Source organism: Staurois parvus, unplaced genomic scaffold, assembly GCF_062004578.1.
Source record: "Staurois parvus isolate SC_StPar_1 unplaced genomic scaffold, SC_StPar_1.0 ptg000147l, whole genome shotgun sequence".
Taxonomy (NCBI): domain Eukaryota; kingdom Metazoa; phylum Chordata; class Amphibia; order Anura; family Ranidae; genus Staurois; species Staurois parvus.
In genome coordinates, this window is record NW_028317943.1 from 16,018,432 (window position 1) to 16,090,520 (window position 72,089).

The window sequence follows — 72,089 nt, forward strand, 5'->3', positions numbered from 1 at the left end:
ACATGTGTGCATGTGTGGACAAATGCAGAGCTTATGGGAACCTAAAACAAATCCAAAGGTCCACAGGAGGGTAGTGCTACAGTATAGTTAAAAATTCAAACATAAATATGCAGGTGATCTAAGAGGGGGAGACATTTGTCTGGATGTAAAAGCTATTAATAAAAAGGAATTTTCTCATAAAGCCGGGATGATTTTCACTGAGGTCAGCGCTCTCATGCTCAGGGTTTCCTACCCTGTAATAAAGATACTAGTGAGAAGCCTCCTTTCAGCCAGCAGCAAATCTGAACACAGTGTACACATGCTATACGACTTGTACAGTTTGCTCTCAGCGTGGAAGTCTAATAAAGCCATGTGTAGAAATGATGAATGGTGTATGGCTTAGGATAGGACTGCTACCACTCTACCCCCTCCTTCTCTTCCTTCCTCTCCACATCCAGTCTTGTGGCTTAAAGCATCTTGCAACATCCCAGGGTTTGCTTTCTCTGCGCTCTTTGCTGGCAGTGGGCGGGAGTTACTTCAAAAGCCATAGTGCAGGATTGCAGCTGTTGCAGTCACACACAAGGAGAAGGCTGTACTGCTTTTAACTTTCATCGTTGCCTATAATATTTGGCTTCCATTGTTATTAATGGTACATATATCTATACCTCCGCCTGTTGGGAATTCACAAACTGAGCAGCTTGCCAAGTAAGTATCCCATAAATTCTATTGTTCATACCTAGTCATGTTTTATTAGCATTACTTACCCAATGAAACATACAGGGCAGGAGACGTAATAGCTTTGGTTTGAATGCATTAGTAACACAGCTATAAAGTAGCAAATGTGGGGTTTTATGGAACTGATCTCATAATGCATACAAGGTGATGTTAATGTAACCTCGGAGATGCCTACATACAGTAGATCCTAGTTAGATGGCTGTTGTGTTATAAAAAAAAGATGCAATGAGGTCGATTTACTAAATCTGGAGAGTGCAAAATCTGGTGCTGCTCTGCATAGAAACCAATCAGCTTCCAGGTTTTATTGTCAAAGCTTAATTGAACAAGCTGAAGTTAGGAGATGATTGGCTACCATGTACAACTGTAGCAGGTTCTGAGTGATCCAGTTTTAGTAAATCAACCCCAATTTGTTAGAAAAGCATATGCTACTTGTTTGATAGCAAAGATTTTTATATAACATATATATTGTTTGAGGGCATTATATGTGTTTCCTTCTAACACCCACTTAGGTTAAAGGAATTTTGTTACCCCTAAGTCCTCATGCACGCTGGACGTTTTTACAGCTGCTGTTTTTGGCTATTGCCGTTTTTTTCTACAGCCAGTAAACCCCCCAGCAGTTGCGGACTGACAACTCATGGGGCCCCCGGGCAATAGGGGATCATGGGGCCCCTGTGTCCTTGCCCAAGCTCAAAAAAGCCTATGAAAAAGGTACCAGGGGCATCTCATGGGGCCCCCTACTGACCCTGGGTCCCCAGGCAGTGCCCGAGTTTCCAAATGGTCAGTCCACCCCTGCCCCTCCAGCATGTTATCCTATGTGTCCATACACACATAGAGTTTTTTTGCTGTAAAAATGCTCTAATGCTGAAAAACGTGGCAAAATGCAGCAAAACATGGTAAAACACCGCAAACTGGCGTTTTTGGACCTTTTTTTGACCAAAAAAAACATTAAAATGCAGAAAAACGCCACTAATCATGGCAAAACACCACTAAACACTAATGCAAAAACGCTAAAAAAAAGCTGAAAAACCCACGTTTTTAACGTGACTTTACACAGCTAATGTTACCAGCGTTATCAAAATGTCCAGTGTGCGTGGAGCCTTAATCTCACATTTACACCAGAGCATTGTGTCGCATGTTTCCTTACACAAGACAATGCTCAACAAGATTCCCATCTGTTTAAACTATACCTGTTCACATATGAACGCTCAGTCACTTGTAGCTCAAAGCTGGGCACTCAAAAAAACTCATCAGCTCCTATTTTTGAGGCAGAAGTGAGTTTGGCTCCATAGATGTTAAATAAAGTGCCTGTTATCTGTGCAAAAAAGTGCAAAAACGTGTGTTACACACCCTTTTCAGGAGGTCCTATAAGTCTACGGGGCCAATAACATGAAATCCTGCGCTAAAGATGCTCCTGTGCAACACGTTGCTGCTAATAACAAGCAAAAACACGCATAAGGTCTCAAATTTGCTACATATTGTGTATGGGGACTAAAGAATTTCAAAGAAAATAAGAGTTTAAAGAGGACTCCACATCTTTGTAGTCAGGGGATTAGATACAGACTTCACACATACCTATTTTTCTTCTCATTGGGAAAAGCAGGAGGTTAACCAGATATCATGGCAACCACTATGTTGGAAGAGATTCGTAGGCTACCCATAGACATGTGATTGGGGTTGGAAGATCCAACCACCACATAATTTCTCTGTAAAGAGAAGTCATACAAACAGTTAATAAATATATATATATATATATACAGGAGTGTATGTTTGTTGGAGAATGGTGGTGGCAGGGCTCGGGGGGTGTCTTTGGTGGAGAGTGGCGGTGGCAGGGCCCTGGGGGTGTGTGTTTGTTGGAGAGTGGAGCTGGCAGGACCCGGGGGGTGTTTGGTGGAGAGTGGTGGTGGCAGGCAGGGCTTGGGGGGGTGGGGGTTTGTTGGAGCGTGGTAGTGGTGGGGACTGGGTGGGGTGTGTTTGGCGGAGAGTGGTGGTGGCGGGGCCCAGGGGGTGTGTTTGGTGGAGAGTGGAAGGGCCCGGGGGTGTGTGCTTGGTGGAGTGTGGTGGTGGTGAGGCCTGGGGAGGTGTGTTTGGAGGAGATTGGCGATGACGGGGCTGGGGGGGGGGGGCAAGGGGGGTTTGGCGAAGAGTGATGGTAGCGGGGCCCGGGGGGGGTGTTTGGTGGAGAGTGGCAGTGGTGGGGCCTGGGGGGGGGGTGTTTGGCAGAGAGTTGTGGTGGAGGGGCACAGGGTGGTGTTTGGCAGAGAGTTGTGGTGGAGGGGCCTGGGGGGCACCCAATTTTTGCATTTTGCAGAAATGCACTACAGTCCATTTAACATTGTTTCTCATGGGACAGGTTCACATATATGCTTTTTTAAACTCAAAATGCTGGGTTTTTTGTTCAATATACTTCAACGGAGATGCTCCAAAAATGTATATAGTGTGTTTTTGATGCGTTTTGCACTTTAATCTGCCCAGCAACAAGTTGGAAAAATAAAACACATCAAAAACGCATGTGCAAAAATGCAAAACGCACCGCACTGCAGAAACGGATCAAACGCAAACTGCATAGGTGTGAACCTAGCCTCAGTGTTGCCTAGGGCAGCACAACAACTAAATACACCACTGCTGTGGGCAGGACCCTACCACCCTGTGGAAAGAAGTCGCAGACCCTTTTTGAAAAATCTCACTGCACAGAATCGCATGGTGTTAAAATGTAGGCATTTTGCTGGCAATAAGAAATAAGGGAAACCCTGTGCATTTGGAATGTGTGAGATTGCACGCGCATTCCCAGCATGCAACGGTGTGACCAAGGGCTGACTGACAACTCATGGGGCCCCCGGGCAATAGGGGATCATGGGGCCCCTGTGTCCTTGCCCAAACTCAAAAAAGCCTATGAAAAAGGTACCAGGGGCATCTCATGGGGCCCCCTACTGACCCAGAGTTTCCCAATGGTCAGTCCTCCCCTGGGTGTGACCTTAGTGTAAGACTGATTTCCCTTTAGGCACTGAGGGGTTAATACAGGCAGGTCTCCACCATGCTATGTGAATGGGAACATGTAACAAAGTGGAAATCCTCTTGCTTTGGCTGGGAGTGTACTAGGATGTAATAGGCGAGCGCATGCAGTAGGTGGCGCCAGCGTCCCAGGCGTGGGAAAGGAGCGGGCAGGCAGAGCAGCACGACTGAACGAAGGGGATTGCAGCTGCTGCCCGATGCCGTCACAGTGAGCCCAGCGCTTCGTCGGCACAGCCTGGCGGGCATTGTCACTGCTGACTGTTCATGCTTCCCTTGCAGGTGGTGGTCTCCCATTGCGTCCTCCTGCTGAAGAGTTGCAGAGCGCCTGGGTCTGGCTGTGTGAGGAGGATGCTGGAGAGCAGCTGTAAGGTGATGAAGGAAGGACTCCTGGAGAAGAGGAGCGATGGCTTGCTGCAGCTGTGGAAGAAGAAGCGCTGCCTGCTGACCGAGGAAGGACTGCTCCTCATCCCCCCCAAACAGCTGGAGCAGCACAGTCCTCCGCCCGAGCCGGCCCGCATCAAGGAGCTGCACTTCTCCAACATGAAGACGGTGGACTGTGTGGAGCGGAAAGGCAAGTACGTGTACTTCACGGTGGTCATGGCCGAGGGCCGGGAGATTGATTTTCGGTGCCCGCAGGACGAGGGCTGGAACGCCGAGATCACCCTGCAGATGGTGCACTACAAGAACAGACAAGCCATCCTGGCCGTCAAATCTACCCGACAGAAACAGCAGCATCTGGTCCAGCAGCATGGACACCGGATCAGGAGCAGCTCCAACTCCGCATAGTCCCTCCATTCCAGGTACTGGGCCGCAGAGCTTGCAATCGCTGCCAGGGAGCGCACCTTCTGTAGTCCAAGTGGAAGGCTGAGCTTTGGCTTTTCATTTGGGATGGAGTAAGGCTGATGGAAGAAGAGAGGAAGGAAAACCCAGCTGGGGTATAGCCGGCTCTTAAAGGTGAACTGCGGGCATATTTTGGGGGGCACGGGTTAACTGCTCATTTTTGTCTAGGGAAGAGGGGCCGGATGCAGCCCTTTGCTTGCCCTTGGCACACTATTTCTCCCCCTGATACAAGGCACTATTCCTTTCACTGACACCAACAATGGGGCATCATTCCTGTCACTGACACCAACAATGGGGCTTCATTCCTGTCACTGACACCAACAATGGGGCATCATTCCTTTCACTGACACCAACAATGGGGCATCATTCCTGTCACTGACACCAACAATGGGGCATCATTCCTGTCACTGACACCAACAATGGGGCATCATTCCTGTCACTGACACCAACAATGGGGCATCATTCCTGTCACTGACACCAACAATGGGGCATCATTCCTGTCACTGACACCAACAATAGGGCACTATTCCTCCAACTGACACCAACAACAGAACACTATTCCTTCCACCGACACCAATGATGGGACACTATGCCTTCCACCGACACAAATGATGGGGCACTATTCCTTCCACTGACACCAACAATGGAACACTATTCCTTCCACTGACACCAACAATGGAACACTATTCCTTCCACTGACACAATGATGGGACACTAAGCCTTCCACTGACACAAATGATGGGGCACTATTCCTCCCACTGACACCAACAATGGAACACTATTCCTTCCACTGACACCAACGATGGGGCACTATTCCTCCCACTGACACCAACGATGGAACACTATTCCTTCCACCGACACCAATGATGGGGCACTATTCCTCCCACCGACACCAACAATGGAACACTATTCCTTCCACTGACACCAATGATGGGGCACTATTCCTCCCACTGACACCAACGATGGAACACTATTCCTCCCACCGACACCAACGATGGGGCACTATTCCTCCCACCGACACCAATGATGGGGCACTATTCCTCCCACCGACACCAATGATGGGGCACTATTCCTCCCACCGACACCAATGATGGGGCACTATTCCTCCCACCGACACCAATGATGGGGCACTATTCCTCCCACTGACACTAATGATGGGGCACTATTCCACCCACTGACACCAATGATGGGGCACTTTTCCTCCCACTGACACCAATGATGGGGCACTATTCCTCCCACTGACACCAATGATGGGGCACTATTCCTCCCACCGACACCAATGATGGGGCACTATTCCTCCCACCGACACCAATGATGGGGCACTATTCCTCCCACCGACACCAATGATGGGGCACTATTCCTCCCACCGACACCAATGATGGGGCACTATTCCTCCCACCGACACCAATGATGGGGCACTATTCCTCCCACCGACACCAATGATGGGGCACTATTCCTCCCACCGACACCAATGATGGGGCACTATTCCTCCCACTGACACCAATGATGGGGCACTATTCCTCCCACTGACACTAATGATGGGGCACTATTCCACCCACTGACACCACTGATGGGGCACTATTCCTCCCACTGACACCAATGATGGGGCACTATTCCTCCCACTGACACCAATGATGGGGCACTATTACTTCCACTGACACCAATGATGGGGCACTATTACTTCCACTGACACCAATGATGGGGCACTATTCCTCCCACTGACACCAATGATGGGGCACTATTACTTCCACTGACATCAATGATGGGGCACTATTCCTTTTTCTGATACCAACAATGGGGCAATATTCCCTCCCCCCCCAATACAAAACAATGGGGGACTATTTTTCCCACTGACACAAATAATGAGGCACTATTCCTTCCACTGACAACAATGATGGGGCACTCTTCTTCCCACTGACACCAGTGATGGGGCACTATTCCTCCCCACTGACACCAATGATGCTGCACTATTCCTTCCCATGATACCAACAATGGGGCAATACTCCCTTCCCCCCCAATACCAATGATGGGACACTATACCTTTCACTGATCTCACAAATGAGGGGATACTGCTTCTTCCACTGACACCAATGATGGGGCACTGTTCCTCCCATTGACACCAATGATGGGGCAGTATTCCTTCCCATGATAACAACAATGGGGCAGTATTACCCCCTTCACCCCCCCCCCACTAATACCAATGACAGGGCACTCTTTACTCCCATTGACTCCAGGGCATTTTGCACTCACACTGGACATAGTCCGGTCTGAAGGGCAGTAAAGTGGCCATTTGTTTTGACAGTTTGGAGACCCCTGGACTAGGAGATTGGAGGGCCAAGATATACTTACCTAATCTGATACTCCTAGCACAGGACTGGTCCCTACCCCCCACGGTCTAGCACTCTTATGTGGTGGACTGTTACTGATGTCATTACACTCAAAGACTGGCTCTGGACATGTGGACTGTTCCTATTGTCCTCCACTGGACATGGGGAGCTCCATTTTCCAAAGGATCGGATGAGTATAGACTCTCTTTTCACTCCTAGACAAAATGAGCAGTTAACCCATGCGGTGCAGGCACAGCCCCACTGCAAGGGAGATAACAACATATGCCCGGTGTTCTGCTTTAAGTTGGCCATAGGTGGATCAAAATTCGACCAGCAGGTGCCAGCCAAATTTCAATCCATGTATGGGCACCCTGGTTGTACAGAAATTGATTAACTGATTGACTTCTGTACAACCAGTCTGTCAGGTTTTTGAAGGGGCTGCTGTACCTACGGAAAATGCAGGTTCCAAAAATCCAGCTGCTGGGAAATGCTGAGGTTTCCAGTGTGTGTGGGGTGCCTTTAAGAATGAATGGCACCCCTGTGCATCTGCTTATAGCATTGCATTGTTGATGCAGATGGGGGGGGGGGGGGGTGTACAATTGCACGTGGTCCTGCACCCACATATAGTGTGAACCTAGCTTTAAGTAGAGTATACACTTTGAGTTTTTATCATTCAACCAACAGGTTGAACAAAATAAAAAAAAAAGGTAGATCACTTCATCCACACAAGTGATATGGATGCAGGGATCTCCCCCGCCTTGCTATTGTATTCTGACAGAGGGGAATCCCCAATCCCCCCCCTTCCCATCAGAATACACAGATCAGCATTGCAGCCGATCAAATGCTGGTTTTCCAACAGGACTGTTTGACAGATGCCGATCATTAAAGCAGCTTCTGTTGAACAGACAAGGGTAGACACTGAGTGAAATTTGAAATGTATACCCTGTTGTAATCTAAATCACTAGCCATAGGAGCATCACCCCTCAGGTACAGAGGGAGCTATTCCTTAAGTACAAAACAGGCATCTTCTTAGTGATCTTGCCGATGCTGACAAATTATCCACCGCAGGTTCGCTAGAGTCAGAGGTGCTCATGTATCAGCAGCCATATGGAGAGTTAGAACCCCTGTCAGGTTTTTGCCATCTGTGTCTCATTAGGGAGATTTCCCTTCACTTCCTGTCGCATAGCCAAAACAGGAAGTGAGAGGAAATCTCTCCAATGTGTTGGAAATTCCTGGTTGTCACCAGAACTCATTGGAAGATTTCCCCTATATTCCTGTTCTGGTGACAACCCAAACATTGGGATTTTCTTTCACGTTCACTCTTTGTGATAAAGGTAAACAGGTCAAAAAAAGAAGGTGAATCTCCCTAACAGAGTCAAAAAACTAACAGGTGTTCTGATCTCTCACCATTCTATCCAAAATGGAAAAAAAAAAGTTTTGCCTTTACTTATGCTTTAAGGTCTTTGATACACTAACCATATTTAGAGCACATGTGTGTAAAAAAAAATGCATTTCTAAGCGTTTTTTGTTTCTGGATCTGAATGCAGGTGTGTTGTTTTTGACTGGGACATAAGCATGCACTGCCTTCAGATCCGTAACCAAAAATCAAACAACTTTCTTCTGAGGACCTGCATTGTACACGCTTATGTGTGGGGAAAAAAGCAGGATATAGACCTACAATACAAAAAAAGCAGGATATAGACCTACAATACAAAAAAAGCAGGATAAAGACCTACAATACAAAAAAAGCAGGATATAGACCTACAATACAAAAAAAGCAGGATATAGACCTACAATACAAAAAAAGCAGGATATAGACCTACAATACAAAAAAAGCAGGATATAGACCTACAATACAAAAAAAGCAGGATATAGACCTACAATACAAAAAAAGCAGGATATAGACCTACAATACAAAAAAAGCAGGATATAGACCTACAATACAAAAAAAAGCAGGATATAGACCTACAATACAAAAAAAAGCAGGATATAGACCTACAATACAAAAAAAGCAGGATAAAGACTTACAATACAAAAAAAGCAGGAGAAAGACCTACAATACAAAAAAAGCAGGATAAAGACCTACAATACAAAAAAAAGCAGGATAAAGACCTACAATACAAAAAAAAGCAGGATAAAGACGTACAATACAAAAAAAAGCAGGATAAAGACCTACAATACAAAAAAAGCAGGATATAGACCTACAATACAAAAAAAAGCAGGATAAAGACCTACAATACAAAAAAAAAGCAGGATATAGACCTACAATACAAAAAAAAGCAGGATATAGACCTACAATACAAAAAAAAGCAGGATAAAGACCTACAATACAAAAAAAAGCAGGATAAAGACCTACAATACAAAAAAAGCAGGATAAAGACCTACAATACAAAAAAAAGCAGGATAAAGACCTACAATACAAAAAAAGCAGGATATAGACGTACAATACAATACACATTTAAAAAGCCAAGCATTTTACTGGTCATTTACACATGAACTTTTGTTTGAGAAAAGCCTAGTCTATATGACCAGTAAAATACTTATGGCCGTGTGCATGTAGCCTTGTAGTTGTAAAGCTTGTATCTAAATTGTGTCATTAGTTCATCCATCTCTATTTCCTAGGCTGGTTACTGGGATTTGCGATGACATTTGTGAAGCCCCAGGGAGAACAAGAACAAATATTGATATGGCAGCTTACCTGTCCTAAGATGTGCTGGTTGCCTTAGTTTTGTTTCCACACATTTACCCTTTATTTTATCTGGCAATTCTGCCATTAACTCACTTCCTGTTCTTTGGTGACAACTGTACTGAGCCACGTTGTCACCCTAGGGCAGGGAGTATGTTAGGACTGTATAACACCTCCCTTTCTCCTCCATAACAGAAGGAGGTGTTTTGTAGTCCATTGTGATAGCAGGGAACAAAGCTAACTGACAACAGTCCAGAGACAGTTAGTACAGGAATGTGTCAACTCACAAGATTTCTGGATGGGACAACTTTTTCTTTTCACTTGTGAAACAGATATATTAAAACTCTTTCAATGGTATATTTAACAGACCAAAGGGAACAAAGCAGGGACATTTATTTTTAGAGTTTACATACTCTGTAAATCAATTTTATTTTGGAAAAAAAGTAAATATGCTGGTTTGAGAATCTGCAGACAATTCAGTATGCAAATGAAGCCAAATATGCAATCTGGTTCTTGTATACTTTTATAGTTCCATGATAAAACTCGGATCAGGCAGTCCCAGTGACGTACAGAAGATTAGAACACTAATCTATTATGCTTTGGCTGTAAGCTTCAGTTATGAGATAATGATCAGACAGATAATGGTGACACTGAGAGATATGGGAATGTGAATGCCAGTGTCACTTTTGTGTGCATATCATTGGCAAGTGGACCCAAATTCATGTAGCAATAAATCTGATCCGGTTTATTAGGATGCTTCTGGGATGGATTATCATCTGCTTGGAGGGGAGCCTCAGATATAAGGACAATAGAATGTGACCTAGACTGTGGGTTGATTTGCTAAAGGATTAGGGGCTGTGCACTTTGCAGAATGTATGTCATTAAATAAAGTGAACTTGCATTCACATTACATACCCAAATCTTGAGTGAAAGAAATTGAAAAAAAAAGGAAAAGGAAAAATGCTCCTTTGCAGTGGGGTTTCCCTCAAATGGTTAAATGGTCAATTAAAGTGATTGAAAATGCAATTTTTTGTAAATGGAAAACAGGTACATTATATACTTACCTGCTCTGTGCAGTGGAATTACACAGATCTGTCCCGGACCTCCTCTTCTCGGGTCCTCTGTTGGCGCTCTTGGCTCCTCCTCTCCAGTGAGTGCCCCCATAGGATGCTACTTCCTAAGGGTGCACTCATGTGGGCTCACTCCGGAGCCCCACTGCTTGTGGGACTCAGCCCCGCCTCTCACTCCCTCGTCACCGACTTTGATTGACAGCAGCAGCATCCAATGGCTCCCACTGCCTCAGCAAAGTCTTTGAGACAGGACATGAGGGGAGAGAAGAGCTGCAGGTGGGCACAGCGCTTGATGATCAACAGAGGGCTCATGTAAGTAAGGGGGTGGGGAGAGGCGAGGGGGTGATGCTGATGCCTAAACATTTTTTGCCTTAATCAAGGAATGCATACGTAAAAAATGTTTAGATTTTCTAACCACTTTAAGTCTAGGGGAACCACAAAAAGTAGCTGTACCTCTTCAATCTTCCCCTCCTGCAGGCTCCTTTCAGGCTGTAAGACCAGTCCCCACAGCCTCCTCTCCACTGTGCTCCACCAGTCACAGGTCTTCTGACCTCATCAAGCCCAGCACATAGCCCTGAAATGGATATGAGGATGCTGAGGGACCACCTACTGCTGGAGCATAGGGAAGTAGAGGAGAGCGCTGTCTGCCAGGGAAGTTGAGGGTCAGATAAGTAAAGCTGCTTTTTGTGGCCCCCTAGAGCTAAACAAACATTGCAGAGCATGGGGCAGATCTCTGAGAGTATTTTTCCTTTCCCTGGAGATGAGCTTTAACCTTTGAAAGTGAGCAGACATTTAGTCTCTAGCAGATACACCCCAGAGTGTTTTGGTACGTTGCAAACATTTTGTGGTGCATTGCTGTATACATATATCTTACGGTATGTTGAACATCTTTTTAGAGAGATAATCTAGAAATAGTTATGAAATGTTAAGCTGACCATAAGCGGAACACAAGTTTTACTTTAAACTGAAAGAAAATCTGCTGCACTCTAGATTTCACAACCATCCTTGTTCATTGTAGAAACCATCCACAGACATGTCAGTGACAGTCCCTGCCCTAGGACTGTTCACTGTAATGTATTTCACCCAATCGGGGCTTAATTGTATCTCTACCATTAAGTCCTGATTGGGTGAAATACATTCAAGGGGGTGGTCCTAGGGTGGAGGATGTCACTGCCATGTCTGTGGATGGTTTTTGACAAAAAACAAGGATGTTTGTGAAATCTAGAGTGCATTGGCCAGTGAGCATGGACCCCTCCCCTGACTTCTCCATCAAGATCAATAACACAACCATCAGTCCCTCCCCTCATGTCAGGGTACTAGGTGTAATCCTGGACTCCCATCTGTCCTTTCACCCCCAAATCCAATCGCTGTCCAAATCATGCAGACTTCACCTCCACAACATCTCCAAGATATGACCATTTTTAACCTCTGAAACTACTAAGCAACTTATTCACTCCCTGGTTATCTCTCGCCTTGACTAACTCCCTCCTCATTGGCCTACCTCATCGCAGGCTATCCCTTCTTCAGTCTATCATGAATGCTGCTGCCAGACTCATCCACCTTACTAACCGTTTTGTATCAGCCACCCCTCTCTGCCAATCCCTCCACTGGCCTTCCATTGCCCAACGGATAAAATTCAAAACATTAACAATAACATATAAAGCCATATATAATTCTGCCCCAAATTACATCACCAATCTTGTCTCCAAATATCACCCAAACTGTACTCTGCTCCTTGCATGACCTCCTGCTCTCTGGCTCCCTCATCTCCTCCTCCTCCCATGCTCAGGACTTCTCCAGAGCTTCCCCCATCCTCTGGAACTCTCTACCCCAATTTATCAGGCTATCGCCTACTCTGCTCACTTTTAGGCGATCTCTGAAAACCTATCTCTTCAGGGAAGCCTATCCTGTCCTCAGCTAATACTGGAATCTTCTACTCTTCCTACCAGTCCATCCCCCACAGTTACTAACTTTTGTACCACTAGCCCCTCCCTCTTAGATTGCAAGCTCCAAGGAGCAGGGCCCTCCTAACCTTTTTGTATTGTACTGTATTGTTGCTGTATTGTCTCCCGTTATATTGTGAAGCGCTGAGCAAACTGTTAGCGCTATATAAATCCTGTATAATAATAATAATATTAATATATTAGAGGAACCCTCAAAATAATTTTTAGGTCTTGAGGAACCCCTGCTGAAAATAATTCATTGGAGGTCAGCAGGGAGAATTTCTCTATATTAATGGTCCGTATGAAGAATGTTTCCTTTACAGTGGTGGTGAGAATGCTACTTTTACAGACAGTTAAAATGATCCCTGTGACTCCACTAAATAGTGTTGGATCCTGAACTATCCAGGCACCGTCAGATGGAAGGTCATTTAGCCACAGCTCAAGGAACCCCTAGGATTTTCAGAGAAACTCTTGAGTTCCACAGAACCCTGGCTGAGAATGTCTGCTGTAGATTAAAGAGAAAGAAACTGCTGTCGTGCTTGCAATAAAGAAAATGGTTTGATGGGGAGTAGGCATTACTGTGAAAAGAAAGCAACCTACCATAAAGCGATAGTAAACTGCACAAAAAAACAAAGAATTGGGTCCCTGCAGGATTATGTCATAACGTGCTAGCATGCATTGCATACTACTTTATGACAGACTTACCTTAAAGCAGAATTCCAGGGAATTTTTTTTTTTTGTCCATGCAGTGGGGCTGTGCTCGCACTGCACAACTTTATTATTTGTTTTGCTGAAGGGGAGAGGACAGTGTAGATATACTTATCTGAACTGCCGATCCTCTGCACACAAGACCAGTCCCTTCAGCTCCTGTGCCCCCCGCTTCCCCCATGGTCCAACAGTTTGTAAATAGACCGTTCCTGACGTCAGTACACTCCATAGACAGGAACAGTCCACTGCTGGGGGGAGCGCAGTTTTCCAGAGGATCAGGTGAGTATGAGCTTAGTCCTCACTCCTTGAAAAAATGAGCAGCTGATTACTGCAGTAGGGACATAGCCCCACTGCATGGTAGAAAAAAAATTGACCAGAGTTCTACTTTAAAACAAAGCCCTCCAGCAGTGGGCTGTTACCACTGACAGGGCTTCCATCTTCACTCAGTCTTCCTTCCAGGTTTCTGGGGTCCAGCTGTTTGAATGTCCAAGCTGCAATGATGTCACTCCCACACATGCTGTCCATTGAGAACACGTTGCACATGCACCGGTGACATCACTGGCTGCTACTAAAGTAGAAATCACCTAAATGGTGCAAATTTAGGAGATATTTACTGTACCTACAGGTAAGCTTTATTATAGGCTTAACTGTAGGTATAAATAAATAAAAAGGCTGAGGTTACTACTGCTTTAAAGGATAAGTTCTACTTTTGATCAAAAATAATAAATGCACATTTTTTTGCAGGTAAAAAATATGCATTTATCATTTTTTGCTGCAGCAAAGCATTGCACCAGCGATCAGTAGATCGCTGGTGCCATGCAGGTCTCCTGCAGATTTGTCAGTATATCTGCTTGCCCGTATGGGATATATGAGCAAGCAGATATACTGACAAGAAGATTTAATGAACTACCATAGCTTTCACAATGCTGTGGCAGTTCATTGAGGACTACAAGCTGACAGCCACCTGTAGTTTCTCATTCACAGAGGAGTTACGAAGTCGGGAGGGGGAAGAAGAACCCCCGCTAGCTGTCGAAGCGGGGGATTGGCAGGGAGCGGGGGCCGGTGCTTTCATAACATGTTATGAAAGGTGAACTTATCCTTTAATTCAACAGAGTATTTGGCCAAAGATACAAGAATATTTTCTGCAATGCTTTGAGGTTAGAGTTTTTCCTTCAGTTTTCTTTTTTCAGAACATGTACCTGTGGTGGAGATGACAACTGGCTGTGCCAACAAATATTGTTCTAGTGTGGTCCACTGTTGTCATTATCAGGAAGTATGTTCAATAATGTACAGCTGATGCTACAGCGGAGCAAGTGCATGCTGACATAGGGTGGCCTTAAAAAGACTGCAAAAAATCAGCCGTAATGAAATTTAAAAATTTATGAAAAAAAGGCAAAAAAAACAACTTCCAAAAATGCACCTTCTGTATAATAGAAAAAAAAAGGTAGAATTTCTTTTTACCACAAATTTTGCATTAAAGGCTCAATGATTCACAGATGGTGAAACTGGAATTTTGCAGTGAAATCAATTTTTCCAGAATCACACCTTTCTTCCCTAATTAGTAGGGATCGGAATTAGTAAGCACACAGTCTGGAAACACTGCACTAATGATACTCCTGTGCTTCAGGTCACAGTTCTCAGGGTTGTAATTAACTCCTCACATTTACCTCCCACCCTCCTTTCCATAGCTAACTCATGGGATTCTTCTTTAGCTATTGAATGGTACATCAACTATTTGACATACATGGACTGCACTAAGTTTGGGCTGTGCAGGGTTGGGGGGGGGGGGGGGGGTGTTCAGAGCAGGATTGATGAGATTTTAAAACCCAGCTCAGGTGTACAACTTTGTTTTTCCTGGCATGGGATGACATAAAAAAGCAGCTTCCATTGCAAAGCTTACCTTATTAGCAACACTATCTACCACAGACCCACTGCTCTGCCATCCACTTTATTAGGTACACCTGTTTAATTGCTTGGTAACACAAATTGCTAATCAGCCAATCACGTGACAGCTACTCAATACATTTAGGCATGTAGATGTGGTGAAGATGACTTGCTGAAGTTCAAACCCAGCATCAGAATGGGAAAGAAAGGGGATTTAAGTGACTTTGAATGTGGCATGGTTTTTGGTGCCAGACAGGCTGGTCTGAGTATTTAAAAAACTGCTGATCTACTGAGATTTTCACGCACAATCATCTCTAGAGTTTACAGAGAATGGTCCGAAAAAGAGAAAGTATCCAGTGAGCGGCAGTTGTGTGGATGAAAATGCCTTTTTGATGTCAGAGGGGAATGGGCAGCCTGCTTGTAATGACACTCACATGGTAGGGTCAGAATTTGGTATAAACAACATGAAAGCATGGATCCATCCTGCCTTGTATCAATGGTTCAGGCAGGTGGTGATGCTATTATGGTGTGGGGGATATTTTCTTGGCACTAGCAAGGTGTACCTAATAAAGTGGCCGGTGAGTGTATATGCTCTCATGTCCTACTACACATACTGAACATCATTATTAGATTTTCTGCTTAATGATTTCTAAAACCTGCTCACTAAAGTTGTACTCATTCTGTGAAAGTCAAAGCTAAAGATAAATGGCTCATCTGGTGTTTTCTTTATATATCTTCTTTGAAGATAGAGGAAGTTGTAAACAGATACTGGATAGCATGCTATATTTGTGTCGGTTATATGGTGTTTGTTTTGACATGTCTTCATTCTATACTATAAATGCTGCAGGGCAAACTACCAAGTAATGACATCACAGGCAGTTTTATCACAGATAAGAGTTCATATTCTATGGAGCAATAATTACATTTGTTGTGTGTGTGTGTGTGTGTATATGTGTGTGTATATATATATATATATATATATATATATATATATATATATGTGTGTGTGTGTGTGTGTGTATATATATATATATATATATATACACACACACTGTATCTTTATATACGTACTGTATACAGGCAGTCCCCGAGTTACAGATAACCAATTTACATACGACTCAGTGTGATGTCACGCTTGTCCTGGAAACCAGTATCTTGCTGCTGTCGCATGCTGCCACCTACTGTCTGGCTGACCTGTCAGCAATTGCACATCACTGCATAGCCAAATAATCCTACCCTATACTATCCAAAACGTAACTTTTTGGCTGAAGTTACACTTAAACAATGTACTTGTTCCAATGTACATACAAATTCAACTTAAGAACAAACCTACAGAGCCTATTGTATATATTGTGTATATACTATATATGGTATGAATCTATATACTGTGCACATTTCTATTTGATACGCATATACTCATTCAAAATAAAATGAAAATTGTTTCCCCTCCCAGCACAAATCCCCTACCAAATCCCCCTTTTTCTAGCATAACCCCCTTTCCCCCCAGCCCTCCCCCCCTTCAGACACTTTCCCCTTCCAAACTGCCCCCCTGCATATCCTATATCTCCTCCCCACAAAATATTTACTGCTCCTAGTGTAATACCACCAGTTTTCTTTCCAGTGTAATATTCCCACGGTGATACCCCCAGTTTACTCCCTCCAGGGCAATCCCTCAGTGTAATCACCCCAATGTAGTCCCCTCAGTGTACTCTCCCCAGTGTAAAAACATTATACAAATTTCTTGTATGGTTTTTCTTTAGATTTACCAAAAGCTATATAATATGAGGTCAAACCTAAACAACACTTTCAATGTGTATTCACTCAGGTAGGCCTTTGCACTACATAGTTGAAGTTGAATCAAAAGGCAATTGTATAATAAAGATGTATAATGTATGGCCAGCCTAATCCCTCCACTATACTCCCCCAAGTGTAATCCCACTAGAGTAATCCCCACATCTCCATTACAGACCTCAGATCAGCACAGCTGTATCCAAAGCAATGTCGCTCTTCCTAGGCTCCTCCTCCTCCTGTTGTGGATGAAAATGTCAGAGCGAAGGAAGAGCCTGAAAAAGAGTATAGAGAAAGCTTTGCTCAGCTGTATTATTGTGACAGGCAGCCGGCATCTCTCCTTGCTGGCTGCCTTTCACAGTCATAGAGAAGGGTGTGGAAATCTAAAAAAAAAAAACCTACTTGTCCAGAGGACCAAATCGGGGTCCCAATCTACTTGTCCCTCATGACAATCTACTTGTCCTGAAATAAAAAAAAAAAGTAGCCAAAACCGTATTTAAATCAGGTATTTATTGATGGCAAGAAAGGTTGATGTTTTCTGTGAGGTTCTTTTAGGAATGTCTGGGGCTTTTTAAAATGAAAGGGACTTTTTGGCGACTTAAACTTTTCATGTTTTAAAAATTGCGCTGTTTACCTCCTCCTCACTAGCGGGAAGGAGAGAGACCTTTCAGTGTGATGAGCACCGATTGATTGCTCTTCAGGAACTGGGAGTGTCAGGTTCTCTTTATGATTAGTAGAAGTGCATCTGCTGAGCAGGTAAATGAGGTGCCAGCCCCAATGAGAAATTAAAAAAAAAACTGCACACGGAAGTACTTGGGTGCTCAGTACAAGCGAATGCTGAGCAGCCAAATCAAGCTCCAGTGTCCGCGCCATTACTACCATATTTGTTATGTCTCACGGTATTTGTACAGTGCTTTTTTAAACACAGTTTTTTTGGACTTTAATTAATTTTATTGCATACATACACAATATACTAACCATTTTTTTAATGTAAAAGATGATGTTACGCCAAGTAAATAGATGATTATTATTATTGTACAGGATTTATATAGCGCCAACAGTTTGCTCACCATTTTACAATATAAAGGGAGACAATACAGCAGCAATACAGTTCAATACAAGAGGATTAGGAGGTTTATAATCTAAAGAGGGAGGGGCTGGTACCTAACATGTCACGCACGCCCCTGGAATGGCACCAAACTAAGGTACCTAAAATTCTCAGTAGGTGACGCTTTAAACTCCTTTTTACAGGTTACCAGTTTAGGGTTACACAGGAGGTCTTGCACTAGAATTATTGTTTTTTTTTCTCTTGACTTTCATGACAATACCTTACTAGTGTGGTGTAATCACTGTTTACATTTGCATCTGACATCCTGCGACTTGCATATGCGTTCGCATTTCTGCATAAGGGAATGGGGGCGCTTTAACTTTTTTTAAAATTTATTTTATCTAATACTTTTTTTTTTTCAACACGGTCTCTTTAATTTCTTTTGTTATGTATTAAGCTGTCACAAGGGATGAGCAGCATCCGTTGTGATACAATGGGCCATGACAGGTCCTCTTATGGAGAGATGAGGGATCTATTAGACCCCAGATCTCTCCTCTGGGCTTCAATACAGCCAATCAGACACAGATTTGATCTGATTGGCTGCTTTCCTGGCTTCTAACAGCCATGTAAACAAAGAACCTTCCGTTTTCCAGGGTAACAGAGAGGGAGGAACAGTGTTGGTTCATCTGTCTCTGTGTTGTGCCGCTGTCGCCACAAGTCGCAGCGCTTACCAGCTCCGTGATTGGACGGTAGAGCCTGGGAAAGGTGGGAGGTGGTGGGCTCCTTCTGCCACCCGCAGAAGTGATCGAGCGGCTGTTCAGCCACCTGAATCACTTCTGCTTAGAAGGAAATACCTGTTGCAAAAAAAAAGTAAAGGCTAAATGTTAAAAAAAAAACATTTTGAAGGTTATATAAGGGTTATCAGGCAGGTAGGTGTCATTGTCTTCTGCAGCATAAGTGATATATTGGGTCAGAGTCCCCCCATATAGGTTTGGAGGGTCAATTATCAGTGTGCCCAGTAGAAATTATATTAGGGGTCATTAGAGGTGAGGGGGGTGTCTCAGGCCCCAGGTAGGGGTCACTAACTGCTGGTGGACGTGAGGGCGTTGGTCCCGCAGGTGGAGGTGAGGCCATGTGGAGGTGTGTCTGGCAGGTGGAGCTGCCTCTCCCCTCCTCCTCCCAGTTCTCTTCCTCTGTCTCTAGTTCAGTAGGCAGACATGGCCCCAAAGCCAGCCTCCCGCGGCCCTGATCTCCTCCGTCCAGCCCACACTATGGAACTCTCACTGGGCCTGCGCAGCGCGGACATCATACAAGGACCCATAGCAGGACTCCTGGGGGAGGGGCCTTTCGCCGCCTCCAGAAATGACTCAATCACTTCTGCTTAGAATGGGAATCGCCTGGGCAAAAAAAAAAAAGTAAACCCTGCTGCTTTCCCGTAGCAGGGCTAACAGTAAAAGAAAACCACCTGCCCGGAACTACATGTCAGGCGATCGAATTTGTGCATCCCTGCACAGTCACAGTAATATTACACAAATTCAGTGGCTACAGAATGCATTATATGGAGAATTAAACATAGCCAAGTGGCATGGCTCATTGGCATTTAAAGAAGGTCTTCAAGCCCAGTTCTAAAACCTAGTAGTCTGTTTTACATGCAATTGCTGTTTGACCAGTATAGCTCTCGTCCATGTACAGGTGAAACTCAAAAAATTGGAATATCGTGCAAAAGTTCATTTATTTCAGTAATGCAACTTAAAAGGTGAAACTAATATATGAGACTCCTTACATGCAAAGCAAGATAGTTCAAGCCGTGATTTGTCATAATTGTGATGATTATGGCTTACAGCTCATGAAAACCCCAAATCCACACTCTCAGAAAATGAGAATATTGTGAAAAGGTGCAATATTCTAGGCTCAAAGTGTCCCACTCTAATCAGCTAATTAAGCCATAACACCTGCAAAGGGTTCCTGAGCCTTTAAATGGTCTCTCAGTCTGGTTCAGTAGGAATCACAATCATGGGAAAGACTGCTGATCTGACAGTTGTGCAGAAAACCATCATTGACTCCCTCCATAAGGAGGGAAAGCCTCAAAAGGTAATTGCAAAAGAAGTTGGATGTTCCCAAAGTGCTGTATCAAAGCACATTAATAGAAAGTTATGTGGAAGGGAAAAGTGTGGAAGAAAAAGGTGCACAAGGGGCCCAAACCAAGTACTGAGTACATATGCATGCTTATACTTTTCAGAGGTCCAATATTGTTCTACAATCCTTGTTTTATTGATTGCGTGTCATATTCTAATTTTCTGAGATTGTGGATTTGGGGTTTTCATGAGCTGTAAGCCATAATCATCACAATTATGACAAATCAGGGCTTGAACTATCTTGCTTTGCATGTAATGAGTCTATCTCATATATTAGTTTCACCTTTTAAGTTGCATTACTGAAATAAATGAACTTTTGCACGATATTCTAATTTTTCAAGTTTCACCTGTATACCAGAGCAATTTTTACATTTCCACCCTGGGCTTGTTTTTTTGTGGATAACTTTGATTTTCTAACTAGGGATGATTAGGGATTAGGGTGATTAGGGTTTACTAAAGGTTAGTAAGAGGTTAAATAGAAATTTTATTTAAAAAAAAAAACTTGTAGATTTTCTTTAACCTCCCTGGAGGTATTCCTGAGTGTAGCTCGGGGTAAAGTTTCAGCACCACAAGCGGTAACCCCGAGCTACACTCGGGAATACCTTGCAGCGCTGCTCCGGGATCTCTTATTCACTTACCTTGTCCTGCGCTTCCGCGATGTCCCTCCTGCAGTGTCCCCTGCAATGTCCTCCGGCAGATGCCGGCATCTGTCATCTGGGTTCCGTTCCCTGCGACGTCAGGACGTACGGGGATGGAACTGGCAGGAAATTTAAAAATGTGAAAAAGTGACATTCACTAAATACACTAAAATCACATAGTAAAACATTACTGTATCAAACCATTTCACATACATTTTGTCCCGAGTGCTTTGTCCTGTGCCCTGCCTACATTTTTACTGTTCTTTCTGCCTGGAAACTGAGAAATGTCCATGGCGTCCAAAAAGCATCCCTTTAGGTCAAAAGCGGTTTTAGACCAGCTAGAGAACAGCGATTAGTAAATTAGAACCACTTGCAAAATTGAGTGATAATGATTCGTGGGAAAATTCGTCATCAGACACTGAAAACGATTTTGCGACTTTGCTCAGTGATGTGCGAACTTGGCGTTATATTTCAAATTTCAATGTTTTTGGTTTGATTATATTATTGAATTAAATTTATTATTATTATATTATTTTTTATGATTATTTATTAAATTATAATTTATGATTTCGTGTTTCAAATTGTATCATATCCGGAATGTTTACTAGACTCTTGTTCAGACAGATTTCAGTGAGTTATTCCTAAAAATTACAGGCCTACAATAAAAAAACTACATATTTCCATGCAAAAAAAATGTACCGCTTTGAGCACAGAAATACTGACATAATCAGACCGCTAGGGAGGTTACATTATGTTTTTTGGAGTCCAAAGGCCACACATTTAATCTGTATACAAAAGTAATAGTAAATGCAATGAAACGATATATTGATTCATTGCATTTACTCACTGACACTTGCAGACTTTCTGCAAGTGTCATTTTACACAGGAGCGACTGCATTTTAATAGCTGTTCTTGCTTGGTAATACAAAGCAATTACTATAATACCATGTGAAATACAAGCGATTGTCATTTTGACTGCCATTAATTGCTAGCATTATTGGTGGGGTGAGAGGAGCTGGACATATGTAATGCATCCTGAAATCTTTATTGAATTTTTTTGTAGGTCATATTTTATTTGTTCAAAATGCTCAAGTGGTTAAATCTTTGCTTAGCAACTGGCTTATTTTCATGGAGAATGCAATTCTTTAGCAGGTGAAGCTTGATGAATTATCTATAATAATCCTCCATATTGTAAGCATATGCTGTGACATCTCAGTATAAATACTCACTTTATCAGCTTTTCTGTTTAATGGCCTCTCAAATATGCTCAGAACGATTGTACTCATCCTTTTGGAATTTACAGTTGAGGCTGAATAGCTCATTTGCTATTTTCTTTATATGTGTTTTTAACGACAGAAGAAGTTGTGAACTGATACATGCCATTTTTTTTAGCTCTGATCCATGGTGGTTGTTAAAGGAAATTAACAGTATTTTGTCATATATTTTCTTCACTAACTGTTGCACATTTTGAAAGCATTTATTATTCCAGTTAAGTGCAAAATGTATCTTTTCCCAATAAAACATACAAAAGTAAAAAGCCCATGTGCTAGAACTTCAGCCAAACCTTTCTTAGCTTTGGTCAGAGTGGTGAAGGGGTTTCTAGTTCTGCCCCCTCCCACTTCCTGAAAAAACTCCCTACTGGAGAGGTATCCTATTGGCACAAAAGGGGTGCTGAGAGATGGGAAGAAATGGGTCCAAGCTAGACTTTTTTGGGAAAAGTCAAGATTTTTCATAAAAGTTTAGCTGCCTGTAGTTCTTATTCCAATGATAATTTTTATCTGCAGATTTATTTCATGATATTTCCCTATACTTAGTTTAATAGCTCAGATTGTTCCATGCTTCTTTTAAGGAATTATAACACCGTTTATGTTTAAAGCAATATTAAACCCAAAAACAAAAATAGAATGTATTGCAGCTTACCAATCATTAAATCTGGTGGCTGCATTAGTTTCCTTTTGTCATTTTTCTGTTATTTTCACCCAGTGTCAAATCACTTGCCAAATAATTAAAATTGCATTTGAAATTACAAGTGTGAGATATACTAAATATGTTTTTAACCTAGACATACACTTTAATTTGTTAAAGCTTACATGGGATTTTATTTGCGGGATGCTTGGCAGGCATCAGAACTGTCTGCCAAGCTCCCTCTTCCAGGTAAAGTGTGAATGAACTGAAGCGATAGCACTACAACCAATTTGTTCTCCAGTTTTGAATAGATTGGGGAAGGGAGAGAACCCCTTTCTAATTTGTAATGTTGCCTGTGTCCCTATTGCGGGGATTTCCATTCTTCTTGGTGGTCATCACAATAATGAGAGGAAATCTCTCTAAATGGGACTCAGATATCCAGAAGTTATGTAAAAATTTCCACAACCTCTGTGTGGATAGTTCTTTGCGTATCACCTGTTATTGGTCTGCTTATCAAGATCACATCTCCTTTTTGTACTCTTAAAAATTTTAAATAAAGAAAAACACAAACAAGCCCCAAGACATCAACAAAAACCTGACAAAAGTTTCAACCCACCTTTGCTCTGTTGAAAAGTAAAAAATTATTCCTCTGGAGTTCCAGAATTTTATCTTGAAATGTTTGTGTGCTTTTAAAATACTCACTAACCAGCTACATATGCTCTGTTTCAGGTTGAATAAAGATGCACTTTACTTGGTACAAGAAGTCTTTTTTTGTTGAATTCATCACATACATTCAGAAAGTTGGGAATGGCGATACTGGACTGTGGACATCTCCTGCAGCTTGAAGGTCTGCAGTTATTCATGGACCATAGGATGTAATAGAAAAAAAATTGCCAGGACATAATGTACTATCATTTATGCAATGTATTTATTTCTTCCTTTTTAACTACCAAACATGACTGCCTAAGAGGAAATCAGTCCAAAATAACGCTGCCTACATTGTCTATATCTTGCCTGTTTTTTTTGTGCTGAAAGTGTTAATGTTTTATAACACTGAAGGAGGCACAGGAAAGGCTGCAATTCCTTTGCCTTTTGTACCATGGAGGATGCCAACATTTTCTGCTGAGCTCCACACATAAAGTTAAACCATATGAAAAATGTATCCTTTACCGTTGAGCAAACTCGCAAGACAGAATATCAAGCATGATACAAATCAAGCAGAGGATGAAAATCAAACAAAGGGATCTGATGGTTCTGTTTGGTCAGGCTGATAATCCCCATTTGATGCTTTCTGTCTCTATGTTGTCAGGAAGATTTGCAAAGTTAGCCCTTGACTTTGCAACCAGCTTGTAGCATCTATTACTGCCAAAGAGGCTGAGGGACCTTCACGCAAAAGTACTCTTGATTCATTGGCAAATATCTATTTTTCCTCAGTCTCTGTAAATGTCAGATTTAAAATCAAGATGCCTTTCCTTTCAAGCAACAGGGAAAATGAAATGTAGATCTGAACACGTAATTGCTAGCAGGATGACTAATACTACACTTGTTCCAAACATACAATGTATGGCCATTTTGAATCAAAGCGGCCTGCTTCATTTTAAGGAGTACATTGCTGTTTGTATATAAATGCTGTATAAAATGCTGTTACCGTTTGTCTATAAGATTTGTTCATATAAAGAGTGGTAAAGCTTGTTAAATAAAGTGCATTATGTAACTGACTCTCACTAGATAAAGGTGATGGTAAGGGGGTATAGGGTGAGATGAGAGGTTGTAATTGTGTTCATTTGTTTATGGAATGAAATTGGACTTATCAAGTGTGGTTGACTGACACCTGAACCCTTTGTGTCAATAATAACTATAACAAGCAATATAATGCCTTAAGCTGGCCCTACATGGTTAGATTTTTGTTTGAACATTTTAGAAAAATCTCTTGTCTTGCGCATTCTTTCTTTCCATCATCCAATCAGCTAATTTCATCCGAAAGCCCTTACAGTTTCATCCAGACCTGCTATTTCAGTTGAATCCCAGACATAAAGTTTCATTGCAATATGTAGCATTTTTGCTAAATCAAAACAATGATTGCAGTTAGAAAATAATTTGTTAGAGAAAAAAAATGTCATCCTTCAATTTTCTCTTCACTACGTTCTAAAACAGGGCTCTCCAAACTTTCTAAACAAAGGGCCAGTTTACTGTCCTTCAGTCTTTAGAGGGGCCCGTCTGTGGCCAGGGGGAGTTAACGATGCCCAATATTTAGTATTAGGAGGAGGAATAGTTCCCCATCATTGGTATCAGTGGGTGGAATAGTGCCCCGGCATTGGTATCAGTGGAAGGAATAGTGCCCCATCATTGGTGTGAGTGGGAGGAATAGTGCCCCATCATTGGTATCAATGGGAGGAATAGTGCCCCGGAATTGGTATCAGTAGAAGGAATAGTGCCCCATCAGTGGTATCACTGGGAGGAATAGTGCCCCGGCATTGGTATCAGTGGAAGCAATAGTGCCCCATCATTGGTATCAATGGGAGGAATAGTGCCCACTCATTGGTGTCAGTGGGAGGGATAGTGCCTCAATCATTGGTGCCAGTGGGAGGGGTAGTGCCTCAATCATTGGTGTCAGTGAGAGGGATCTTGCCCCAATCAGTGGTGTCTCTGGGAGGAATTGTGCCCCAAGGGCCAAGTAAAAGCAAGTATAGGGCTGCATCTGGGCTGCAGTTTGGAGACAACTGGTCTAAAACAAATGTCAATTTGACCCCACTAATCCTCAAAAAACCAAGCAAACATTCTTAAAATGGAATTTTTATACAAAATGTTACTGATTCGTTCAGGAAAAAGTAATTCTGCCATTTTTAGGGCCAAACAAACATTTCCGCAGACTAATATCGGAGCTATTTATTTGTCTAAATATAATACTTATTAACTAATTGACTTCAGATTCAGATCATTTTAATGCTTTGGATTGAAAATTGGCTGATTTCCTGACTGCAACACCTAGAAAAATGTGTTGTCCTAAGTCTGATCTTCTTTAACATCAATGAAAATAAATGGATGCAAGTTCAATTCTGACCATTCCCAATAATGTAACTTGACTGATCTCTGAAGCATGGACAGACTCTGAGTGGTTCATTGGATCCCAGCTTTTTTTTGTCTTATTTTAGACCGTCCTAGCTGTGACATGCCGAGGACTGGCCACATACATGCCCTGTTTTCCTAATTTGTAATGTTTGACCCATGGGGAACACATACATTCTTTTAAAAACAATAGTATTATATAATTTTAAGACTTTTTCCCATTTGATTTCCTAGGCTCTTTTTATGATGCCTCAAAACTCCTATGTAGTGACAAAATGTTGCTGTTGCATTTAGGTTTTAATGCATTACAATACAAAATTTTAATCAAACCTGTTTCTGTCCGTTTTGGGGAAATAAGTGGTGCAGCACAGTGTACCTATGGTTTTCATGTGGGTTAGCTGTGCTTTGCCATAGACTTCTATCAGACAGCACACCAAAACTGCGGGGCATAATAGAAGTCTATGGCAAATTGCAGCTAACCTGCTGCTGGAGAATTGCACCAGATCAGTGTGAATGGGGCCTACAGGATTTATTGGTAAGGCAGTCTGTTGGTCTTTTGTCGCACAGGCACAGTAGCCCCCAGGAACCAATACAGGACCCATCTTTACCAGAAGTAAGCTGTTTTAGAACTGACCTGCCTGTAAATGTGCAGTATATCTAGGAGATATCAATGGAAAAATCTAGCTGTGTGATGAAGGTACCTGCAGGAGTCATATTACTGATTCTGTATGCTACATATATGCAAAGGATGAATCCAAACCTGAGTCAACCTTGGCCACACACAGACCAAATAAAAAAAGGAAGAAATTGTTTTTATGTTACATAGTTAACAGGTCACTAATCAATATTTAACAGTATTGAATATGTGGAAAAGGAGAGTTTTCTTTTCTTCTGTGGTATCTTTTTAATTACGTCGATAACTGTGTCTCATTTAATGAGACTTTACATAGCTATTATAAAACAGACATCATCTATAAATACCATCTTTGATTCAGTTCATTAGTCATAGCAACATGTTTCCCAAATCCTCCTACAACTGCTTCAACCATAAAAGCATTTTAATAAGTACAGTCTGGACAACTTGGCTTCAAATTAATTAGAAAAGCAATACCTCCTGTATGCCACACTGATAGATAATAGGGCAAGTCTCTGTCCAAATTCACACTGTAAAATGTGTTAATGGTTCCTTAATAGTATAATTGGAATTTCCACAATTGTAAAGATATCAATTTATTGATGAAATTGAAGAAGTCATTAAATATGAGTGATATTTTTCTGTATGACTCATTTCGTGGGTTTTGTAGTATTGTTCTTTAGGTTGCTCACACATAAGTATTTTTTTTATCGTTCAACCAACAGGTTGAAGGAAAGAAAATTACTTGACTCCCCATCCACGCATTCTGGATCCGGGAATCCTTCCTGCTGAGCTATTGTATTCTGACAGCAAGGAGACATCCCTACCCTTAGAATACACTTATCAGCACAGCCAGCAGTGCTGATTGAGAGAACATTTTCTCTAGTTGTACACATGTCGATCATATCATCTTGTGTACAACCAGTCTGCATGGATTGAAATTTGGATGGTCCCTGCTGAAACAGTCGAATTTAATTCCATGTATGGTTGACTTTAGACCTGCCAGATCTATGCAGAAATTTACTCAGCAAAGCAAATTAATATAACTTGCAGCAGACCTGTACTCAAATGTTCAATGAAAGGACAACTCTGCATTTATTATAAAGGTTAATATAATATAAATCATTGCTACACAATCCATTTTGTAATTTATTGTAATGTTATTTTTTTTTTCAATCTGCTGCCTCTGTAATTTTATAAAACTGTCAAATTCAAATGTTGCTTCCTTGTAATGATACAAACTTACTGTGTTTTGTACACCTCTGTGTACAGCTCATCCCTCACTAATCTAATTTCTTGCTTGTGTGAAAGCTCAATGATTTTTTCTGATGTCTACACTTAAATTTTATGCATCCCCTGCAATAAAAGTTGCATTTTTGGTATATTTTTTGTAAGTCCTCTGCAGACACTACAGCTATCATTTGAGAACACTAAGATTTGTTCCAGTGATTATATTGAAAGCTGACGCTCCAATTCATGAATCTATATAGAGAGGACTTAGAGGAAAAAAAGATATTTCTACAAAACAAAGAAAGTTAAACATCTGCATCAAAGTTAGCTAAAATCATTGAAATATAAATTGATTACTTAGATGGAGTTATTTTTTTCTTAATAAAGCTGGAGGTACACTTTAAAGAAAATCTGTGCTGAGAAAACCATGCTGGCTGCCATTGCTAATTTCTGATGCTGAAAGTAATGTTGATTCTCTGGTCAAGTGAGGTCAGGACTCTTGATCTGCATGCTTGCTCCAGATCAGTGACTCTAAGAACTGGCATTAGATGTTTGTTATCAGCAAAGACATTAGATCAACATGACAGCATGCAAGTAGAATTTTGAGAAAGAAGTATGTAATTGCATACTTCAGGCTTCACTCAGCTCAAGTTTTCTTTAAAGGAGATATAGGAGGTGCTGCCATTAGTGGCTTGATTTTGAAGGTACAGACCCCAGAGTTGTTATCTGTTTCCTTGCTTTATTAAATTTAATCTGTGACCCAGAATATTTGTGAATGCTAGGTTTACCAGTGTCTTACATACACGTGCTTGTTCCTTTTCAGTGATTTACTAAGTATTGTTACAAGTTAAAGGAAAAGTATAACCAAAGCTCTTTTGGCTATACTTCTCATGTGGGTCACAGGAGTGCACGTAGTTCTACACTCCTGTGACTTATATTCAGACAATAGGGGGCTAAAGTCCACTGTCAGCTGATGTCACAGAGCCAGTCCGGGCTCTGTAGGGATCCCAACAGTAATGCAGGGATCCATCCAAATGCCTGACTAGCATCTGACACTGAGAGCCTGAGCCAACTGCTCCCATCCCCTCCACAGTCCGATGCTCCAGTGAGCATTGGAGGAGCATAGCATAGAGCCAGTGACTAACAGTCACTGCTCTGTGCTCAGAGCAGAACTGAGTGTTCAGCAGTCTTTCATCTCTTGGATCGATGCTGCAGCCACCTAGGTGAGTATATATGTTTATTTTTTTGGAGCCTGAACTTCTTTTGCAGTATACTTAAAATCAAGCAAGTCACCATTGGCAGCTCCTATATTTCTAACCTGACAAGTTCTTTATAAACCGTTGTGAACAGATCTGCTGCAATAAATAAAAAGTAGTAATGAAAGGACTGAAATGCAGGAGAGAATGCTACTCAAGATGTGACCAAACTCTAAGCACCTGGCCATGCAATCTTTGTTGAGAGGAAGAAAAGATCATAGTGCAGATTCTTCCCTTTGCAGAGAATACACAAAAAATCCTAGGTGTTTGATTATGTGAAAAGCACTGGAGAAGCCTGGAGCAGCATTTTCTCCAGGAAAGCCATTTCAAATCTTCTATTAATTGTTTATCAATCCCATAGCCTCAAAGTAGAACAGAAGGCGTAAGCGAGGGTTATAACCCCTTTGATTTTTTTTGTATCATTATCCAAATAAGGAGATTTCTCTTTGCTTCCTATTTGATAACCAAAACAGGAAGCAATAGAAAATCCCTCCAAAAAGAAGGAAGCCAGATTTGCTGGATCAGGTCTCAAAGGTCTGTTTTTGGCACAAATGAATGACAGCACACAAACCGTAATGGGGGTTATGTCACAATATTTTGCAGCTTGTGAAAAAGTGTGAACAAATAATCATAGTGTGAAAGGCGATACTCCATAGCCCCAGTTCCAAATTATTCTTAACAGATCTCTACAGCAAATTGCCTTTTGACAGGTTGTTATGGACAATTGCATTTTACATTGCATGTTTGCTGTTTGCATTGCTTTGGTTAATAACCATGGAAGTGGTGCGTTAATTGGTTAATTACCACTGCAAATACTACAGCACTTATGATCAGCACTAAAGCTTGCATTATAAATTGCCTCTTTTAAAATGATTATTAGAAATAATTGTCATTAAGCTGCTTTGTGCAAAGATCTTGAATAAGAACTATCAATCAGGTCTCAAGCTTTATAATGCATACTAGTGATAGACACGTGTCTAAATTGTCAGTTAGTTATTCTTTTTAGTTGACATCTAGCTCTACCAGAGACAAGATGAAGGAACCAATAAGGCTATATGGAAATATGTAAAGTTTTCTCTTGTTAGTGAAAAAAAGCTAATTATCTCTTTTTGCTTTTTTACATTTTGAATTCATTTTATATATTGTCAATATTTTTTGTACATAAGATTTTGGAGAATGGAGTGCAATGATTTGTTTTTGCTTTGTTTGTGATTGTGATTTTTTTTTTTTACTTTGCGTTTGCAAAATTCCTTTGCTTATTGATTTTCTTTACACATTGGCATTGGATAGCGCTATAAAAAAAATGGATGAATGTCTTGTGTTAATAGTGAGTTATTCACGACAGAAAATATATGTATGTTTAACTATAGCTATTACTGAGGAATGTTCAGAAAATGTTTATAGATTTTTTTTGTCCATCTTCTTGACATTTGTGGAGCTACAAGTCCCAACCACTCTGAAAGCAGTACATACTTGAGTAGCTATTCAGTGGCAGAGTCTCAGCTATAATACAGGCTTGGTGTATTCTCATGATATAGCAGAAGTCTCTGAACCATCAAAATATACAGAACAGAGAACAGTGAGCCATTGAGATCGTGTGAATAAAGAAAGGACAGAATATCTGGGTAACACATATTTTCCAGTGACGTGCTGGGGACTGGCTTGTCGTAGTGTTATGAAGAATGTGCTCATGCATCCATCAGTGCTGATGTCATCTACAATGGAAGCAAGTTTCAATGCTGGCTTTCATTTCTTACTTCTACTTGAATTCTGTCTACAGTGTGTATCTTCAATATAATAATCCATTTATAGAAGTAATGATTTTAGTGGCAAGCCAGACAACTATTCCAACGAATGCTAAAATAACAGCCAAGACACCAATCCTCCCATGTACAATCTGTCAGGGAACATATTATTCCGTGCTCTTACTCTGATGAGTACTTGATATTTATGGCTGGGGGTTTCCATCCCATTTAAGGAACAGAATCATCAAAAACAAATTGTTATAAAATGTATTCTATAGTGGGTGGTGCACAATCACGAATTCTGGAAGCAGCTGAAAGAGTCATATTTTATAATGTGATTTATCCTTTTATGTCTGTACAATCAGATGTTATGGCTGCGTGGTAAGCCCCATTCTGTTCTGTTATTTCTTTAAATTCACAATATGTACATTTGGATGACATGAAAGTAAGGCAAGCAAATGTTACGTGGGGTTGCAATCATTCACCAAAAATTTAATGTCACGTACTCTTAGAAGGGGACAGTCATATTTCCACTTTCGCTGTGTAAATAGTTTTCATGATATCAAAGAGAATTGATTTATTTTTTAAAGTGCATTCCATTTCAAATAAAGTATCAATGGAAAATGTTTATCTTTTGTGTTAATTATTTTAGAGGAACATTTTAAACAAGTATGCTGACCATTCTTTTTTCTTTTAAGATGCTTGACGGAGATCTTGATTTAAATGGAATTCCAGAATTAACTTGTTTAGTTTTGAACATAGTAGGGAATGGATAGAACCTCTAACAGGATTATATTGCTGTCCGTGTCCCATTGTTGAGATTTTCTTTTACTGCCTATCCCATTGAGTGCGGATTCACACATCTGTGGTGTAAATTGAAGCTCTTTCACAGCTAATTGACATAGTAGTTGTTCAGTGGTTCAGGTCAGGTTTACATCACGATCAGGTTAGGTTTACATCAGGATCAGGAGAGAAAAAACTCATGACGTGAGGTTCAGAAGCGGTTCCCATAGAAGTCAATGAGCCTGTAAACTTCACCTGAACCAGACTGCACTGCTCAGAAATTGCAGAAAACTCTTTTTCAATCCACACTGAATCTGCACTGCCAGTGAACCGGACGTTTGTGAACAGGCACCATAGGAAGCAATGTTATTTCACATCTCATGTGGATTGGATGCGGTTCAAACTGGATCCAATCCAATTAATTTTTCACTTCCTTTGCTGGTGACACAAAAGAAAGTGAGTGGAACACAGACATCAATAAGAACCCTTATATATTCTATCCAAAATATTTTTTCTTGGAAGACAGGGTATTGGGAGCAATACCAATGATCAATAGTTAAAGCAGACCTAAATTATAAAGTCCAATTAAATTATCTTTTTAAATATACTTATTTCCTTGTTGATATATTATTCAAGCACTGTATTTTCATTTATTTATTTTTATTGATGTAGCTTTTTTCATGTTTTTTTACTAACTTTAGTCCCTTTGATTCCTCTCCAGCGTTGCAACCTCCTGTGCCCTAAAAGCTGTTGTGTATGTGATGATGTTACTCCTTGTGACCCCCTTGTGATATAGAGCATTCCTCTTTGCAGTAGCAGTGGCTGGACATTTTTGTAGAGAGCACCCATGTCATTTACCTTGGAGCTCTACTTAGTGTGTGGAAGCAGACACAGGAGGTGGCATTGGCCGGTGGTGTGTTGGATTGCTTTTGTCAGACTGCTGATCATGAAGTATTGAGGTATTGCTGGTGGGGCAGTGCAAATCTAGGAGCAAAATAGAGGCAGGACAGCACAATATATGTTCAATAATGTGGTTTGAATGTATTGCAAAGGTTTCCCTGGAAGGTTCAGTTGGGATTTTGGGTTAGGTCTCCATTACAAGATTACCCAGTCTCGAAGGGAACAGGTTAGGGGCAGTAAAGTTACCAATTACTTAATGCAGATCTACAAAAACTGGGTTCTTTGACACCCCCATGGGACCTGGTACAGCCAGCTTTCTAATACCTTTTCTGCTTTTCTTCTCGCATGGTGCCCATGAATAATGAGTTTTAATATGAAAAATGTGCTTATTCAATAAGGAGATGAAAAGAGCATTGATGGTGTACATGGTGCACTATTTCACAGCCAAAAAACACCTTTTTTACTGATTTGACTGTAGTAAAAAAATGCACTTGGTCGCCTTGGGTAGTTACTATGATAAAATGCAAAGGGAAAAACACCATGGCAAGTTATAGTAAAATTTGTTGCTATATTAAATAAGTAGTATAAAAAGTATACAAATATATCAGACATTGGATTGTGTATCTCGCTTACCATACAGAAAATTATAAGAGAAGAAGCTACTGCATATTACAATTGGGTTCATTCAACTGAAAGGTAAGCTGCATATTGCAATTGCTGCATGCTATGTGCACTGTATTCGTGTTTACAATAGAACTGTCATGTACAATACAGAGGCACACAGCCAATCACATCAATGACAAGCTATTCTCTGCACCTGGACTGCCTGATCCAAAGAACAAAGAAGTATCCGCTCAGTTAAACGATCCACATCAGACCGAGGAAGGTGCATGCTCTGGCTTGCCACCACATGTAATGCAATCAAGAGGAAGGGTTAGCCGCACACTGGATGGTTGATGAAATATCACAATAGTTATTTAAATCCATAGGACATAAAAGGCGCCAGGAAAAGTACAGAACTGTTGGCGCGTTTCACGCGATCACGTGCTTATACACATTATGTAGATTATGTATAAGTATGTGATCATGTGAAACGCGTCAAAAGATCTGTACTTATCCTGGTGCCTTTTATGTCCTATGGATTTAAATAACTATTGTGATATTTCATCAACCATCTGGTGTGCGGCTAACCCTTCTTTTTGATTACCTGGACTGCCTGGGCAGAGGAAATACACCAGGAATTACACTGAACAAGCTCAGCTGTGCAAGAGCCCTTAACTCCTTTACAACTGCCCAACACATATTGAAATGAGCTTGAATGCCTACATGCTGCACGTATGCGTTGCTAGGTGGCCAATCATATGATCAGAAGCTGGTTCCGCTGGCGCTGAGTGCTCACAAAACAAGGCCCGAGCTGTTGAAGACAACTCTTGGTCCAGAATAAAGATTGGGAACAGCTTCTGATCATGTGACCACTGTGAACTGTTTAAAAGGATGCTGAGGGTTAAAGTAAAGATACATTACCCAGAACAGTTTTATGAACACCTATCTCTTCAGGGAAGCCTACCCTGCCCTCAGCTAATTACTGAACTCCTCCACTCTTCCTACCACTCTATCCCCCACAGCTATTTCCTCCTGTACCACTAACCCCTCCCTCCTAGATTGTAAGCTCCAAGGAGCAGGGCCCTCGAACCCCTCGTGTATTGTTACTGTAGTGTCTCGTGTACTGTCTCCCATTATAATGTACAGCGCTGAGCAAGCTGTTGGCGCTATATAATAATAATGAACACCTTAAAATGTCAAGTTATTATCCATAGCAAAGTCAAAAATCAGTTGGTCCTAAGGTGCCCCAAAGAAGAATTAAAAAGCAGAACTAAACCCATCAATTTAATGGTTTCAAAATACTGTTACATTCCTGGAACGCCCAGAATACTAACTGTCACATTTGCTTGTGCTCTCAGCCAAACTGTTAAACCATCAAATAGCCGGAGTCATAACTGATCACACGTACAGCATCATGGAAATTGCAAATCAAACAGAGGCTAAGCCAAGATGGCAGCTTCCTTGGCAGAAAAGGACAGGAGAGTTTAGTTCCGCTTTAACAATGACAGTTTACTGTAGTAGTACTAATGCTATCAGGCCAGAGAAGAGACTGCCACTCCTCTGATTTATTATTTGGCACACGCAAATAATCAAAGATTAATAGCAAGTTTCACTGTCTGGGCTTTACTTTGGTGATAGCAGCTTTTGTGTCACACACTGGGTGACTTATCAGTGAACTTACGCTTTATAAGAGCTTTTATTTTTTCTGTTTACTCAGACTAAACAGAGTTCATTGTTATGTTTGCCCAGGCAAACAAATGCTAAATGACAGTAAAACAAACTGAGAGATTTGCAATGTCAGAATGAACAATGACAATAACACTACTTATGGCCTGATATGGAGAATCCATCTGGTTTATATTTCTGGTTGCTTTATCTTTATACTGTTTCATGATTTATGCTAGACAGTGACTTTATGATGAGTTGCTGATTCATGCTGTAACATACAAATAATAAGCCTCCTCTTACATGTATTCTGACAATTCCACGTTAGTTCATGCAGGCAAATGAAAGCATGAATAAAAATATTTCTAAGATATAATAGGTTGAGTTTACCTACAAAATTCTATTAATAATGATGGGACTGCAGTGGTGAAAGGTTGGCTCCTGATGATGGAACAAGCCCTAAGCTGCTTTCTCAATGGCCTATGTTGTGCTTGGGGTCTGCTGCCATAGGGGAAGTTTACTTTTACCATCATCACTACACTAAGAACTGATTCACGCATGCGGTGCGGATTGAAGCTCAGGTTTCACTGCTATTGATACAGTAGCTGTTCACAGGTTCATGTCAGGTTTTACATCAGGTCCAGGACAGGATTAGCTCAGGATCTTATCCTGTTCACACATATGCGGTTTAGGAACAGTTCCATAGCTTGTAATCCGCAGCTGAACCTGAAGCCACTGCTCAGAAAGCGGACATAACCCTTTTTAAAAGTGCCCTGAATCCGCACTGGCCGTGCACCAGACATATGTGAACAGGCACCATAGGAAGCAATGGTATTTCACATGTCATGCGGAATGGATGCAGTTCAAACTGCATCCAATCTGCATATACAGTTGTGTTAAAAATAATAGCAGTCAGACATCACTAACCTGATCAATCACTGTTTTTGGTAGAAATTATATTTCTACATGGCAAATAATTTACTAGCAGGTGTAGTAGAGTAATAGAAATCCAACAGTCATGACATGCATGCTGCTGATTCTGTGTAATTGAATCACTAATTGAAATGTTCAAAATAATAGCAGTGCGGAGTTCTATTAGTGAGGTCATTCATTCTTTGAAAAACAAGTGGCAATTATTGCCCTTATTTAAGGAAGGAAGACAGCAAATGTTCTACATGCTGGTTACAGTGCATTTCTCTCTGAAATTCTGAAGAAAATGGGTCGTTCCAGACATTGTTCAGAAGAACAGCGTACCTTGATTAAAAAGTTGATTGGAGAGGGGGAAACATATAAAGAAGTGCAGAAAATGATAGGCTGCTCAGCTAAAAGGATCGCAAATGCTTTAAAATGGCAACCAAAACCTGAAAGACGTGGAAGAAAGCTAAAAACTACCATTCGAATGGATAGAATAGCCAAAATGGCAAGGACTCAGCCAACAATCAGCTCCAGGAAGATCAAAGAAGGTGTAAAATGACCTGTGAGTACTGTTACAATTAGAAGACACCTATGTGAAGCCAAGCTATCTGCAAGAAGCCCCCGCAAAGTCCCACTGTTGAAAAAAAGACGTGCTGAAGAGGTTACAATTCGCCAAAGAGCACATTGACTGGCCTAAAGAGAAATGGCGCAACATTTTGTGGACTGATGAAAGTAAGATTGTTCTTTTTGGGTCTAGTGGCCGAAGACAGTTTGTCAGACGACCCCCAAGCAATGAATTCAAGCCACATTACACTGTGAAGACAGTGAAGCATGGTTGCGCAAGCATCATGATATGGGGATATTTCTCATACTACGATTTTGGGCCTATTTATCGCATACCAGGGATCATGGATCAGTTTGAATACATCAGAATACTTGAAGAGGTCATGCTGCCTTATGCTGAAGAGGAAATGCCCTTGGAATGGGTGTCCCAACAAGACAACGACCCCAAACACAACAGTAAACGTGCAACATCTTGGTTCCAGACCAACAAGATTGACGTTATGGAGTGGCCAGCCCAATCCCTGGATCTTAATCCAATAGAAAACTTGTGGGGTGACATCAAAAATGCAGTTTCTGAGGCAAAACCAAGAAATAGAGAAGAACTGTGGAATGTAGTCCAATCATCCTGGGCTGGAATACCTGTTCACAGGTGCCAGAAGTTGGTTGACTCCATGCAACACAGATGTACAGCAGTTCTCAGAAACAGTGCTTATACAACTAAATATTAATTGATTCAAAGGAAAGCAAAATCTTCAAACATTTTTCAGTTTATATAGTGAATGTTTGAGTTTGTAAAGAAGAATACAAACACTGCTATTTTTGTGAACAGTCTAATATTCACTTTTCTTCAATTTTGTTACAGGAACAACACAAATTTGATATATTTTTCTTCATGTTTTGATTTGGAATAAAATGTGTAGTGTTCCCAATGCATTTGTGTGTATGGAAATAAAAGCTATTAGAAGGATTTTCAGCTTTAGTCACTTTTTTCAACACACTGCTATTATTTTGAACACAACTGTATGTGAACGGGGACTTATTCTGGCCACATCTGGGTCCGTTTTTTCATTCAACGAGCAGGCTGAATGAAAAAACTGAACTGATTCCCCATCTACACATTCAAGGTGGATGAGGAAATCCTCCCCACTGTGTCATTACATTCTGACAGCAGGACTCCCCCACCATCAGAATACACTGATCAGCGCAGCAGCCGGTTGGTTTCATGTGCTGGTCATATAAAAGTGATGTGCAGTGCTAAGAAAGGTATAAATATAAAAATAGTGTCTAATGATAAACATAAAATAAGATCAAGATTCACTGATCATAATAAATCATAAATAAGTTCATCAGGTGACCAAGGTGCTCATTACTCCTGCATCTTCCTGGAGAAAGTGAATGTGCATATAGGTGTATAAGCAATGCGCACTCACCAGAAAGCGCAAGTAAATGCACGTTATAAATTTATCCTGATGTCATCAAATGGTCATCGTGGGCAACGTTTTCCAACAAGCTCTTCATGAAAAGTTGATCATTAGATTAACTTCTCATGAATGAGAACTGCCATAGATGGATCAGGACTGGCAGGTACCTGCTAAACTGGATGCATTTAAATCCATCTACTGCTGCCGCTCCTAAAGGCATAGTTAACTTTTACCAAAAAACTGTACAGTATTACTGCTTGCCTTCTTCATCACAGGAGTGAATTCTTTCTCTGATTTTCTGATGCTCTTTCTCTCCCCTGATGCAGTAGTTCTGAGCTCAGCGTTTGAGAGCTCACTTGTGTGATGGTGAAGGTGAGCAGTAACACTAGGCTTCTCTTAGCAACATCCTGGGAGTTTTCCAGCCAGGCTTCGGGAGGTATGTAAAAGGCCTACACCTATAGCATGAGCATTATTCAACTGCAACTGCAAAGCTGCACAGTTTGTTTTTATCTACAGACTTCCCTTATCTGCATAGGCAGTTTTTGGTATAGGTGAATGCTTTTAAGGCATTTATTTTACTACTTGCTGACTGCCCACAGTACATTTACTGTGGACAGGTGACATGTACAGGCACAGCAACATACCTGTACAGACTCAGGAGGGCGGATGGACACAGTGGATTGCGGCTCATGGTGCCGGGCCGCGGGATTACATGATCACTATGCAATCACAATGTCAAAAAGCTGTTTTTAATCAATGTGATTCATAACAGCTTTGCTTCAGTTACTAGAGAGCTGTGATTGTCTCACAGCTATCACATGGTACCTGGGCCAACCACAGCACTGTGTACCTTGTGATTAGCTCTAGCCACTAATACTAATATTCACAGCTGTCATGAACTTAACTCATTCATGACAGTTCAAAACATTGCTGGCACAATGATCTTCATTATACCGGCAAAGTGTAAAAACAAATCTGATCACCTCCCCTCCCCCAGAGTAGTAGAACTTTACTATGGAACTACTCTGATGAGAGTAATTAAAAAAATAATGTTAAAAAAATTTGGAAAATAATTTCAACTTTTTTTTAGCTTTTTTTCAACATGCTGTCAACAGTCAGTGTCTTCATTTTCTAAACAATTGTGAAAAAACTTGCCATCCCTCTTACTAAATACCTCGGACTGTCTACTTTCCAAAGAAGAGACATTTAGGGGGGAAATTTGTACTGTCTTAACATTTTAAGGGCCTCAAGAAATGAAATTAGCTGTCAGTACATCAAAACTAATCAATTTCCAAATATATATATATATATATATATATATATATATATATATATATATATATATATATATATATATATATATATATATACCATAGTTTGTGGATGCTATAACATTCCTACAGACTAAATAATATACACTTATTGAGATTTTTTTTTTACCAAAGACATGTAGCAAAATACCTTTTGGCCTAAATTTATGAAGAAAATGTATATATGTGTGTGTGTTTTATATGAGAAAATAGAAAAGGAGGTAAATCGTTCCGGAGCTTAAAGTCAGCCATGCATTTTCTTTCGGAAATCTTTTCTAAAAGTTTTCATTGGAATTTCGCATCATTAGTGGGACACGGCAATGCCGAATTTCTAGCGATCATCAAATTTGAGTGATCAGGCAGGTTGGAAATTTTTTGAAAACTAAAGAAATTCTAATCAACGGGAGAATTGTGTGAGAAATGTAATTGAAAAAGAAATGAGCATGAGATGAGACCTGGAAAGGAAAGAAAATTCTTGGGCACGAAAACATTTTTCTGTAGCAACGCAAGGTGAAATTAAGCCTTGGTTGGTCAAATTTCTAAATCAATGGTGCATCAAGTGGTCGATAACATAGTGATAAGAAGCAAGATGTGCAGCAAATCAGATTTTAAAAGTTAATGTAATTTGATTAACACAAGATGATTTTAATTGGCTGCTGTGGATTACTGCATTTCATACATTGTTCTTTGCTTTAAGATCAGTATAATTACCCTAACTGTACTGGAAACAATGGAAGCAGTCACACGCCTGCTATAAAATATCTTTTGTATAGAACCATAGTATTATAGTCACCTAGTACACTGTAGTCTAGCAATGTGTGAACAGAATTAAAAAAACACTTGGCAGATAACAGTGCATGTATACTGTATTTAAATACACCTCTATCATATGAAATGCTTGTAACTGCTAAGTAAAAAATGTGTTCAAGTTGGAAAATACAACAAATGTATAAATAAATTTGTTCATCATTGTTCTGTTTTAAATGCCAATATAGAGTAAGCACTGACATTCCTTAAAAGAGCCAGTTTGTGCTGTCAATATGGCCTATTGCTAACTTGGCAGAATCCACAGGCAGCTTAACTTATCAATAAGACACAAATGTTTCATCCAACATAGTTTTACTTCAGACAGGTGCAATACAAAGGATGCTTTGCCAGTCTTTTGAAGTCTGTCTCTGCAGATGTGAATTGAAACAAATTGAACAGCAGAAGGGGCAGGTATTGTTAAACTAAAGGCTGTATCAACTAACACCAAATAGGAGGGCAACAGAGGAACATACCAAAAGCACAAGATAAATACTTGGTACCTGGTATCAGTAGATACCTCCAGGGACGGACTGACCATTTGGAAACTCGGGCAGTGCCCGAGGGCCCGGGCTCAGTAGGGGGCCCCATGAGATGTCCCTGGTACCTTTTACACAGGCTTTTTTGAGTTTGGGCAAGGACACAGGGGCCCCATGATCCCCTATTGCCCGGGGGGCCCCATGAGTTGTCAGTCCGCCCCTGGATACCACTATTAATATTCATGATAACATGGCAGCAAACACAATAAACATTGCAAAATTAGATCCAAAAATGTGGATGACTTGTCCTCTGGACCTTTAAAAAATACAAGAAATAGAGAAAGACAGTATGCATACAGTAAGTTCTCAAGAGAAAGATGACGTCTCTATCAAAACTTTGGCAAGGTGGATCTGATACAGCTTGAACAGTCCTTAACACCTTCCCACCCGGCCTATAGCAGATTGACGGCCAGGCGGGACAATCGTCATTGTGACTGGGCGTCATATGATGTCCTGTCAAAATGAGCCGCTCACGTGGCTGTGGGGCCGCGCAGCAGCATGATCTGTCACCGGCTTTGTCTATGGGACAAAGACGATGATATATCACTACATAGGCCAGTTGCCAGTGTCATGTGACTGCTGTGACCAATCACAGCAGGTCACGTGTCAATTGTATACAATGGATGGCTTTCTGTCATGTCATCCATTGTATACAATTATGTTGTTAGCTGTGACTGGTGAAGGTAGTCACATGATACAGAAAGGGCCAATCACAGCCCATCTGCATCATGTGATCAACTGTGCCCAATCACAACAAAAGACTGAATTAATCAGTTTTATTCAGTAACAATGATTGCAAATATCAATGAAATACTTTAGTGCTAGCAATCATAATGTGTTAAAAAAAAATCCTGATCACTTGCCCAGAGTACTATGTTAACATTGTATTGCTTTGGTCACAGTGTGCTGAAAAATAAAATAGTAAAAAAAAAGAAAAAATATAATAAAAAAAAAAAAATAGAAACATTTGAAAAAAAATATAAATTCAATTATTATTATTATTATTTTCACCAAAGAAATGCAGCAGAATAAATTTTTACCTAAATTTATGAAGAAATGTTATTTATTTGCAAAATGTTGTAACAGAAACAAAAAAAAGTGCATATTTTTTCAAAAGTTTCAGATGTTTTATAATTTATTTAGCAAACAATAAAACACCCACTGGCGATTTAATACCACCAAAGAAAGCTCTATTTGTGTGAAAAAAATTATACAAATTTCATATGGGTACAGTGTTGCATGACCGCACAATTGTCATTCAAAGTGCGACAGCGCTGAAAGCTGAAAATTGAAGGCTGCTATTGAAGCATCCTGGTCTTCCATAACACCTCAGCAGTGACACAGGCTGATAGCTTCCATGCCACGCCGCATTGAGGCAGTAATTGCTGCAAAAGGGGCCCAAACCAAGTACTGAGTACATATGCATGCTTATACTTTTCAGATTTCCGATATTGTTCTATGTACAATCCTTGTTTTATTGATTGCATGTAATATTCTAATTTTCTGAGATTGTGGATTTGGGGTTTTCATGAGCTGTAAGCCATAATCATCACAATTATGACAAATCACGGCTTGAACTATCTTGCTTTGCATGTAATGAGTCTATCTCATATAGTAGTTTCGCCTTTTAAATTGTATTACTGAAATAAATGAACTTTTACACGATATTCAAATTTTTTGAGTTTCACCTGTATAATTTATATTGTACTACATGCTGTTGTGACTTTTTAAGTGTCTGTTATTTCAGAGACATTTTTTTCCATCACTGGAGAACATCCACAGAAATGGAAATGCTGTACATTCAAGTGAACTCAATTCAGAGTAGGGTCATTTAAAATTGAAGGCATTCCGTCCTTGTGATGACTAGCTAATCAGTGATAAGGAGTTAATGGTGACAGTCTTATACAATGAGCATCACATGGCAAATTGTCAGCATTCTCACCACAGGCTTCTTAAGAGCTTGAAAAAGGTTTTGCCTGAAGTGAGGACAACATAGAGAGGTTACCACTTTTTACAGGGCTGTGTTCCTGAAACTACATTTAACAAGATCTAAAACCCAACAAAATCCCTTTTTTGTACATTGAGCCTTTCCTGAAGTGGTTGCAGCAGGGTTTACAGCCATGCACAGTACTCTACTGCATTTGTTCTAGTGTACATTAAAGTAGACCATGAGGTCAATGACTAGTCAGCAGGTATAGCAGGGATAAAACAAGCAGCAACTTTGGGCCTGTTCACGCCAGTGTGTTGTAAAAGTGCTACACTGTGCGCTCATAAAGCTACGGGGAACACAGTTTTCACTATAATCTATGAATCCCTTTTCAATAGCTATTTGTATTACAGTACAGCACAGTGTAATTTTCCACATTTTGATGTGTTAAATTTAGTTGCAATGCTTTTTCATAACAAAGTCCATATGCATTTTCTGGTACAATAATTCTCTTTATTGAAATACAATGCAAGCAGAGCAAAGAGAGTACAAAGCCTTGATTTCTCACACAAGGGAAATGTACAAATACAATAATAAAATTTATGTTTTCAACATATATGGGGACAAACTGACCAACCCAACAAACTGGGCCGGGCTAGTCCCAAGTGGTCGACCTAAAAGGCTGAAACCAAAAACTCTGGGGGGTTTAAATGTCAGGGGAGGGAGAGGGGGGGAGGTGAGAGGTAAAGGATAAAGGCAGGTAAAGCCTGAAGAAAAAAAGAAAGCAGTACAGAAGAGGGAAAAAGACAAGAGCCAGGAAGGAAGAGAAAGAAAGAGAGAGAAACCTGCATGTTAGCAATCAGCAGAGTGACTGAGAGTATCCATACTAGTTAGGGGCAGAATCAGAAGGGCATATGACCACCAGGAGTCCCAAACCTTCAGGAATTTGGAATGGGTGTCGTTGAGAATGCTAGTCATGTTCTCATGGATCATTAGGGTAGTCAGAATGCTCCTCACTTCCTCAAACTGTACTGAGGTTTTTTTTCGAAGCTCTGGCTATGGCCTGCTTGGCAGCTATGAACATGGCCAAATTCTGCCTATAGGAGAAGAGTCCCAGGATTGGACAGTGTAGGAGTGCTTGTCTAGCATTTTTACAAAAAGGCACCCGGAAGAAGGTCGATAAAAGACCGAAAACCCTAGATCAAAAGCCCAATAAGTGAGGGCAGGTCCACTAGGTGTGAAATTTGTCGCTATCATTATAAAATGAGTTTGAGTGAGCTCTGCGGGCTGGCACCCAGTACCAGCGGAGGAGGACTTGGTCCATGTGCATTTTCAAATGTGAACAAGCCCTTAATACAGAACTCCAGGTATAAATAAAAAATCACTATTTAGTCCCGTTCTTTATTCATTTAAAATCAATATGTGCATTGTTTTCATACTCATATTTCTTTAAGCGTTAAACGGCCAAAGGTTTGTGGACCCCTGACCATCAAATCCATATGAGCTTGTTGGACATCCCATGTTCAACCACAAGCATCAATATGGAATTGCCCCCCTCCCCCTTTATGGTTTTAGCAGCCTCCACTCTTCAGGGAAGGCTTTCTACAAGATATTGTAGTTTATCTGAAGAAATATGTGTTTATTCAACCAAAAGAGAATTTGTGAGATCTTGAGACCAGCTTACAATTATCACCTTAACTCATTCAAATGATGTTCAGTAGGGCTGAGGCCAGGTGCAGTCCACTCAAGTTCCCTAAAGCTAAACTCATCAAATGATGTCCTTATAGACCTGGTTTTGTGCAACATAGCATAGTTATGGTGGAAAAGAAAAAGGCCCGCCCAAACTGTTGCCACAAAGTTGAAAGTGCACAATTGTCTAAAATGTTTTTTGCAATATATTGTATTAACTTTACATTCAAGTTCAAACCACAAATCTAATATGTGGAAGAAACAAGACTGTGAGTATGTCAAGCTTTATTGTAGTGTATTGTGCTTTCTATTAAATGTGATTTAGCACTCAGATTAGGGACTGTCTATTCTTGATTTCTTTCTGTTGCACAAAAGAGTATAATCTGATGTCTCTTCAAAGAGAAGCAATAATTTCTGTGTGCACTGTCACCAGGGTGAATGTTTTATGGCAACTGGTTACAGTAAGGCTCCATGCACACTGTCTTAAAAATCGCTTCTCCTACAGGAGTTTTGTGTTTTGCCTGTGGAAGCAGCTCAGTGTTATCCTATGGCTGATGCACATTAGGACGATCAGAGGCATATTTTAAGCTCAATGTGTAGAAGCAGGATAAAAAACCTCTGGTTTGCATTGTTGATTGGAGCGTTCTGGCAGAAAAATTGCTAAACTCTCCTAAACACTCCTAAACTGTGTGTTTGTACAAAGACACTCTACATATCAGCATTTTTTTTCTGACAAGGGAACTGCCGTTTTTTTTATGTCCAGTGTGCATGGAACCTAAAAAAAGGAAAGAAGAAAAAGGTAAAATGTTAAAAGAGCAACAAAAAGTAATACAACAGTTTAGCATTAGGACACAAGGATATAAGACCCCTATTGCAATACACATATTAGATATACCCTCGTACGGGAGAGGTTTGGGAATAATTTGGTAGAATGCTAAGTAGATAATGTATAAAGGTTGATTATTTACAGTTTTATGCTTCATTATTGCTGTTTTACAAAAACGCATAACTGTAAATTTACACGTATTTGTTTTTGCTTATATCATACAGTTTTATATTTTATATTTGTTATAATTTTTGTGTATTAGGTTTTGTTTGTATGTGCTTATAGTTACTGGATTTTTACTGGATTTTCATAGAAAATATTGTTTTGATAAACATTTGTGCAACTATAGTAGTACAATTTATTTATTCTTTATTTGAAAAATGCAAACACTCAGGGCTTTAATAATCATGTAAAAAACAGCAACGTTTTGTCCATCTAAAATGCAAAATGAGGAGGTGTATGAGTAATGGCCATAAAACTGAATCCTATGGCTTATATCCTTAGACCATTCGTAGAATGAACCAATGACAGCATTCAAGTCATCGGTCCACCCATATGAAAGGGGCCTTAGCTTCTCTTAAAAATAAAGTAAATGTATTGTTATTATTATTATACAGGATTTATATAGTGCCAACAGTTTGCTCAGCGCTTTACAATATAAAGGGAGACGATGCAGCAACGTTACAGTTCAATATAAGAGGGATAGTAGGGCCCAGCTCCTAAGAGGGGCTGGTGGTACAAAAGGTAATAACTGTGGGGGATGAACTGATAGGAGAAATAGAATTCGGTTATTAGCTGAAGGCAGGATAGGCTTCCCTGAAGAGATAGGTTTTCAGGGATTGCCTAAAAGTCGGCAGAGTAGATGAAAGTCGGATAGATTGGGGTAGAGAGTTCCAGAGGATGGGGTAGGCTCTGGAGAAGTCCTGGAGACGAGCATGGGAGGAGGAGACAAGGGAGCTAGAGAGCAGGAGGTCGTGGGAGGAGCAGAGAGGACGGTTTGGGTGATATTTGAAGACAAGATTGGTGATGTAATTTGGGGCAGAGTTATAAATGGCTTTATATGTTATTGTTTATGTTTTGACAACATATGTTTCTCATAATTTTATACTGACTAACATGTATACTATATTATGTGCCAATATAGTATACTGTACACAATATCAGTGTGCCCTGATGATCAGTGTGGCCCCAGAAGTGTCACCTGTCAGTGCCTATCAGTGCCACGTGCCAGTGCCCATCAGTGCCACGTGCCAGTGCCCATCAGTGCCACATCAATGCCACATATCAGTGCATATCAGTGCACATCAATGCCACATATCAGTGCCCATCTGAGCTGCCTTTCAATGTCACCCATCAGTGCCAGTCAGTGCTGCCAATCAGTGCCAGCTATCAGTGCCAGTCAGTGTCGCCTATCAGTGCGAATCAGTGCCGCCTATCAGTGCCAGTCAGTGCTGCCTAACAGTGCCAGTCAGTGCCGCCTATCAGTGCCATATATCAGTGTCATGTATCAGTGTCATGTATCAGTGCTGCCTTTCAGTGCCCATCAGTGATGCCTGTCAATGCCCATCAGTGCAACCTACCAGTGCCTCCTCATCAGTGCCCATCAGTGCCACCTATCAGTGTCCATCAGTGCAGCCTATCAGTGCCCATCACTGCAGCCTCATTAGCGCACATCAGTGAAGGAGAAAAATCACTTATTTACAAAATTGTATAACAAAAACTAAGAAAAAAGGTTTTATTTTCAAAATTTTCAGTGGTTTTTGGTTTGTTTAAAAAAAAATAAAAATCCCAGAGGTGATTAAATACCACCAAAAGAAAGCTCTATCTGTCTCAAAAAAATGATAAAAATTTCATATGGGTACAGTGTTGCATGACCACGCAATTGCCATTCAAAGTGTGACAGCGCTGAAAGCTGGAAATTGGCCTGGGCAGGAAGGGGGTATAAGTGCCCTGTAGGCTAGTGGTTAAAGATCCGTCTTCTCTAACTATTGAACAGCTTGCAATCTTCAGACATCACGTTATTAAGCTGTGACATTTTGGGACGGGTTCCTCAAAACATCACCACTGAAGTATCTGATGTTATTGTGTTACCGTGATTTGGCTACAGACTGAAATATTTCAAAATCTAAGGAAGATGGAGATTTAAAGAACCTACAATAAAAAATGTTGTTTTATTTAAGACTGTGCTGGCCTCTTGACTCTACTAGATTTATACAGCTACCAGAAAGCCATTGGAACCAGGTCAGAGCACATCACTCTATGTGTTGAATGCATCTAAATCATACATAGTGACTTATTAAAATTCTCAGTGTGTGATAGAAACACAGACAGCATTTACTTATATCAGGGAAATTCTGTTGTATCCATAAAATATATTTTTATGGATACTTCAATTACTAATCTTTCATCATTGCTTAATTAAGGCGATAATTTAATAGTATTACCTTCAAAAAGAATAGAAACAGTTAAAGCTGACCTCCAGGCAGCCTCTGCTCTGTATTCATTAATGCATATTTAAATAAATTTATCTTTAAATGCAAGCAGTGTAAGCACACAATTCTTTATTTGTATTAACCTCTTGCAATCCACTATACTTAAGAGATCGGACTAGCCGAGAGAGAAGCAACACAAGGAACCAGTCAATTCAGCTGCAGTACTCATGTGCTAACAAAGAACATGTTGGCAGGAGGAGAGAGCAGTGAGAGAGAGATGAGCTCATCATTCTGCTTCCCCTGATGATCAAAATGGAATCTGCCCCCTGTGATGGGGGCCTAACTCATGAATAGCAGTCGGGAACAGGGGCGGGCTGACAACTCATGGGGCCCCCGGGCAATAGTGGATCATGGGGCCCCTGTGTCCTTGCCCAAACTCAAAAAAGCCTATGAAAAAGGTACCAGGGGCATCTCATGGGGCCCCCTACAGACCCCGGGCCCTCGGGCAGTCCCCGAGTTTCCAAATGGTCAGTCCGCCCCTGGTCGGGAATGAACTGGTGGCATGCTTGTCTAAAGAGCTTGCATGCTGTCTTTCCTTTACTACCATCAGCACTTTTGTATGAGCTTCCAGCACTTAGCTAAAGGCATGTGCTTTATAGAAATAATGTTTATAGCTGCTGCCAATTAATTGACCAAGCAAGGGGAGCTGTCACGTACCTGATAGAAGTCTGAACTGACGTGGTCAGCCTCTCTTGTATCTCCAACCCAGGCCCCACTGAAGGTGGAACAGATGGTGCTGAGGGACAGGAGAAACACGAGTGCCTCTGGGTATTGATTGTAGAACTTGCAGCTGGTGGTGTAACCTCAGTAAATCAAGCAGGGCATCCAGTCAGGAACAGAGGAGATGAAACGGCCAGCTGAGGTTAAGGAAGCAATCCACTGGAACTGCAAGATCTGGGTACGTGGCTTGCAGGAACTTCTGATAAGCATGAGACCGGAACACACCACTACAGGACTGTAGAGCCAAACTGGAGCCAGAAGTGTAGTCAGAGTAATAGCCAAGGTCAGCAACGAGCAGGCAATGAGGTACCAGAACATCAGACAGGAACAAGGTCAGGAGGAAGCCAGGATCAGAAACCGATGAGCAGAAGCATAAACAGAATCCAAGAGCAGGTCATTGGCAAGCCGAGTCAGTAACGGATACACACAGGATACAGCAGGATATGGGGAATTAGCTGTTGACCAGTCAGCACTGACAGGGAGTAAGAGCCTCCTTTAAATAGTCCGATTGGCGCCAGAAACTGTGGGCACGCTCCATGTACCCGTGTGCATGCATTCTTGCTCAAGCCTATGCTCATTTCTTTTAGCAGTGTGCCAATGCTCATTTCTGTGAACGATATTGTGTGCATGTGCATTTCTATGCGCCAGTCGCCGTACAGGAATTCCCTTACAGGAGCAATGTAATAGTTTATTTTTTATAAACAAAATATGCACTTCTTTAAATTCAGTTTGGTAATTTGGCAAACACAGCTTCAATAGGTTCAGTGAAGTATTTAATCCTTTGAAAAACCATACCTTTGAGTATAGCTCAATGCATGTGATCCAGTTTTGTAATATTTATTTATACTTGTCCAAGCATATTGCACCTTTTTAATGAAAGAGGTGTAGCTGTAATTTTCCCACAGATCAGATCAGTTACATTATGTAACTTTAATCCCCGATTATAAAGGTAACTCAACTGCAAATAAAAACAATTCTCTGAACGTGTTTTTTCCTCTTTGATCTAAACATTTTAATTTCAATAAAGGACATAGTATATTGGTCTATACTACCTGGCTCATTATTGTGTACATCATTTCATTTTACTGCTGAAAATAACATAGGACCTTACATGCACTACATTCACGTGCAGTGAGTCTGTGGGAAAATACTTGGTACTGTACACCTCTTTTATTAAAAGGCTTTATAATCACAGAGTCACACCTGCTCTGCACTGTCAGGAATACTATGAACAATAGGGCTGATTAATGTTTGAGGTGTTAAAAGCTGCTAAAATGGGTATGATGCATAAAGAACAACAGTGCAGCTGAAAGAAAAATCTCTATGCTAATTCATATCAAGTGAATATTTCTAGTCATTTGTTATTGATTGTGATTTTAAGCCACCTATAGATTTTTTTTGCGTATCCTGATATATTATAGGAACAGACACTTCTATCAAACCCTCCCTATTCTGAACATCCTCTGTACCAGAGGATGACTGGCCTGGAGGTCAGGTGGGCATTTTTCCCTGAGCCAGTGCAAATATTTTATGTTTGGGTAGACGCCTTGAAGATATTTCCCATATTCCCTATTCAGACCACAGTAACAGTTGAGGTAGAGTGAAGAACCTCATCTCTTCCTTTTAGATTGTAAGCTCTAATGAGCAAGGCCCTCTGATTCCTACTGTAGGCTTCACCTCCGCAACATCTCCAAGATACGGCCGTTCTTAACCTCAGAAACCACTAAGCAACTTATTCACTCCCTTGTTATATTTCGCCTTGACTATTGTAACTCCCTGCTCATTGGCCTACCTCCTCACAGGCTATCCCCTCTTCAGTCTATCATGAATGCTGCTGCCAGACTCATCCACCTTACTAACCGTTCTGTATCTGCCACCCCTCTCTGCCAATCCCTCCATTGGCCTCCCATTGCCCAACGGATAAAATTCAAAATATTAACAATAACATATAAAGCCATTTATAACTCTGCCCCAAATTACATCACCGATCTTGTCTCTAAATATCACCCAAACCGTACTCTCCGCTCCTCGCAAGACCTCCTACTCTCTAGCTCCCTCGTCTCCTCCTCCCATGCTCGTCTCCAGGACTTCTCCAGAGCTTCCCCCATCCTCTGGAGCTCTCTACCGCAATTTATCAGACTATCGCCTACTCTGCTCACTTTTAGGTGATCTCTGAAAACATATCTCTTTAGGGAAGCCTATCCTGCCCTCTGCTAATAATGGAGTCTTCTACTCCTCCTACCAGTCCATCCCCCACAGTTACTAACTTTTGTACCACTAGCCCCTCCCTCTTAGATTGTAAGCTCCAAGGAGCAGGGCCGTCCTAACCCGCTTGTATTGAACTGTATTGTTGCTGTATTGTCTCTCGTTATATTGTAAAGCGCTAAGCAAACTGCTGGCGCTATATAAATCCTGTATAATAATACCAACTGTAAAGCATGCTGCTGGAAATGTTATGGTTTGAGGCTTCTTGGCTTCAGAAGCCCATAGTCATTAAGTCAACTATACATTTTGTCTCATATCAAAGTGTGCTTAATGAAAATGGTAGGCTATGGGGGAGAGTTACGAAAATTAGAACACTCATAATCTGGTGCAGCTGTGCATGGTAGCCAATCGGCTTGTAACTTCAGCTTGTTCAATTAAGCTTTGAAAATAAAACCTGGAAACTAATTGGTTTCTATGCAGAGCAGCACCAGATTTTGCACTCTCCAGATTTAGAAAAATCAACCCCCACCTGTCCCAATCTTGCAGTTGCACTGGAAATGAGTCTTTCAACACAATAATGATCTGAAGCACACTAGAAATTTTGTAGCAGGATTTTGAAACAGGCAGTTTATGCAAGGAGAGCCACAAGCACCTTGTAACTAAAGTAATTATGCAAGGAGAAATGGTCAATGTCACAGGCTAGTGAGCAGTGTGCACACTTCTAATGTGTAAGGAGTGAATACCCTTACCAAATGGAATTAATAATCACGCCTTATAAAACCATCAGGATAAGATAAAATTCCAAAGAATACACTCCACCAAGGTAATCTTTTTAGGATGTCATCACAGCCTTATGGATAAATCTCCCTGGTGTCATCTGGGTAAAGCAAGCCTGTGTACTCCTTACTCCTTCTAAAACCAAGCTCCACCGATGCACAACATATATGGAACAAAATATAGTGTAATACCACAATACACCATTAAACCCCCATACTTGGGAGAAGTAGCAGAATGTATTTTGGGGAGTAATTCCACATATACTCATGGCATGTGTGAGCAATAAATCATTTAAGTTACAACTTGTGGTAAAAAAATAAATTCTTCTATTGACTCAACATGCCTCTCAACAAATAGTTTGGGGTGTCTACTTTCCAAAAAGGGGTTGTTTTGGGGGGCGGGGGCATTTTATGCCCAGCATTAGAAGTTTATGCCACACATCATTTACCCTTCTAACCACCTGAAGACCAAGCTTTTTCTGACACTTTTTGTTCACATGAAAAAAAATCTGTATTTTTTGCTAGGAAATTAATTTGAACCCCAACCATTATATATATATTTTTAAATAAAAAATGGTGAATAAAATGGTGGGTGCTGCAATTTTTATGTCGCACAGTACTTGCACAGCGATTTTTCAAACTAATTTTTTTTTTTAAATACACTTTCTGTAATTTAAATGCACAAAAACACAATATATTGGTCAATTATTTGGTAGAATATAAAATCTGATGGTATGCCGAGTAAATAAATACCAAACATGACATGCGTTAAAAGTGTGTATGCCCTGTGCAATGGCGACAAACTGCATACATTTTTAATTAAAAAAACAATACCAGGATGATGCCTGCAGCTGTAGGAATCATCCTGGTGTAACCATTCAAATCCAGTGGTGTACAGTACGTCACTGATCCTTGTTGGGTATATATGTTCTTTTTTTTTGTATGCAACCATAGGGCCTCTTCCCATAGTAAATCCTATAGGCATGAACTTACCATATATAATGCAAAATGTGTCTGTGACTATGCCATTTTTCAACTGATCTTCAAATTGATATCCCCATCCTTAAATGTTAGCTTGAACTTGAAGATCTATATAGGTTCCAAATGGTACTTTTGAAAGCAATCCACATGTCTATTTTAAAAATATTCATCCGTTCCTTTTTCCTTCTCTATGTAGAATAACTGCCATCTCATAGAGATGTCACTGCTTACAGAACTTTCTGCTGTTTCTTTCTGGAAAGGAAAGCGAATTATAGCCTTGGGTGAATGATATTTCTGTGTGGCCATGGTGAGCGACCATGATTTTGCTTTAGTGAATTGACATTTCAAAGACTTTTTTTTTTAACATAAGTGACCTTAAAATGAAGCAAAAACTAAAAATTTATAAATATAATTTTCTATAGTAAATTTAACTACAGAGGAAAACAATTGCATTTATTAAATGCATCTAGTATACTGTAGTATGTTTTAACATTTAGTGAAGTTTTCCACCTGTTCCATTCTACATCACAGTATGTTTGGAAGCACCCATTATTTTTGGTGAAAGCTGTTTATTTGTTTTTTTTGGTGGATTGCACATTAAAGGAAACCTGTCATGAAGGAAACACAGAGACTGCCATTGCTGACCTCTCCTTTGGAAATACTCCAGCTCGGCTGTTACAAAGATCTTCTTGTTTCAATGCTTTAAATCTCTGGATCTAGAATTAGGACATTTTGTATATTTTGTTCTTATTAGTTTTTACAAATAAACCCTTCTTTGTAAGGGACCAGAAAGAAAGAAGTAATAACAAATGTACCTGTGTAACGTACATGGAAATATTGAAAAGTCAACCTTGGTAGATGCTGGAGGGTTATAATCCAGCTCCTTTTTTTGGTCAGTGTTGGGAAGGGTTAAAACCTTATGTCTGTTTCTCTGTTGGAGAGATTTTCCCCTTATAAGTACAGGAAGTGATGGGAATCACTTAATCAAGCACATGTGGCAGAACTAAATGAATTGAATTGAACAAATAAAATTAAAACGTATGGGGCCACTTTTCCTCCTCAACATATTTAAACAATTGCAAATACACACTGATGTGAGCAAGAGATGAGTAATTTAAAGAATAAATAGGTGTGGTTCTGTGGCTAATGCTTCAAAATATTTTTTCAATTAATTATCTAAGTAAACCAGAAAGGTTTGCAAAGGTGAATGTTGGCAAACAAAACCCAAGATTAGTCTGTGAACTTTAATAAAATGAGTTTCTTACAAAAAAGGATGTGATGTTCTAGAGAGGAACACAGTGATATTTTAGTACAGTTATTATTACTTACCCCATTTTATTCCCACAAGCCTCTTGAGTTTACACTCACCTGTCCCTGCTTCTCTGAGATCCTCTTTCTGTGACCCACTGGGAGCAGCAAAGTCACTGCAATAGTCTCTTCTTATTGTACCCATGCAAAGAAAACTTTGCGTTAATTTCTATGGAGATGCCATCCATCAATCAGACACATAATCGATGGTCTCTCCATAGGAATCAACAGAGATTGTTACACACATGAAAATTATGAGAGCATGGCCCAGAGATTCAGCAGCAGTATCCATGTGGCTCCCAATGTCCCATAAAAACAGATGCTGGAGGAGTGAGGATAAGTGTGTATAATACTAGGGAGGTTTGCTGGAAGGGAGGTACAAGGGGTCATTTAAAAGATTACATAGCTAAAAGTACAGTTATCCTTCAAAGGAAACCCGTTTTAGCAGCAATGGTGCTATTACTTTCTGAAAATGTCAGGGGTCTTGTTTTCATATTTTGTGTCTGACATAGATAAGTAGCAGATACGGATTTCTGACTTTTCAGACTTCTGTTATTTCAGAGAGTATAGAAAACAGTAGGTCAACACAACAGCCAGTCAATTAGCATTTTCAGGAGGGGGTCAGCAATGGCGGCCCTCATATTATTCCCAAAACATTATTATTATTATTCAGGATTTATATAACGCCAACAGTTTGTGCAGTGCATGAGTCATGTCTTGATTTTATCTTTATGGTTGAAGCCTCAGTAAATCTTGAAGGTTTATGAAATTGCAAATATTGTATTTTCAGTTTTCCTCTACATAAAAAACAATTCTCCGTTATTGAAAATAATTTAATTTACATGCTTTTATGCACATGTGATGACTTTCATTATTTACTAGCTATTTTGTCTGCCTATGTAGTATTTCTGCCCTTGACACAAACAGCATTTGGTATAAGTGACTGTTATAAACCTTGATCTGATTGCCTTTAGCTAACGTTGTCCTTTTTATACATCTTTAGAGGAAATATCACCTTTGTTTTGGTATGTAGATATTTCAGTAAATTTGAAGTTATATCTGGAAACATCTGGCTTCTGGAGACAGAACACAGGAGACATGATTCATCAAAACTATGCCATCAACATATAATAGAACTAGGATTTCTCTAGCAACAACCCTTATGAACATGTAACATGCACACTGACCTGTTATCATGCCACCAGGTATTCATCACAGTACATTCAATGAAAATACAGTGTAACATGTTAGTTTTTGTTAAAAGAACCAAAGATACATAATTTAGTACCTTGGAAGGATTTGTTTTACAAAGATTTTTATTGATATTTCAGGTTTTACAACATAAATGTACAAATCGGCATGTAAATAAGAACACAATATGTGCAAAAGGCAAAAATATCTGAGGCAGATATATGGGAACTTTTCTGAAAGGAATGGTACATACAGTAGTGTAGCCAACTGCACAAAATCACAAACAAGCTCTGGGATCGGCATCAGAGGATGGCACATAAGCCTTGACAGTTGATGGAGATAATGGCCTTGACTAAGTGAAAAGAGGGAAGGCTGTTAAAGCCCAAGGGAGAGCTCTGAGTGAGAGCAGAGGAGAGAAAGGAATTGAAAGCCTCTGCCTGAAGGCCTCAAAGAGTGGTAAATAAATAGAAGGGGGTAGGAAAAAGGGTTTGCCTGGAAAGGAAGGGGAAGGGGGACAGGGAGAGTTTCCCGCACGGTTCAGACCATGGCTCAGCATAGAAGTGGACTGTCCAATCAATCAGATAAAGAGTAAGGAGTGGTCCAGGTTAAGATGATCATTGTAGAATGTCCATGGGTCAAAAATTTTCAAACATTTTGCATTGGAATTGGTCAGTATCCCATCTCTGACTAAGGTCCAAAGGAAGCTGGTGGGGTTTGTGTGTCTGGTAACCCAGCAGACTCTTGCAAAGGTTGGCATCAACCATTTCTTAACTTCGCTGAGGTCAGGCAGCTGTTTATGGGAACCATTATCCACATTATCCACTTTTATACTCACTGATTGCCTTGTGATGACTTGACACCTACAATATGTTCTTATTATGAAAACTGTGTTTATAAAATATTCTGTACAATTAGGTATTGATGTTAGTGTATAGTCCTTTAAGAACACCTGTTGTTGACAGCCTTAAACAGCCAATTAGATCCAAAACTTTCATACTTCAACTGTCATTTTTCAGCACAGAATTAATTCTGCTTGGTTGAAATAACCTGAGACTTTGGTTACAATTAAACAAACTGGAGGAGGAACAGGAACGCTCAGACAGGGTTGGGTGCAATAGGAATTGCTTGTGAAACTGGTAACATCGGGATTGTGTTTTCATTAATAGCTTTGCTGTGTACTTAGTTGACATCAATCCGTTCATTTTCATAATCATCACTGACACAGATAAGTCTTGATTTAGGTTGTATTTCTATTTTAGTTACTGGCATCTGCATTATGTCCATGCTTCAGTTGTTTAATTAGGCAGGCATGTTTCCACAAAATTAGATTATGATGTCTTTTCTTCTGATGCATTAGGTTTAGTGTTCCAACACTTGTACTTTGACATTCTCAACTGATTGGTACTTAGCCAATGACACCCTGTCTTTGTCACTTTTTAAAAATTACCAGGTTGAGGATTTCTTATTGCCATGGCAGATGGCCCTTTTGGATGACACCAGACTAACATCATTTCGATGTAATTGTCAAGCCTCTTTGAAAGCATTTCTGCTAGACAACTGGCAGCAAAAGGTTTTCTACATTCCCTAGTTTTCTACTCTGAGTTCATGAGGATTACCACTCATGTTTGAGGAATTAATTACACAAAGAACGTATAGCACATTTTCAAGTTCAGTTGCTACTTTATAGATTTCACTCATTCAAGACTTGAGGATTGGGTTAATGGTGGCAATTTGGATAAACTACCCACAAGCAGTATCTTAATACACTTTTATGCATGTCTATCTACACACTGTATTTGAGTGGGTCTGAATTCTTACTGGAATCTGAGGCTTGCAGTTATGATTGAACTGAGCAATTGCTGTTTTTCTGCTATAAATTTTATGTTGCTGGACTATTGTATTCTACATTCTCAGACTTTTGGTGATACCAACAAATTGGTATCTGAGATGAATTTTAACAAATTATATATACTACTGCTTGTGAGGTGCTGTGCGTAAGAATCATGCACAAACGATCTCGGACATCTATGATAATTAGATTGGCAGGTGAGCCCAATTTAAGGAAAAACTACTAAAGGAGGGTGTTCCACATTATTAAGCAGAGCATCATTTTTAAGCAATATGGGGAAGAAAAAGGATCTCTCTGCTGCCGAAAAGAGTGAAATAGTTCAATGCCTTGGACGAGGTATGAAAACATTAGATATTTCACGAAAACTTAAGCGTGATCATCACACTATTAAGAGATTTGTGGCTGATTCAGAGCACAGACGGGTTCATGCAGATAATGGCACATTGAGGAAGATTTCTGCCAGATCCATGCATCGGATCAAGAGAGCAGCTGCTAAAATACCATTACATAGCAGCAAACAGATATTTTAAGCTGCTGGTGCCTCTGGAGTCCTACGGACATCAAGGTGTAGATTCCTCCAGAGTCTTGCAACTGTGCATAAACCTTCTATTCGGCCACCAATAACCAATGCTCACAAGGAAAAATGGCTGCATTGGGCAGAAAAATGCATGAAGACTAATTTTCAAACAGTCCTGTTCACTGATGAGTGCCGTGCAACCCTGGATGGTACAGATGGATGGAGTAGTGGATGGTTGGTAGACGGCCACCCTGTTCCAACAAGGCTGCGAAGTCAGCAAGGCGGTGGTGGAGTCATGTTTTGGGCCAGAATCATGGGAACAGAGCTGGTCAGCCCCTTTAGGGTCCCCGAAGGTGTAAAGATGACCTCTGCAAAGTATGTGGAGTTTATGACTGACCAATTTCTTCCCTGGTACAGAAGGAAGAACTATGCTTTCAATAAAAAATCATCTTCATGCATGACAATGCACCATCTCATGCTGCAAAGAATACCTCTGCATCAATGGCTGCTATGGGGATAAAAGGAGAGAAAGTCATGGTGTGGCCTCCATCCTCCCCTGACCTCAATCCTATTGAGAACCTTTGGAGCATCCTCAAGCAAAAGATCTATGAGGGTGGGAGGCAGTTTACATCCAAACAGCAGCTCTAGGAGGCTATTCTGACATCTTGCAAACAAATTCAAGCAGAAACTGTCCAAAAACTCACAAGTTCAATGGATGCAAGACTTGTGAAGCTGCTATCAAATAAGGGGTCCTATGTTAAAATGTAACGTGACCTGTTAAAATGTTTAAAAAGTTAAAATGTTGTTAAAAGAGTTGATTGAAAAAGCTTTTGATTTCAGTAAATATGCTGCAAACACAACAAATGACAATTTTCAGTTCTTTACAACCTATAAAGTGTTTTGAAACTTACTGTGTGTAATAATTTGGAACAGTGCATTGTAAGTTTTTTATGTTTAAAAAAAATACTGTTATCAGGAGGTTTGTTCAATAAAATGTGAATTGTACTCTTAATAGTTGATAACATGAGAATTATGCTGACTGTTATTTACATCAATTATTTAGGTAAATGAGAAAAATATAATTTGCATAATAATTTGGAACACGGTGTAATATACTTTTCTATCTTTTTATTAATGCTAGCATCACAAGGATTTAAAATGGTCAATGATGATTGAGAGAGTGAAGTTCCGCTTTAAATTTAATGAGAAGTATCTATTGTGCTGGTCCCACATGTCCTAGTTGAAAGCATCTGTCCTCTGCCCCCCCCCCCACACACACCCCTGCTGTGTGGTTCTGTGGGGGTTAATATAGCTGCTGGACCTGTCATAGGCCCCTTGTCAATGCCTGCCAACTTTGCTGTCATTTCTGCCCTCCCTACTCCATTCATAGAAGCTGTACTATAACTTCCACCAATGAAGTGCTCTATGAATCAATTAGGTGGACCTTTTATTCATCCACCCATCTTCCATTCATAGATATCTTTGCACTGATGGATGCTATAGAACAGTTTCTGTGAATAAGGGGGAGGGGGGCACAGAAAGGTTAGGCAAAGTTTGCCCTCTTGACCATGTTTTGGACGTGCTCACTTACAGACCACCTACCGTGATCTACCAGTGAGCCTAATTAATGCAGAAATACGTGCACACAGAAGTAAGACACTGACACCGTTTGCAGTTTGTCAACTTCCCAATTTCTACTTTATTGAGGAACTAAACATAGCATTTATAGGTCTTATGACGTAAGCGAATCATATGCGATGATTGGGTGAAAAGTCCCTTAAGTTTCCTGTGTGTTCTTTCATCCGTGTTGATATCTTCCAATCATTGTCACAAATGAGACTTATTCCCTTTTATGGGGGTTGTTTACGTTGAAAGGTGCTTTTTCTTCTAATGAGTCACCTCGGGCGAGACTCCGGATGAAGGCGCCATCTTAATTATCATTGTTCTGTTAACTAATATCTGATTGTTTACTTAAAAGAGTAAGGAATTTAAAGAGCAAGAGGTAGAGAGAAGCAAAACTATAAAATTGTCATTTTACTGATTATCTGACAAAATATGGGTTGTCTATCACAATCCATTACAACCAGTGCCTGTGACAGGTCCAGTGGCTGTATTAACCCCCGCAGCACAACGGTGTGGGGGAGCGGACCAGAGGATGGAAGATTTCAACTAGGAAAGTTGGCACCAGCACAAGGGACACTTCTCGTTAAATGTACGTACCGTCCTTGTTGCTGATTTTTTAAATTTTTTTTTTACTTTTTAACTAAACTTAGGCTTTAAAAAGACCAATAATAAACAATGCTCGCCATGCAACACAGCTCTAAAAACAATAACATAGTGAACCAGAAATTGATGGCTTCCAGACACCATGTTCTTCCTAATCTATGTAAGACAGCAGAGTAGAAAAACAACTTTTAAGGCGCATTCCAGTTCTTAGTGGGTTGATTGACTGGATCACAAATGACTCAACAGCGTAGTGAATGGTAGGTTATAGTGTTATGTATCATTATAGGGTAGCATAAAGAATAAACAGAGATTGCATTTAGGAACAAAGGCTAAGCCAGTTTGAAGCCCAGAAATGCCAGTACATCTGACAATGTTGAGCACTCATATCCTGCTTGGCACACATTTCTCTCTTCTAGGAAGCAACTGCATTGTGAAAGTGAACAGCCTTATAAGTTATGCCAAGAGCATGAGTTCATTCTATTCTTTGGGCAGAAGTATGTTTGCATGCTGAGCTGGTGTCACATTTTTAAGATAGTGGGAGTGGTTAAATTATGCTTGGAATGTGAGATCCACAGGGGCTGCAAGTGGTAAAAATCAAGCTACACCTATAGCCAGCTGTCAGAGATACAGGTAATTAGTTATTCTGAGCATTCAATGTGAAGAGAGGGAAAAATGCAGTTCTTAGGGACTAACAGAGTCCAGGCCTCAGCTTAAATATTAGTGTTATCCGGGGTGTTCTGATGCAACGATTGCTATTTCTGTAGTGGATTGGGATATGGAGGGAGTATGGAGTGTGCATTTTTCTGTTATCAACATGTTTGGCGATCTGGAACATGCTTAAAAATTCTGCTAAACCAGCACAAAGCAAGGTTATAAGTATTTATTGGCAAACGGATTCCTTTATTCACAATTCAAAGCATGACACAATCACACACACATAAATTATTCTGATTATAAAAAAAAATGTGAAAAAAGAAAATGTTTATTTTCCCTGCAATTTTTATGGTATATCAGTAACATAGCTACAGTTCAGTCACCTCCCTAGGTTAGTGTTGCTCAGCAGCCCAAAGAATCAATGTAACAATTTTTGGACAAAAACTATGGACTTCCAGTATAACACAGTAGGATGAATAGTATAGCACAGGCTTTCTCCAATCAGTGACAAATACTTATAACCTTGCTTTGTGCTGATGCGGGCCAACAAAAAATCATAAACTTGCTTAATAATGTTGATTTTTAAAATTGTTAAAAATGCAGTTACACTAAGTGAACACATGCGGCTGAAGAAAAAAAATTGACAGCGTCTCTTTACTGGACTTTTATAAGTTCTATCTTCCCAAAGAAAATGATCCCATTCTTCACAATCATGTCTTATTTATGTCATCAGTTTCCAGCAGCACCTATATTTGTGACTAACTATTTTCAAGGATGAAGCACACAAAGGGCAAAATTAGAAACAAAGTATCTATTGAGGGCAGCACAGTGGCTAAATGGTTAGCACTTTCAGCTGGCAGTACTAGGGTCGCTGGTTCAAATACCAGCCATGGCACCACCTGCCTGGAGTTTGCATGTCCTCCCTGTGCCTGCATGGGTTTCCTCTGGGAACTCTGGTTTCCTCCCACACTCCAAAGACATGCAGGTAGGTGAATTGGTTCCTGTCTAAATTGGCCCTAGTATGTGTATGTATGAATGTAAGTAAGTTAGGGACCTTAGATTGTACAAACCTTAAGAGTTAGGGACTGATGTGAATGTACAATATATATGTGTGTAAAAGTGCTGCATAAATTGATGGCACTATAAAAGTACCTAAAATAAATAAGTAAATATTGAGAATTGCTACTACAGCCATTGAACTAGATATTGATGCGTTATTTATCAAAGACAGCGTCAAATATCGCATTAATTTTATGTTGTCCTAAAATGAATTTTTGTTACTCACATAGGTACATTATCGATATCAGCGATTGTTAACGTGTGATTTGCCTGAATTTTTCTGCTCATCAGCTATCCTTATTGTTAGTGTATTTTATGTGTGGCCCAAGACAATTCCTCTTCTTCCAATGTAGCCAAGAAAAATCAAAAGGTTGGGCACCCTTGGTGTAGCAAATAGTGCATTTCTGCAGCGGCGACAACAGCATAAGAATGGAAAAATTATGGTGCTAAATGGGAACTTCAAATCACAGAGAGGCTGTTTTTCTCAAGCCTTTGACCAACACAATCGGCAGTTCATAGGATGCAAGCGGGTAACAAGTTTGAGGTGACAATAACTGTGTTTTCTTCTATTGACATTTCAGCAAAGATTGTATTTTGAGGTGATAATTGTACCTGAAATCCTTGTTATTTATATATAAATTTATATATGTATTTTGCCTCAATAATACCTTAAAACTCTGACCTGTTATCTCTTTCTTTTCTTTAAATATATATCATTGCTCCTCCTTGTAACTTTGTGTATAAATATGTGGGTTTCTGCACCATTTTTCAGAAACATGAAGAACAGCAAAGAGATCTAAGGATGCACTCAGATTGGCAGTTTTAACCCAGGCCCTGACACATTTCACCCCCTTGGTCCAGTACATTTGTGTAATGCTCCCTTATCTTGTTGTCTTTGTTCCCCCGCTGGCCCTGTCTGCTCCTCTTCTCCTGAGTGTGCCCCCTTATCAATCTGTGTACTATGAGGGCACACATACGAGCAGTTTCCTGAGCCAGGCTCTGTGTGTTCATAGATACACACAACACACCTCGCCCATGCCCCCTGCTCCCTCCTCATTGGATTTGATTGACAGCAGCAGGAGCCAATGGCTTCCACTGCTATAAATCTGTCCTGTGAAAGCTTAGAAAGAGACCGGTGCCGCAGACAGGCACAGTGCTGAATCAAAGGAGGACTCCTTAAGTATTTAGGGAGGGGAATACACACAAACAAACCTTTTGAATTTAAAACTCCAAACTTTCTGCAACTGTGTATTAAGCTGTTAATGAGTATTCCATTTTAAGCAGATGCAACCAATGGTATTATCATTAAACCCACCTTGTTTGTCAATTAAAAAAAAGTGATAAAACAGGAATATTTATTGCTACTACAAGCATGCAAATATGCTCCTTAGCTTAAAACTGACAAAAGGAACTTTTCATTAGGCACTAGAGATTCATTTGAGGAGATGGGAAAATATAAAAGGCAGCAGAGCTCCAAGTATCACAGAGAATAATAGCCCACTGAGAATAGCACTCTGGCTCAGTCGTACACAATAATCAAGCATCAAAAATACACTTTATAGAGATTTTAGAGAAAACAAGAACAACTAGTGGCACAAGAGTACATTTTAAATCATGAAAACATCAGTAATGCACAATGTGCCTCTTGCACCCGGTTCTGTGAAGGATTATGTCTTCACACTTACCTTGAATAAATCATCTTGTGAGTACTAGAACTTTCCCATAAATTAAAGTGAGGGGGTCAACAAAATGGGAATTAAAGGCAAATATACAATGTGGGGCTATTCTGTTATGCAGTGAAATGTGTATATGTGAACAACATTTTAGTATGGTTTCTTTGAATGCAGTTAAATTGTGACAGATCTTTTCAGTTTCTAGATGGTAATTGGAAGCATAATACCCTGTCAACAGCAGTTTAAAACCCATGCAATCAGAAGCATATCAAATCCCATAACCACAATTTCAGCCAGGAGGGAAGTTAGGGGGATGGCTGGGGATGAATGTATTGCTCTGTGTCAAAAAGTATGTGGGTAAAACAGGAACATTGCAAGGTTGGGTGAATATGGAAGGGATCCTGAGTAAGTCACATTTAGGGAAGATGGCTTGGGTACCACATAAATTCCGCACATTAGATGTGAATATTAGTTCACTGACAAAGAAAGTTTTAAGTGTTTGGGATAGAATGTATAAGCAAAAGGGATGTAAATATAATTCAGTGATGATTCCCTTGGCAGGAACAGAGTATTTCCCCCAGGGAAGGATAATATTTCTGGGAAATGGATTAAAGATCAGAATGCACATTTTCTGACTTAAAGAAAAAAAAGATTTATTTTTCACATTAGACAAGTGGCGGTATGGCCAATTAGGTCATTTTGTTTCAACACTCCCACAGCCACTGAGGACATCGGAGGATCTGTACCCATTTGAAAAACTGTTGAATGTAACTATAGTTCCTAAACAAGGCACCTCCAGGATTTATAAGATTCTTATGGATGTGGAGGGTACTGATCCTCCCTGAGTTTTTGGAAAAAATGAGAACAGGAGATTGGAATAAAATTGAACGAGCAACAAAAGAATAAAATATTAAAATTAACACATGAGGTGATGAATATGAGCACAGTTGAAATTAATTACAAGTGTTTGGCTAGATGGTATATTACACCAAGTAAGGCACATAAACAAGTAGATGTTTCACCTTTATGTTGGAGAGAATGTGGGGAAAAGGGAACAATGGAACACATATAGTGGGATTGCCTGAAAATACAGGACTACTGGAAAGGAATATTACAATATATTCAGCAAATATGTGGAATTACTGTTCAGAGAGACCCGTGGACATGTTTATTTTAATAAATTTGAACCTTTAGTAAAATTACATAAGAACAGGGTACAATATCATCTAATCAGTGCGGCTAAGAGCTTTATTCCCAAATTTTGGCTTACCCCAGACCCACCAAGAATAAATGACTGGGTTAACAGAGTGGAAAATATCTATAGGATGGAGGAATTGTGACATATTGAAGAGGAGAGAATAGAAAAATTTAGGAAAGTGTGGAGTAGCTGGGTAATTTTAATGTCTGGAAATCTGGAACTGATATAAATATAGGCGGAAGAGTATCAGAGGGAGTTATAATGGAATACCCGACAGAGTGAAGGAGATGGGAGGGATACAGATATAAATAGATAATCACAAGAAAAGATAGAAACTAGCATTTTGGTATGGGCTGAGAAAATTGGAGGGGGGGGGGGGGGGAGGAAGGATGGGGTAAGGGATAAGATGATGCAAATGGAATTTATGTATCAGTAAAGTTCTTTTTATTGTTGTGTGCATTAGATGCTCTTTTTGTATTGGAAAAAATTAATAAAATATATAAGAAAAAAAAAAAAAAGGAACATTGTAGAGTTGTACATTTTCCATAGCCATTAGTGCTGGTTCACACAGGTTCGATTTCTGATGCGACTACAGTTGCAACATTACTCCCGTTTTGACTTGAACGCCCCTTGTTTAAAGGTCAATACACAGATAAAATATGGACCTAGGAATGGAAGCTTTATGACTCCACCCAGAGTTTAAGAAAACCTCTGGTCTCCAGGATCCAAACCAAAAACCTTGTATTCCCCATAACAGATAGAAAGTCTGGATCTGAGAAACCTAGGTGACACATATACAATGTCCACAGCCCTGCCAGCCAGTGTCTCACTATATATATATATATATATATATATATATATATATATATATATATAGACATTCAAGTCAAACCGGGACTTTTGAGTTTTTATATAGTAAAAGAACAAATATCAAGGAGTGGAAATTGGATTTATTTTTCAACATACTCCCCAGCTACACTTATCCCAGTGTTTAACTAATGCTTGGAAAGCTTCATCATAGAAAGATTTGTCAGTCCTAGGACAACCTGCTTCACTTCATCTTCAGTGAAGCAGAAAAAGATTTGTTTCTTGTGCAATTTCACGACAGGTTATGCATCGATTATCCAAGATCAGGTGTTCCCTGCATTGAATGTTCACAGGAATGACTGCTGTGAGCTGGGAACCACCATGGCTGGGATTGTCATTGACAGACGTACGGCCATATTTGAAATGTTTACACCATTCAAATGTTTTACTGCTGCTGAGCTTCTCATCACTGTACTGTGTTTGAAGTCTTCTGTAGATTTCCATGGGTTTTACACTTTCGTTCACAAGAAACTTCATCACCACACGTTGTTCCATGCACGCACTAACATTGTTGTCTGCCATCTTGATTAATGGTCTCTGGACTGGCCCGCGACATGTGCACCACCTATCAGTGATAGGACACACTTGCCACTTACAACTGCATGTAAGTAGTAAAATTAAAAGTCCCGCTTTGACTTGAAGGTCCCTCGTGTTTATGTATATATGTGTGTGTGTGTGTATATGTGTGTATATATATACAGTCATGGCCGAAATTGTTGGCACCCTTGATATTTTTCCTGAAAATCAAGTATTTCACACAAAAAAGGTATTGCATTAACACATGTTTTGCTATACACATGTTTATTCCCTTTGTATGTATTGGAACAAATATAAAACAGAGGCAGAAAAGCAAATATGACATAATGTCACACAAAACCCCAAAAATGGGCTGGACAAAAGTATTGGCACCCTTAACTTAATATTTGGTTGCACACCCTTTGGAAAACATAACTGAAATCAGTCGCTTCCTATAACCATCAATAAGCTTCTGACACCTCTCACCCGGAATTTTGGACCACTCTTCCTTTGCAAACAGCTCCAGGTCTCTCTTATTGGAAGGACACCTTTTCCCAACAGCAATTTTAAGATCTCTCCACAGGTGTTCAATGGGATTTAGATCTGGGCTCATTGCTGGCCACTTCAGAACTCTCCAGCGCTTCTTTGCCATCCATTTCTGAGTGCTTTTTGACGTATGTTTGGGGTCATTGTCCTGCTGGAAGACCCAGGATCTTGGACGCAAACCCAGCTTTCTGACACTGGGCCCTACAGTGCGACCCAAAATCCTTTGGTAATCCTCAGATTTCATGATGCCTTGCACACAGTCAAGGCACCCAGTGCCAGAGGCAGCAAAACAACCCCAAAACATCATTGAACCTCCACCATATTTTACCGTAGGTACTGTGTTTTGTTCTTTGTAGGCCTCATTCCGTTTTCGGTAAACAGTAGAATGATGTGCTTTACCGAAAAGCTCTATCTTGGTCTCATCTGTCCACAAGACGTTTTCCCAGAAGGCTTTTGGCTTACTCAAGTACATTTTGGCAAACTGTAGTCTTGCTTTTTTATGTCTCTGTGTCAGCAGTGGGGTCCTCCTGGGTCTCCTGCCATAGCGTTTCATTTCATTTAAATGTCGACGGATAGTTCGCGCTGACACTGATGCTCCCTGAGCCTGCAGGACAGCTTGAATGTCTTTGGAACATGTTTGGGGCTGCTTATCCACCATCCGGACTATTCTGCGTTGCAATCTTTCATCAATTTTCCTCATCCGTCCACGACCAGGGAGATTAGCTACAGTGCCATGGGTTGCAAACTTCTTGATAATGTTGCGCACTGTGGACAAAGGCAAATCTAGTTCTCTGGAGATGGACTTGTAACCTTGAGATTGTTGATATTTTGCCACAATTTTGGTTCTCAGGTCCTCAGACAGTTCTCGTCTCCTCTTTCTGTTGTCCATGCTTAGTGTGGCACAGACAGACACACAATGCAAAGGTTAAGTGAACGTCTCTCCTTTTTATCTGCTTTCAGGTGTGATTTCTATATTGCCCACACCTGTTACTTGCCCCAGGTGAGTTTACAGGAGCATCACATGCTTGTAACATTCTTATTTATCCGCAGTTGTGAAAGGGTGCCAATACTTTTGTCCAGCCCATTTTTGGAGGTTTGTGTGACATTATGTCGAATTTGCTTTCTTTCCTCCCTTTTTTTGTTTTGTCCCAATACACACAAAGGGAATAAACATGTGTATAGCAAAACATGTGTTAATGCAATACGTTTCGTGAGAAATACATGATTTCCTGGAGAAATATCAAGGGTGCCAACAATTTCGGCCATGACTGTATATACTGTGTGTATATATATATATATATATATATATATATATATATTGTTCGTGGTTATATTTCATTGCATTTTTGTGCTGAATTAAAAGCTATTTGTCTATAATATATCTATCTATCTGACAGAATAAAGCCTACATGGGAAACAATATTTTTTTTAATACATGAATTATATTTTTCCCTTGATTCATGTCTATGCAGACAAAAGCTGCTTTATGAACCAGCTGTGTATTTATCATTGTGATAATCTTACAAGAAGTGAGACTCCTCCTTATAATAATAAAGTGCAAAGTCTAGAAATATTTCATTTTTGTAAGATGGCATCTGAAAACCAAAGATGAATCACTTCCTTTATGTTCCTATAATTATGGCATTTTTCCGCATGAGTCACCCGGGGATAAAAAAGCATCACATTTAAAGCTAAAAAGCTTGTGGGCATTATTTAACGGAAATAGAGATCCCACTGACATAGCATTCTTACCAGCATGTTCCCCATAATAAATAAGGCTAACCACTTGAACTTAATGTTCTAGGTAAATTGAATTTAAAGATCTTGGACACAAATGCACAGCGCAATGCTCTAATTCATGGAAAATGAAATACTATTACAATTATGTAAAAGTGTAACAAAAAATGTAAACATGATGCGGATACAACTGCTGTCAAATGTTAAAGTTAAAATCCAGCCAAAAGTTGTTTTGTTTTTCTTTGTTAAGTTTTGGATTGAGTTGGAAAAGATTAGAACCCTTATCAGGATTTTACTGCTGTCAAGGGATATATTCGAGAGATTTTCTGTCTTGTTGGCAAGCTTTTTTCCAGACAAAAAGTGAAGAAAGATTTGCTAGGTCGGGGAACACATGCAGAAATAAACAGCTGATGGAGGTTCTAGTCTTTCAATATTCTACAACTACAAAAAAGCATTTTTATTTCTGTCTGTGTTGCTGTTGAAGATTTTCCCTAATTTCTCATTTAGTGAAACCATTGTCACCAGGAAAGGAAGTAAGGGGAATTACTTCTAACAGAACCCTGAGCAGCAGGAAAAACCAGACAGGTTCTAACAGATTCTAACTTCTAACAGAACCCTGAGCAGCAGGAAAAACCAGACAGGTTCTATCCCTTCTCCACTCTATCCATAACTAAACTCAAAAATCCCAAATTAAATATAATATGACATACACTTTAAGAGTGTGAAGTTTTTTTTTGTTTTTTTTTTACAATATCCAGTCAGTGCATCCCTAAGGGCTCGTTCACGCCATGGTGCAGAGCCCTCAGTCTGCATGCATTCTGCAAGGGCACAGTGAAATCAATTGTTCTCTATGTGTCTTGTTCACACCTCAACAATAGTATCACATGCAGATTTTTTTCTGCTCAGGAATCTACAACATGTATAAAACTCATTGAAGCGCGCATGAAAATTGATGTAAACTGATGTCTGTGCAAGTGAAATCTGTGCATCAATTTCCATCAGTTTTTCTGCACATATGGTGTGTACGAGGCCTAATGGTTTTGTGAAATACATTTATGTGCACTGTAAAATACAGTTTATATGTAAAATAAAAGCACTGCCAGGAGATGACACTACTCTAATTGCTAGTATGATCTACTGTATATGAAAAATGCATATTTTAGCACAGGACAGAGATATATTTAATGCTCACACGGGCTCATTCAAATCTATGCAATGCAAGCATGGGCAAGCCTGGACTAAGAGCTGATTCACATATGTGAGGTGTTGATTGAAGCTCAGACTGCACAGCTAATTGATAAAGTAGTTGCTCATTGGTTCATGACAGATTTACATCAGGTTCAGGACAGGATTAGCTCAGGATCTTATCCTGTTCACACATATGTGGTTTAGAAACGGTTCCCATAGAACTCAATAGCCTTTACTCCGCACCTAAATCTGAAGGCATTACTTAGAAATTGGACAGCCCTCTTTTTCAATTCGGACTGAATCCTCACCACCAGTGCCATGATCCCCTATTGCCCGGGGGCCCCATGAGTTGTCAGTCCGCCCCTGCCCCAGACAAATGTGAACAGGCACCATAGAAAGCAATGTTTTCCTCACATGTCATGGGGATTGGATGCGGTTCAAACCACATTGATTCCGCATATATGTGAACAGGCACTAAATTTCCACTACCCAGGCTGCAGACAGTGTAGGAGGTCGCAGCTGTCAGAGGAGGAAAGAAAGGACCAGTGGGCAGGGCTGCTGTTAGAAACCATGGGGCCCCACACAGTCAACCTGATAGGCCCCTCCCCCCCAAAAAAAAATGTTTACTATGTTTCAGTTGTGAATGAACATTGTGAGTGATCAGTACCAATCACTCGTGTTCATTCAGGAAAGGAATGGGCTGGTAAATGTGAAATATTTATTGGAACTTTCCCCCACACTCCATCCTGAAGGATCCTATTGTATGATTGCAGCTGCCGGTGGGAAGGAGAGTAAGAAAGCCAGCAGAACTCCGGGGGTGGGGGCACACAGGGGGGCCTGCACAGCAGGGGGAAATGTATGGAGCCCAGGGAGGGTGATGGGTGCAGAGGGGGGACAATTACTAGACCCGATCCCCCCATTGCAGCAACTGAAAGCCAGCGGGAGGGAGAGGAGAAGAAGCCGGTTTTCAGCTGCTGCAGAGAGAGCCATACAATGGATTGGTTCCAATAATGGCCACCTACCATGCTGATCACCCTCTCTGTGCACATCTGATTCACCCAGCTGCCTGGGCCCCTCTGCTGGCCTGGGCCCAGTACAGGAGGACTAGTGGTACCTCCTTATCCACGATGGGAGATGATGTATAGGTTAGTGTATTGAATGGGCTGGGTGGATTATTACAAAAAATAATCCACAAAAAAGGTTTACTTAAAGCCAAATCAATGGAAGCAACTAGAGATGAGCGAAGAAATGAAAAATTCGATTCGACTGATTCGGCGAATTCGTGGACAATATTCGATTCGAGTCGAATAAATTCGCTGTGAATTTAACTTAAAAAAGGGTGTTTCTAGGCTTCAGAGAGACTTAATATTAGTGCAGAACACTGTACCTTTAATTTAAATGCCCTTGGAGTCTGCTGGGGAAGAGAAATAATACTGTCAGTCAGTATGACATGCAGATGAGTGCCGTCGATCTTAGAATCACCGCACACTTCACTCATTTGGCCAGTCACGGGGCCAAAACCAGAGTGTGGAGCCACAGTGTGGCGGTGGAGGCAGCAGCAATGGGAGGCCATACAGCACCCTATGACAAAAATGGAAACCACCAGCAGTGTGAGGAGACCTGAAAGTGGCACATGGCAGAGTGTGGCGATAGAGACAGCAGCAATGGGAGGCCGTACAGGGACCCATGACACACTCTGGACCTGGCAGCAGCATGAGGAGGCGGTACAGGGGCCCATGACAGATTACGGGCCTGGCAGCAGCATGAGGAGTCGGTACAGGGGCCCATGGCAGATTACGGGCCTGGCAGCAGCAATGGGAGGCCGTACAGGGACCCATGACACACTCTGGACCTGGCAGCAGCATGGGGAGGCGGTACAGGGGCCCATGACAGATTACGGGCCTGGCAGCAGCATGAGGAGTCGGTACGGGGGCCCATGACACACTCTGGACCTGGCAGCAGCATGAGGAGGCGGTACAGGGGCGCATGACAGATTACGAGCCTGGCAGCAGCAACTTGGACAGGAGGACGTTCAGCTTCTGCACCGTCGGGTGCGTGCTCGCAAACTGTTGTCTCTTGGAAACGGATTCCAAGAAAGACTGCTGACGGAATCCGTGAAGAGGAGTAGCAGGAGAAGGAGCATCTGAACGAGCGGAATATGCCAACAAGCGACAACAGGGGCCCATGACAGATTACGGGCCTGGCAGCAGCATGAGGAGTCGGTACGGGGGCCCATGGCAGATTACGGGCCTGGCAGCAGCTATGGGAGGCCCGTAATCTGCCAGCACCCTATGACAAAAAATGGAACCCACCAGCAGTGTGAGGAGACCTGAAAGTGGCACATGGCAGAGTGTGGCGATGGAGACAGCAGCAATGGGAGGCCGTACAGGGACCCATGAGAGACTCTGGACCTGGCAGCAGCATGAGGAGGCGGTATAGGGGCCCATGGCAGATTAGGGGCCTGGCAGCAGCTATGGGAGGCCCGTAATCTGCCAGCACCCTATGACAAAAAATGGAACACACCAGCAGTGTGAGGAGACCTGAAAGTGGCACATGGCAGAGTGTGGCGATGGAGGCAGCAGCAATGGGAGGCCGTACAGGGACCCATGAGAGACTCTGGACTTGGCAGCAGCATGAGGAGGCGGTATAGGGGCCCATGGCAGATTAGGGGCCTGGCAGCAGCTATGGGAGGCCCGTAATCTGCCAGCACCCTATGACAAAAAATGGAACACACCAGCAGTGTGAGGAGACCTGAAAGTGGCACATGTTTGGGGCATGATTCATGGCGGATTTAGTCAGTTGTGTCAGGAACTGGTGGTTTGAAATCCAGACTAATCCACGCCTGATTCATTTTCACAAACGTGAGTCTCTCCACACTTTGGGTGGACAGTCGTGTCCTCCGCGGAGTTGCAATACCTCCTGCCGCACTAAACACGCGCTCCGATGCCACGCTACTGGCCGGGCATGACAGCCTTTCAAGGGCAAATTCAGCTAGTTGGGGCCAAAGGTCAAGTTTCGTTGCCCAGTAGTCAAGGGGATTGTCTACCTCGGTTGGCAGGGTGCTGTCCAAGTAGGCCTAAGCCTGTTGTTTGAGGTCCTGCTCCAGGTCCACCTGATGCTGCTGCTGCTGCTGCGGCTGGTTAGTAGTTTCCTCACTGCGCTGGTGAAGAAAGCTACTCATCATCGACTGCAGACTGAGGCAGCCGCTGCTGGTGGAGCTGCCACTGCTCCTACCACCCCACCCCTCCCCTGCTGCCATGGCAGCGGAACACGAGCGCACAGGGCCCACAGTGTCTGAGGATGGACGTTGGCGCAGACAGGCAGAGACCAGCTGACTACATAGGTGTTTTTTATAGTACGTTATTTTGGCCTCCCTCTCAGCAGGTGTGAAAAAGGCCACCATTTTTGAACGGTAGCGAGGGTCCAACAAGGTGGACAGCCAAAAGTCATCCCTCTGTCTGATGGTTATTATTCGGCTGTCGCTACGCAAGCAACCGAGCATGCTATGGGCCATTTGTGCCAAGGAATGCGAGGGACTCCCTGCCTCCATCTCCACAGCATACTGCCACGGTGCGTCTAGGTCCTCTGTCTCCTCTTCCTCCTCCTCTACCAGATGCTCCTGCTCCTCCACTCCTGTCCGCTGAGTGGAAAAACCACCCATTTCACTCAATAATTCCTGAGCACCAATGTCCTCCTCTACCTCCTCCTCTTCTTCCAGTCCTGCCCCCACAGGGGCCATGTGGCGTTGAGATCTGTGCGCCACGTCTACCGCACCCTGACCAGCCATTGTTAACAGCATTTGTTCCAGGACGTG

The 72,089-nt window shown here is 40.9% G+C and overlaps 1 protein-coding gene across 2 annotated transcripts; it reads left to right on the top strand.

Moving 5' to 3' along the window:
• The first annotated feature begins 520 nt into the window (after positions 1-520).
• PHLDA1 (pleckstrin homology like domain family A member 1) lies at positions 521-31,254 on the top strand. 2 transcript variants are annotated; one of them, XM_089674087.1, is made up of 3 exons: positions 521-684; positions 4,003-4,523; positions 23,425-31,254. In XM_089674087.1, the coding sequence occupies exon 2, from the start codon at positions 4,072-4,074 to the stop codon at positions 4,507-4,509; it is 438 nt and encodes a 145-aa protein (XP_089530213.1). In that variant the 5' UTR covers positions 521-684; positions 4,003-4,071; the 3' UTR covers positions 4,510-4,523; positions 23,425-31,254. The 2 variants fall into 2 exon arrangements, with proteins under 2 accessions (XP_089530213.1, XP_089530212.1); XM_089674086.1 differs by lacking the exon at positions 521-684 and having other exon boundaries at positions 3,871-4,523.
• Positions 31,255-72,089: the final 40,835 nt, after the last annotated feature.

What these genes read in the sequence shown, in the direction of transcription:
- PHLDA1 (XM_089674086.1), top strand. Translation starts at nt 3,988, where the DNA reads ATGCTTCCCTTGCAGGTGGTGGTCTCCCATTGCGTCCTCCTGCTGAAG.